This window comes from Macaca fascicularis, chromosome 15 (genome assembly GCF_037993035.2).
Source record: "Macaca fascicularis isolate 582-1 chromosome 15, T2T-MFA8v1.1".
In the NCBI taxonomy this organism is placed as follows: Eukaryota; Metazoa; Chordata; class Mammalia; order Primates; family Cercopithecidae; genus Macaca; species Macaca fascicularis.
The window spans coordinates 88818702-88890790 of record NC_088389.1 but is presented as its reverse complement, the minus strand read 5'-3'; positions in this window follow the sequence as shown (position 1 = coordinate 88890790).

Here is a 72089-nt window from a genome sequence, read left to right as displayed (position 1 = left end):
TTTATGAAAGATAGTTTATAAGAAAAAAATGTAGCATAAGTAAATTACTATAAGACATACTGCAGCCTCTATAATCTACAAATGCACATTAACATATTAAAGGATTTGAAATTCATCCAGCATATATAAACATGTGTGATTTTATACGTTCATCTTCTCCCAAATGTATATGTGTTTTTTGTGTGAGTATGCATATGAGTAAACCTTAATGAGTAACAGTTATTAACTGTTCTTCCATAGGATACATTTTGGGAAATGCTTGTCACTTAGTTTACACCAAGTATTATTTCTTAGTTTAGACTTAACTCCACAATTGAACAGATGGGTTTTCCTGAGGAATGAGGTAGAAAAATGGTAACAGCAACAAACTGAGAATGTTTAGTACATACCATGTCACTAAGCACTTTTCATCCATCTCATTTAATAGTCAGAACAGTATAAAGTCTAAATACCATGTCATCCTCAATCTACAGATAGAGATAATTTAAATATCCATCCCAAGTTCAGATGGCTAGAAAGAAGTGAAATTTGAACCAAAGCAGTCTAGCTGCAAAGCCTACTCTCTTAGACTGATCTCTATTATTTCTCCAGGTAGAGAAGGCAATTGCAATAATCAAAAGTATCTGACCAACTAGACACTCAGCAATACATTTAGAAAGGAGGATGATCTCAGAGCCGCTGGAAGTCATTTGCAAAGAAGTCAGCAACCACAGGGAATATGTAACAATGAGAATTTCATAGCTTTATTACCCTGAGATTCTTTTTGTTATTGTTTATAGTTTTAATACTAATGGTAACAGAAATAAAAATTTTCAAATATATACATGTCAGAGTGGTACAGATAGGGAAGGAAGAAAAATGAATACATATTGAGCACCTCCTAGTGCCATGTTCTGCTTCTCACTGACATGCATTGTCTTACTTTACCTATTGATCCTATAAGCTGGGGACAATCCTCCTTGTTTTGTAGAAGAGGAAATTGAAGCTTAAATCTATTAGGTAACTTGTCAATGAATCAAATAATAATAAAGAAACAAATACTAAAAGAGCAGGCAGCATACTAAGATAACGAAAAAGTTCTACTGTCCGTGAGATTATTTTAACTTGGTCTTCATTGTTGCCTCCTCATTTGCTTAGGATGGGCTTTTCAAGTTGGCATTACAATTAATATTAAATAAATCTTCCAAAGTTTATCTGTTTCTAGACAGCCTGGCCAGAAACCTCAAGTAATTTCACTTAATTGCAAGTTTTACATTCAGATGGGACTGACGGAAAGTTTCTCCTATAACACAGTTGAGAAAGTGGGGCATATGGGAAACCGCGCTTGACTCATGAGTGAGAGGAACTCCAAGAAGCAGAGTAGGTGTTAGCCTACAAGGCAAGTAAAACTAGATTTACTATAGGACTTGCTGAAAGTAAGGAATGAAGGTGTGGAAATTGATGTAGGTGTGAAATTTTAAAAATGCCTCCTCAAGCAGATAAAATGCAAAAAGTCACCCAATTTGTAGAAGCATAAATAGCAATATGACAATCCTTTCACTGCTAATACAGTGTCATCGTAGGATGTAGTATCAGGAAAGTAGAGTGTGGCTAGTTTCTCAGCTTCCATCCTCTGCTAGATACCTTTGAACACGGCACAAACTTAGCAATGACAAGAGATGCCCCTGGACATGAGGAGCCAACTTAAAATGTACAGATGAGCCCACTAAGCCTTTTACCATAGAAGGATCAGTTTCAATGATAGATATTGTTCTTACCACCATTTCAGGTCACATAGTCAGCTTTTTCCACAGATGCTTGGCACAGGTCCTATTACTCCACCTATGTGGTATATTTTAAGGGGGAAGCAACCACATGCAAATAAAAGTTAATTTTATATTGGAAGATGTATTTTGCAATGGAAAGGTGACCTCAACTGTACTCAGTAAGAATTATCTAAAATCATAAATCCTAGCCACAGCTGCAGTATATTAGAGGCTACACATTACATTTGTAAGCAATTGCAAATCCATTCTGGGGACAGTGCTGAGTGACCTGGTTTTAGGTGCTATAAGGGACAGAATTGGAAACATGTATTTAAGGATACACGACTAACTCCCTAGCTACAAGAAGACAAGCCATATGTCAATTGGCCAGCCATACACATCCCATGTTTTATAGAAATTCTAAAAAGGAGGTACATTTGTAATTTAGATTTTAACATGGATTAATCACAGATATATTACATTTTTACCCATTTTGTTTTAGTAAATACAAATGCATATAATAGCATATTTGAGAGCTGTTTTAAATCGGTTGTTCCTCCACACTGATTGCATGACCAGTTGGCTTTTCATGCTTTATAAAATCGCTACTCATTCTCTCTCATTTTATAATATGCATTATTTTCTGAGACTCACATTGGATCAAGCTATTTCATCTAAAATTTGCCATAGATCCTTCAATATATTCTGTTGCCTGGGGTATTGAATTTGATGAAACATTCCTCGTGAGTAGAAAACACAAATAACTGTAAACAAAAATCAGATACAGAAAGCTTCAGATTATTGCTAGAAGTATGTCAATATAAAAAACCCACTAAATTTATTATTAATTTTAAAACTCCCTAGAACTAATGTCAATATTATTATTTTGCCTATTAGTCTCAGATAAACAAAACAGGTCACAACATCTACCATCCCTTGCTGGTTTATTATTATATTATTTATATTAATAAAATACTCATAAATAAAATAATAAAACATTAATAGGATTCTAATAAAATACTGAATTTACGCACAATTTTGACCTCTGGATTTCAGATATTCCCCTAGATATTTCCCCTGAGGTGATATTGTTAGTAGCATTGCCTATTACTTTTGCCAGTTTACTCTGATATATGTCTTCAGTTTACTTAAGTGCTTCAAAATGAGTATAAAGAAAAATTTTCTATTTCATAAAAAGGGTTTTCAGAATTACCTTTACAAAATATCAAAAACATTATGCTTACATTCTAGTCAAATTCTTACAATGGAAAACAGCTCACAAAATATAAGCTATATTTTTCTTTTTTTTCTTTTTCTTTTTTTTTTTTGAGACGGAGTCTGGCTTAAGCTATATTTTTCTGATAATTTTCCAAACATATTTCACATTCATTATCATAATAATTACATTCATTTCTTCATTCATTCCTTCAATATCTCTTCTTCAAAACCCACACTTTATGTCAGATGTCAAGAAGAATAAATTAGCCGGGCGCGGTGGCGGGCGCCTGTAGTCCCAGCTACTCAGGAGGCTGAGGCAGGAGAATGGCGTAAACCCAGGAGGCGGAGCTTGCAGTGAGCCGAGATCGCGCCACTGCACTCCAGCCTGGGCGACAGAGCGAGACTCCGTCTCAAAAAAAAAAAAAAAAAGAATAAGAGTAGGACTTAATGTCTAGAAGCCAATTAAACATGTTAAATTTAATAATGTAAACAACATGTTGAAGGGATTACAAAGTGCTGAGGGAGTAGGCCTGTAGACCCAGTATAGCCGAGGGAGAGAAAATGTCTGAACAAGGAGCACGCGTCTTGGAATGGTTTTCAAACTGTTTTTACTTACACAGCACTAATATCTGCATATGCTTTTAATTACTTTATATAGCTTGTCCTTTTTAAGTAAAGTTGGAGTTCCCTTTTTATAACTATCTATACATTTCTGGATTATCACAATTGTCTTCCTAAAACCAGGAGGTAAGATAGACATTGACAAGATTATTGCCCTTGGGTTATGACATTTTAAGCTGCATACTATATATATATAAATATTTTGGTATTAAAAACAGTACAAGTGAAAGTGTAGTCTCTGCGGGGTCTGGTCTGATGGATACACCACTCTTTCATGATGCCACCATGAAGGCACACATTTCAGGACCCCTGCAACAGGGAAAGGGAGCCAAGGGTCTTATATGACATCAAATATGCTTTTTACCTGGAAACACACACATCACCTCCACTCACGTTTTTTTGGCCAAAGCAAGTCATATGATTGCCAAGGGAATGAGTGCCCAGAAAGAGACTATATATATATATATATACATACACACACACACACACACACACACAATATAAAACATATTTTATGGTGTGTATATATACATATACGTATATTTTTAAGAGCATTATAGTAAGAAAACTTTAAAAATGAATAAAAATCACATTTCACTATGGTTTAATTAGCAAAAAATAGTCACAAAAGTTCACCCCAAATATCTGGAGCAAAATGGAAACTACCCAAGTGCCTCCTCATTAGAGAAAGGGAATTATACAATAAATCCCCCTAAAGGCTTTTGTGATTATATGGTAGTGCTTTCGTCTTAGGCTTCATTTTGAGACTCAGTGTGAAGGTCTGAGGGTTCATTGCCTCTTTTCGATCTCTCGCCACCACCGAGTTCTATTTGATCTTTTCTATTTCCTCCCAAATGGAGCTCTGGAGTCTTAGCGATGCTTATCCTTAGGGGTGGCAGAGTCAGGACTGGTCCAGACACTCTTCCTCAGGGCAATATATCATGGTCTTGCTTGGTGTTCTCAAGAATTTAGAAAAATTAAAAGTGGAGTTAAAGAATTTAATGGCTTGATGAATTCTTTAAAAATATCTGCTGAACTTCCTATATACACAAACACACACATGCACACACACATAATGCAGGTCTATAATAATAGAAATCATAAATTTTATCTGGTATATGACAAGTTAAAATTATATACAATATGATTATGTAACTCATAGCCAAAATTATGAAAATAACTCTAATGGGATTGTTTTGCATAGTAATTGTGTATATTATGTCATTACATTATAACACAATTTGTAATAACATTTTCTTTGATTGCTCTCACGTATGCTATTTAAAAGTTATTTTATATTAAAATGTCAGTACTTATAAGCCAGTTTCATTTGTTGATTTATCTGAAAATCATTATTTTAAACTCAAAGTCAATACAGTAAAATGGTCAAAAGTATTTGTTCAAAAATATTTAAAATCCAATATGTAGATGGAATAAACCAAGTATTTAAGAAACAACAGCTTTATACCAGTCCTTAGCATAGACGACGATTTGTTCCCGCCTTAGTCTCCTGACGCGTTTCCTGCTACATATTCCAGCCACACTCATTTCTTGGCAGCTGTATCGTAGTTTTCAACTTCTCAATGTCTTTGCACATGCTAAGCTTTCACAACACATTTTCCTCCCTTTGTATATCTGGGAAATGTCTCCTAACAATGCTTTAAATTTCAGTCCATTAATGCCTCCTTTGGGACCTCTTTCCTGAACTAGCCTTTGTCTCGTTTTCCATAACTGAAATAGCACCACACATATAGTAGTTTATTATAGATATTGTTTCTATTATTTACCTTTGGAATGAGGACTCTTTGAGGATGGGAATTACTATCATTTATTATTTTACTGTTTTCTTTTTCTAATGCCTACTAAAGTACTCTCCACATTAGAAACTCAATTAGTCTTGAGGGATTAAAATTAGTCAATGGCCCATATTTGAAAATCACATTAATTCATCCTGAAGTATAAGTTAATGTCTATTGTTGAAGTAATTGTCTAATCACCTAGTTCCTTTTATGGTACTGTTTTTATGATTGCTGCAACATAATTTTTAATAAGAACAGTTAGGTAGAAAAGCTACATTTAGAGAGAATGTTATTTCCTCAGTGGCAGTGTTGCATGGCAAGTGCATGGGATTAGAAGGCAAGAAAGCATGATTCTTGCCCCCTCCACTTTTACCTCTACTTTCTACGACTTTCTATTTCCTCATCTGTGAGAGGAAGCAGTTCAGTTAGATGACCTCTCAAATTTTTGCAGCTCTGTGATTCTAACAATTGGTAATTTGCCCATCTCTCACTCCCTCTGCCAACCTGAATTGGACCAGTTTACTATTTTCTAAAAATCTAGGTTTTTATTACCAAAAGATGTGTGAATTATTAACATGCTACTTGTGTTCATATTATTTTATATAAGAAGCTTCTGAAAAACCTGTTCTATTTTTATTTCAAAAACAGTACAAGTGAAAGTTTAGTCTCTGCGGGGTCTGGTCTGATGGATACACCACTCTTTCAAGATGCCACCATGGAAGCACACATTTCAGGACCCCTGCAATAGGAAAAGGGAGCCAAGGGTCTTACATGACATCAAATATGCTTTTTACCTGGAAACACGCACATCACCTCCACTCACATTTTGTTGGCCAAAGCAAGGCATATGATCGCCAAGGGGATGAGTGCCCAGAAAGAGTCAAAACAAGAATCCTGATCAATCACATATTAAAAAAAAAAAAAAAAAGGACATTCTTTTGTAACTTGTTCCTTTTCCCCTGACCTATTTGTGCATAATATACCATGGCACTAAAAATATTGCAGTGTTTCCAATAAGTTTTGGAATTCAATTTTGTGAACAGACCACAGATCTTTTAACAAGCCCTCTCCTCTACCACTACTCCATGCAGAAAATAATTCCTACTTTTCTATGCTGTAATATATTGTTCCAGGACCTCCTAGAAATGACATTTTGATGTCAAAGATAATCCACATTTATTTTTTTGATTGATTCTGTACATTTGGCCTGCAGAAAGTCTACCAATTTAATAATTTATTCACTATATACTGGGGTTTATAGTGTACGTATTGCATATAAAACTTGGCCTGGAAGGTTTGGGTTCAAGGCAGAATATGACATGCTTCTTGAATTGGTATGCATAAAGAGGGAACATATAGTAACACAAAGAAAGAAGTAATTTACTGAGCTGTGAAAGTGATGGACACAGAAAGTTCTAAACTAAATGACACAAAACAAGAGTGGATTTATCTCAGCCTCTAACAATAAGTAAAGTTTTAAAAGGCATTGGATTATGAGAACACCATCTAGATGATAGAATCAACATGATCAGAAGAACAGGGACAAGAAACGTTGGGATGTATTTAGAAAAAAAAATTGAACATTTGGACTAAAATAAAAATGTTTCTTTCTTTTCCTTTTTTAAAGAGACATAGAAAAAAGAATGAAGAACATTGGGCTAAAGTATACAGAAAATTTAAGGTCAGCTAAAATATGTAAAATGTCTATATGCTTAATTGGAACTTTTGACAGTGAACATGCAGAAAGGAAAGGGACAGTGAAAGCTACCGCCAAAGTTTGGAATTGATGCCATAAGGGGAAAAATTTTACTAGGAAGGTTGGCAGAGAAGAGGAAAAGGTAACAGCCACTGTGAAGGATGAGATATTAAATTGAATGAAGGGATGATAAAGAAATCAACGATGACACTATGGGGTTAAGCCTGAGGAACTAGAAAATACGCAGAACACTAAAATATAAGTGAGGGGAATATGTGTGTTTCAGGGAAGAACATATAAATTTACCTTTGAAACATTGAGACTAATGGGATAACAAAACTGAAAGTGGACTTGGCACATGGAAATGGTAAAGGAAATGCTGGTCAGAGATGGAAATGCACACACACACTCTCTTAGATGTGGTCAGCAACGTTGTAGGAATGGATGGAATCTAAGAAATCTAACGAAAGTCCACATTTGGGAGATGTGAGGAAGAGGAGGCGCCAACAAACATGTGCAACAATCAAATCAGGGTATGGAATATCTTAGTTATAAAGAGTATGCCGCATAAACATGGCTCATTTTTTGTTGTAAATAGATATTTTATAGAAGCAGCCCTGGAATTGCCATTAGAATGACCCCCAGAGTTTATTGATTAACTTTGCCACTTACTGGCTGTGTTAGCCTAGGCAAGTTTACTACCTGTTCTTAGCCAATCTCGTGTGTCCAACGTGAATGATGATACCAAGTACACGTGTTTGTTATGAGGATGCATAACATAATGCACGTAATAGTACCTGGCACCATTCCTAACAAGTGTTCAATAAATATAAGTTGAATCCAGATTCATTGCTTTTTAGTTTAATTATTTCCACAGTATCTGGTAAATGACTTATATGTAGTAGGTGCTAAATAAACATTTGTTGCATTAGGGACTGGGAAAAGATAGACATTAGAACTGCAATGTCAACTGCAATGTGATTAAACTCATTGTCCATCCTGGATTATTCCCTGAAGACATTTTCTCAATGGACTAAAGGTACTGCTAACTTCCTTAGTTCAACATACTCACAAATACTATACTTTATATCTGGCATTATTAATAATTTCCTTAGTGTAAAAGTCATTGGTTCTGATCATTCAGATATGGGTGTAGTGTAAAAGTCATTGGTTCTGATCATTCAGATATGGGTGATTCTCCGAACTTGGAGGCAAATGGCAGCACTGTACTTTTTGGCTGTCGTGTGGTTGAGGGTGAATGACTAGATCAGGATGGATGTTGTGAGAGTAAGTGATATCCGTGGGTGTCCAATCTACCTGACACTTGGAGTCAAGTCATTGTTGCTGCTTTAGAACACTAGGAATTTGTTATATTGTTTTCTTTTCTTTTGTCTTTATTTTTTAAATTGAAGAATAAAAGTTGCATAGTTTTATGGTAGATAGCGTGATGTCTCGATATGCATACACTGTAGACTGCCTAAATCAAGCCAATTAACGTATACAGAACCTCACAAACATATCTTTCTTTTTGTAGTGAGAACACTTAAAATCTACTCTCTTTGCAATTTTCAAGTGTATAGTATATTATTAACTATAGTCACTGTGATGTATGATAGATCTCTTGAACTAATTCCTTCTGTCTAACTGAAATTTTGTATTTTTTGACCATCTCCCTAATCCCCAGTCCACCCTGCCCCAACCTCTGGTACCCAAGATCCTACTATCTGTTTCTATAAATTTGAACTTCTGAGGTACCATATAAAAATGAGCTTCTCAAAAAATCAAAAATCCAACTGCCATATGATCCTGCAATCTCACTGCTGGGTATTTGTTCAAAAAATATAAAATAAACATGCCGAAGAGATTTCTGCACTCTCATATTTATTGCAGCATTATTCACAAGAGTCAATATACGAAATTAACTTATGCGTATCTCAATGAATGAATTGAAAAAAATGTGGTATTTGCACACAATGGGATACTATTCATCCTTTAAAAAGAGGAAAGCCTGTCATGTATAAGAACAGATAAAACTGGAGGACATTATGTTAACTGAATTAAGTCAGGCATGAAAAGAGGGTTTTTTTGGTTACTTCAGCATAACTTATTCCATAATATAATAGTATATTCAACCTATTGTTGAGAAAGTCCTTTCCAGATTCCCTAGCTTAAAAACCTCAGCACCTTCAGTAGCACTAGGACTAGCATATCATTTGCATGTTCACACTTTAAGAACAAGCGAAGGCACTAAAACAGGCTGCTGTGTCAGAAACCAACTAGCATAAAACAAATAAAGAAAGAATGTAAACACGTTGCCATATTTTTTAAGGAGTCAGCAAAGTTGTTTCCTTAAAAATCTAAACAGGAGGCTAAAAAGAGGTTTTCTACAAGCAACTTCTTCCTGTTACTGCATTTTGATTTCTTGCTTCTACAAAGTTTTGTTTCTGATAGATGACTACTGTATTCTCATAGGGATGCAGAGAAGAGGACTGGTATTAAAGCTGATGAGTGATATTACAGTCAATAAAGAAACAGTTGATGTTAAATTGGCTGGCTAGTAGATATTTGGGGGAACAAAGTAATTCTTTTCCTAATAAAAGCTGTCAAGTTGTTTGCTGTAAGAAGTAAAATAAAATCGCATGTGTTACATAATTACCAAATCCTACTGTACTCAATAAAAATCCTATCAGATATCTACTACTTTAAATAAATGCCTTCTGAACTAGTTATTTACCAAGTTTGGGAACCATAAACTAGAGCAAATATAAATAATCAACTTTTACTTAGGCAACTCTATTTCAGATTTTCTACTAAGGTGCTGACTACCTAACTATCATTACGTACATCTTCTTTGACCCAAGTCATATTTAAGTGAATGTGTTCACTGCTGTTATTGTTACCTGACAAAGGATTGAGTGATGGGATGTCTGATAGTATTACTATCAGACAGTACTACTAGTGGTTGATAAAGCCAGGACTCTAGGGTCCAATTTTCTGGAACTCATGGGGAAAAATAGGAGCTGGAAAATGAACTACCTGGTTATATATTTTTTCCATTGTTGCAAAGAGACTATTTTTGAGAAAGATTGTGACAGGAATAGAAAGACAAGGACAAGCAGCCCCAAACTGTCAAAATCCTAGCATTTTTCAGCTGTTTCCTGATATATGCCAATGTCTTATGCCAAAAAGAAAAAAAATAAAAGAAGAAGAAAAGTTTCTTTTCTCAAAGATGATGTCAACATATCTTGTGCATTGTGTGAGGAAAAATGTAGATGCTATTATTTATTGTTTGTTATTAATTTCAAGGACAGATTAAATTTCCTCATAGTAGGGCAGAACACTCTGACACAAACCTTCTGCTAAGTACTTATTGACACAAAGTTGAAAAGCAACTCTTTAATCTAGAAAGACAGCTCTCTTTCATCTACAGCACTAAATCTAATTATGAAGTAGCTCCTACATTCCAGGCTCTGTGCTCTAGTTGCACAAACTTGGAATTTCATTCTCTACCACCTCCCTTGAAGTTGTTATTACTGCTGTCATTCTGTAGGATGAGAAAATTGTGTCTCAGGTTCGGTCCTTCCTTCAGCATAGCATGACTAAGAAGCAATGTCACAGTGCTTTTACATTTGGTTTTCTGTATGACTCTAAAGGTATGAGCTCTCCATTATAGCCCAGCTGCCTTCCTCTCCCAACAACAAACACCAATAAATGAAAAAGTGAATCACAGAGAGAAAGAATTTGAAAAGAAAATGAGATGAGAAAGGAAAACAATAACATGAGAAAGTTTGGTTGTCTGAGATTGTTTTAAAATGGAGGAGAAGACATAAGCAGTTTTGTCTCACTTTGCCAAATTAAGCAAAGTCAATTAGAGGCTATATCTTGCCAAAAGAAAGCTTACTGACTGAGCATTGGCCTATCCAATCAGTAAAGGGTTGGCAAAAATTAATGTGGGAAAGTCACTTAATACAGAAATAGCTCCTGGCTAATTTAGAGAAAAAGCAGTTAGAAAGGATTTGATGGCCTCCTTTTCTTAAATATTAGGTAGAATTTAGTATGAGACTTAATTTCATAGTGTCTTGTGTAGCCAACTTTTAAACTAGCTAAAGCTTAAAAAGAGTTTTAGTGAATTTTTTTTAAAGAGATCCTCATGATCTGGACTGCTATACATTTTGTATTTGATGTATGAGGATTTTTGATTTGGTGATAAAGTTGTCTTTCTGGATTCAACACATGAGAGAGTGCTGGGTTCTAGAACTATTTACTTTCTGTATAGCCTTATATACATTCTTTGAGTTCATGTGCCACTTTTAACTTATTTGCAAAAGGGGAGAATATAATGCTTTAAGGTTTTATTAGGATAAAATTAGATAATGAGTACCACGACATTTTGCAAATAATTCTATGCAAATGAAAATGGTGTTTATAATCTGTGCACTCTCAGTTTAGTTTCTTATACCAATAGAAGGTTCAGTTGTATTATTATAATATTGTTCACTTCAGTGACTCCTCTAATTTTCTTCTTTAACCTCTCCTTTCTTAGGTGATTTTGACAATTGAATGAGTAGGAGCTTGTAGGTTTTCTACTTTTCATTCTAAATTTGTTGTAATAAAAATATCATGGACTTTATAAACAGACAGATTACAGGTTCTATAATCAAATACATCTGCAAGTAAATTTCACTGCTACTTCTTCGCTGTGTGACGGCAGACACATTTAGCCTCCCCGAGCTCATTTCATTTATATACTGGAAGCACGAGAATTTGGAAAGATAACATACATAAAGACAATGGTACATCCAGACTAGCTGCAGTGTATTTTTCTTTATTTATATCAGTTTTGCATTTCAGCTAAGTCCAGCAGATGTACTTTCTTTTCACATGATTTTGTTATGTAGGCCTGATTGACTGATTGGGGTGGATTAAATCAACTGTGAATAAACAGCAATGTGGGTAGGCCAATGAATACCCAGGTACCTGAAGGGAAGAAGCATGCCAGATTTCCCCTTTTGCCTTAAGTGCTTTTTTTGTGTTTCTGGAATTGACAGGCAAATTCCCTTTTTGGAATGGTCAGCTGTGAGGGCTTAACTTGCTTTATGCCACCAGAAGCTGACTAGCCAGAAGACAACCAGTCACAGCTGAGCTCCCAGGGTTTACTGGAGCATGTGGTTGGCATAGCAGCCTAATTCTTATTATCTTATGCATGGACTTAATATGAGGCTCATTAGTGACAGATACTCTGTGTTTGCCTTGCCAAAAAACAAATGAGCATATTATTTTTAAAGATGTGTTCAATGAGGTATCTTCCAAGTGACAATTATCTATTGTTTTATTTGTCAAGCTTTAATCTTGGCACTGAGGATTTTTTAGAAATATAAGTAAATGAAGGTGACTGCTTTCTAGGAATATCAAATTTGTAACAGAAGAGGAGTAGACATGCAACTGTTTTACAACCAGGATGAATGCTAGATGTGTAACAGCATATAATTACCCCTGCCCAGGCTATAGAGGAGGCAGACTTCTCAGATAAAGTTAATTTGTTGGACCCAGATTCTAAAAGTTACAGTAAGGGAACAGAAAATCTAAAATTAAACAGAATGCATACAAGCTAGGTTTCGATTTTCTAATGAGCCAGAAGATAATTCAGTTGCTAGGAAGAACCAGAACAATGATTTTAACACACGTTTCCCCTTACCTCTCTGTAGATTCCTAAGGATGACCCAATGTTCACGTCTTCTCCTAAAATATAATTCCCTAGCTATTTGTGATTAGTATAGACCAGTTCTCTGGTATTTTAGAACTTGTCTGTTCTAAGCCACATGGCTTGTTTTTAAAGCTGGAAGGAAGGTGTGAGGGATGCTTGCCAAAAGTGGCGATTCATCCTGCCCAGACACAGGAAGGCTTGACTCTGCCAATGCCAACCATCATCTGGGTTATAGTGAGACTCTTTCTGTGTCACACTCAAAGTTCCTTTAGTCTCAACACTCACTTTTATCAAGCCAACTTTGTCTGCAGCTTTTTGAGAGGATGCAAGTACAAAAATCATGGGCTCATTACAAATAGTTTTATGGGGGAGGCTATATATTCATCATAACTAAACAGGAACTGTTTCCGGTGCTTTTCATAAAAATTTGTTATTCTTCACAACCACCCTATGAATTACATATGATGATTGTCTTCATTTTACAAATGAGGAAACTGAAAGACAGAGAAGTGAAGTACCTTTGCTAGTTTCACTGTCAGGCCATTGGGCTCACAATGAAGTCATGCACTTATCTTCCCCACACTGCGCTTCCTCTGCACAGATACAGACGAGTTGCTAAAACTGCTGCTCAATAACTCAAATACCAACCTCCAACTTCAGAAGTCAAATAAAACATACCAGAGACTTTGTATTAAAGATAATGGATGCCGTGTTTTTCAAACTTATCCAATGATAATGATCACCTGGGGTGCTTAATAAACATACAGATTCCAGACACCTCTCAGAACTAGAGAAACAGTCTCCAGTGAGAGATGAAGACAAAGTGACAGTTTACAATTGCCTCCAGAACATTCTTATTATCAGGTAAGTTTGGCAAACACCAAATAGGGGTAATAAATGAAAAAAACTGTTTAAGACAATGCTTCCCCACTTTAGTGTGGACAAAGTCACCCGGAGATCATATGAAAATGTAGCAGTGGAGCCTGTGATTCTGCATTTCTAACAAGCTTTAGGTTGTGCCAATGCTGCTGATACACAGACCACATTTTGACTAGCAAGGCTCTGGGAAAAGACTCAGCTGTCTAGGATACAGGGTTCATTTACTGTCATCCATAACCTTGGCCTTCTTAATCCTAGAATGTTTGTAAAAAATGCTAATTCCACTGTCTGCTCTTATAGATTTTGATTTGAAAGGACAAGGACAGTTATCAGGAGTCTACTTTTTAAATAAGTAATCTCAAGTGATTTGATTCTGATGCAGATGCTTCTCAGTCCCACTTTCCATTGACAAACACGGAAAATGCTGTGGAAATCAAAGCACTGTAAAGGTGGAAAGAACAGCAGTGTACCATTATACAAGTCATTCAATCCCTTGGTTTTATCACCCACAACCTGGCGAGAATATTATGTGCCTTTATAGAGTTGTTAGGATAAAATGAGATAAGACATGAAAGCAAAGAACAGCTGAGCCACCCTATTGAAGGGGTCAAAGGAAATAGGATATGGATCCAGCAAAGAACCACTTTCGGCCAAAGCAGAAGAAAAGCTTTTCTATATTTTCTTGATTCTTAGGCTATAAAGGCAATTTACAGAATCACTACATTCACTCTGTCCACTTACTAGCTAGGCAGGACCAATACCTGTCCATTACTATAAAATTATAGTCTCTCGCTCTCTCTCACTCTCTCTCTCTCATTCTCTCTTCATATATGTGAATTTTATTCTCACAAGCTTATACATATATATGTACATATATATGCTTGTATTATATAGGTTATATATATATGCATGCATATATATTTGTACATATATGTACATGTTTGCAGATATGAAATATAAGTGCTTATCAATACAAAATATAACTATATGCATATATAGATAAATTTTTAGATTCCTAGTGAATCTAAAGACACACGTAATATAGCTAACCTTTAAAACAATGCTAATATAGCTCCTACATTATGACATTTAAACAACACGTTTTTAATAATGCATGTTCTTAAATGTTAAGCTGATTCATATGTTATAGTCCCAACTTTTAGATCTCAAGTTCTACTTTAGAATATCAATAGCAATATGGAAAGATACAGAATTTTATTGTAAAATTTTCTAAGGAATTATTGTGGTCTGCTATTATCACTGTGCCTCACCCTGCTTGAAAGTTTATTACTTTTTAAAGGGAGGGGTTCATCAGCTTCTTTCACAGAGTTATTGGATAAGAAAAAAAAAAAGAGAAAAAGAAGAAAAAAAACCTTCAAAGTGCTATCTCTCACAGCCTGTGGCAAGGACAAGGTTTAGGTCAATGCCTATTACAGAAGCAGTACAAATATGAGGATTCCAAAGAAAAGACACACATTATATTCCTTTGGGTGTATCTAGAAATTTTAAAATATGGATTAGGTACAAACAGTGCAAATATGAAAATTTCAATCAAGTGAATAAGCTTGTCATGTGTTTAATGTTGTACATTTACCAGAGTCTTTCTGTGAATATGGTTAAGTATGATATATATTTATTGAATTTTTATACAGAGTCATAATGTGGAATATAAAGTGTAGTGCATTCTGGCACATTCTGAGAGTGAATTGTTTCAATGTAGTCTATAAAATTATGTTGCTTATAGGTAATTAGCTGACCAAAATAAGATCTCTTTGCTTCTTTACAATTTGGCCAAGGAACACGGAAAGTTAACCCATAACTTGCCATGTTTTAATGTCCAGAATTATACTCACTTTCAAGGTTGATGTGTTTTTTTTTTGTTTTTTTTTTTTTTTTTTTTTTTTTTGAGACGGAGTCTCGCTCTATAGCCCAGGCTGGAGTGCAGTGGCCGGATCTCAGCTCACTGCAAGCTCCGCCCCCCGGGTTCACGCCATTCTCCTGCCTCAGCCTCCCGAGTAGCTGGGACTACAGGCGCCCGCCACCTTGCCCGGCTAGTTTTTTGTATTTTTTTTTTAGTAGAGGCGGGGTTTCACTGTGTTGATGTGTTTTAAGACTTACATGATGGTATGGCATTTCAAGTTAAATTATATTTGTTAAAATTTTACAATTTTTTTTTCCTTTCTGTCCCCCGCTAAGGGAAAGATTCAGTGTAAATCTGTGTAGCTGTATTTCCTTTTCAAAACTAAACTAGTTTAGTCTTGGATTATAACTGGAATAGTGTGATACAATAGGATTATTGACATATTTGAATAAGTTACTTTTGTCCAGATGCTTCTTAAATATAGGAGGATAAATGTGTATCAAAAACTGGGTACTAAAATATGTATGTGTATATCCCAAATAAATATATTCCTAAGTAAAAAAAAATTATGTTTTAGCATGTATGACTTAGAATCTGAATAACTGGTTGTTTATGGAAACATGCAATACATAATTTAAGAGAGAAAAAAAGGAGAGACGAATGACTTAGATATAGACATATTCATGTTATAGTTTATTAGGGAACAAAATTTCCTTGTCTTCATGTTTGTATCTATAATTGTATCAGGCTTAACAAGCAGGAATAAAGTTCAACATAAACAAAAACATAATTACTTTTTTTCTTTCCAATATCTGAACATTAAGACCATAGGAGGCTTGCAGATGCATGTTGAAATAACGACATCATGATAAAAACTCCTTATTTCTAACTGGTAAATGTCAGTCTGAATTAGATCCTATGCTACATGGATTATCAGTGTTTATGCTTCTATTGTTGACTAAGTACAATACAAATATAGAAAAATGGTAATTAACTTTGAATTAGTTCAGGGGGTCGCTTAATTGATTACAAATATAGGCAACAAGCCATAGTCATATTAATAGTACCTGTTTTGGTCACCAAAAGAAATCACAGATATTTTCATATCAATTAATATTGCCACAGATACCTTAATATACCATTTATATTCATCACTATTTCAAAATTATAGCATTTAATACTCACATTTTTAGGTTTTTGGTGAAACACATATACTACTGTATCTCAAATTTGTGATATAGATTACTTTGTACTCCCTACACATTTTAATTTTATGTACATTAAAACATTATTTCGAACAGTCCAGACTGCTAAAGGAATTCACAAAAGATTAAATGCACCTGTCTTAAGCAGGAGTCAGGTCATGTCACTGCTCTCCTGAAAACCCTCCAAAGTCTACCATTGACTTGACTCATAATGAAGTTCTTTAGCCCTTTGGATTCCACCAACATTAGCCCTAGACTCATCGCTCTGTTTCTGAAACATATTAAGCATACCCCAAACTGAGAGCCTTTGCACTTGCTCTTCCTTCTGCCCGGAATTATTTTCCCCAATATATGCATAATGTACTCATCTGCATTCATCTAGACTTTTTTCAAATGTCGCCTTCTCTTTTAGATCTATGTTATTTTATTCATAATCACATTCTTCCATAAAATCTTGCTTCCCTTATGGTGCTAATTATACTACATAATTTACTATGTTTCTTTTACATCTACCCTCTCCTAGAATATAAACTCCATCAGAGCAGGAATTTGTATCTTCTTTTTTTTTTTTTTCTGTTTTGTTAACAACAGTATCATAACACATTTTAGGTGCTCGATAAACATTTGTGGAATAAAAGAATGATATGTAAAAGTAAATGGCACTTTCAATACGGCAAGACAACAGAGTAAATTGCCTGCATAAGAGTAAATTAGCCCATTTTTAGAACTGCTAAATGTAGAACCTGAGAAGTTAGAGAGAACGCTCATGTTATTCCTTCAGCATATTTGTTAACTGAAAATGTCTATGGACAATGTATTAATTTCCTAGTGCTGCCATAAAACATTACCAAATACTTGGCAGCTTACAAAAACAATAAAAATTTATTCTGTCACAGTTCTGGAGGCTAGAAGTACAAAATCAAGGCATTAGCAGTGACACATGCCCTTCAAAATCTGTAGGGGAGAATAATTCCTTGCTTCCTTCAGCTTTTGGTAGCTTTTGCATTCCTTAGTTGCAGCAGTATTAACTTCAATCTGCCTCCTTCTTCACTTGGCCTTCTTCCCTGTATGGATTAAATCTCCCCGTTTTTTTTTTCTTATAATAATAGCAGTCATTAGATTTAGAAACACTCTAAATCCAGGATGATTTCACCTTGAGAAAAGACCCTATTTTCAGTTAAGGGCATTTTCACAGGTACTGGGAGCGAGGATTGGACATTTTTTTTTTTTTTTTTTGGTGAAAATAATTCACATCAGAAGATCAAAAAAATTGTCTTGAAATTTCTGGCTAAAGAAACTGAATATTTGTATTTACCTTTGTTTCCAGAGAAGATTTATGCCTTTCCAATGTTTTCACATAATTATATGCTTTATTTTTCTGGAGGATCTTTTAATTGCTTTTAAGAAAAACAAAATGATTTGTAGCTAGAGGTAAACTATCTACAAACCTGGAACTATAACCTGATAGTTTACCCTCTGGAAAAAACGTGGCAGGAAATGTCTAGTGAATGGATGTCACTTTCTTTCTACAGGTGCATTTGTTCATTTGTGGTTAGTCACATGGAGATACCAGAGCAAGTAAGGTCATCTACCTGTGAGGTTTGCAATGGCCATGATAAGGGAAGCATTAAATTAGAGTGTAATTGCTCAATGGCTAAAGGAAACTTCTCACATTTATTATTTATCTATCTATTTACATATATCCATTATCTATCTATAGAGACATTTATTATTAGCTAGCTATAGAAACATTTATTATCTATATAGCTATCTATATATTTAATATAATATATAATATATTAATGTATATACCTTTTTGGTAATCATGCCAAAAGAAATAATATATGCTTAATTACTTGATCTAAGTGCATAAAAGCACCTACTTTAAAGCGTTGTTCTGTGTTAAAAAATAAAATAACGAGCCCCAAATACTTCACATAGTACCTGGCACATAACAAAGATTCAACGTATATTACTGAATATTATAGGCTATCATTATCAGAAGTGATACATGTAAATTTCTAATTTTTGATTCAAAATTGTAAATGTGCAAGTAAAAAAGGGAATTGGAGAATAAAAGAATTAAAGATGTTAGTTGGCTATGAGCTCAAAATAAGATAAAAATGTAATATAGGAGGGAGGAGCAAGATGGCTGAATAGGAACAGCTCCAGCGTCCAGCTCCCAGTGCGAGCAACACAGAAGACCGGTGATTTCTGCATTTTCAACTGAGGTACCAGGTTCATCTCACTAGGGAGTGCCAGAGAATCAGTGCTGGTCAGCTGCTGCAGCCCAACCAGCGAGAGCTGAAGCAGGGCGAGGCATTGCCTCACCTGGGAAGCACAAGGGGGAAGGGAATCCCTTTTCCTAGCCAGGGGAACTCAGACACACAACACCTGGAAAATCGGGTAACTCCCACCCCAATACTGTGCTTTACCAAGGGTCTTAGCAAACGGCACACTAGGAGATTATATCCCACACCTGGCCAGGAGGGTCCCAAGCACATGGAGCCTCCCTCATTGCTAGCACAGCAGTCTACGATCTAAATGCAAGGCAGCAGCGAGGCTGGGGGAGGGGTGCCCGCCATTGCTGAGGCTTAGGTAGGTAAACAAAGCCACCGGGAACCTCAAACGGGGTGGAACACACAGCAGCTCAAGGAGGCCTGCCTGTCTCTGTAGACTCCACCTCTGGGGACAGGGCACAGTTAAACAAAAAGCAGCAACCTCTGCAGATGCAAACGACCCTGTCTGGCAGCTTTGAAGAGAGCAGTGGATCTCCCAACACGGAGGTTGAGATCTGAGAACGGACAGACTGCCTGCTCAAGTAGGTCCCTGACCCCTGAGTAGCCTAATTGGGAGACATCCCCCACTAGGTGCAGATCGACACCCCGCACGTCACACGACGGGGTACACCCCTGAGACGAAGCTTCCAAAGCAAGAATCAGACAGGTACACTCGCTGTTCAGCAATATTCTATCTTCTGCAGCCTCTGCTGCTGATACCCAGGCAAACAGGGTCTGGAGTGGACCTCAAGCAATCTCCAACAGACCTACAGCTGAGGGTCCTGACTGTTAGAAGGAAAACTAACAAAGAGGAAAGACACCCACACCAAAACCCCATCAGTACGTCACCATCATCAAAGAGCAGAGGCAGATAAAACCACAAAGATGGGGAAAAAGCAGGGCAGAAAAGCTGGAAATTCAAAAAATAAGAGCGCATCTCCCCCTTCAAAGGAACGCAACTCATCACCAGCAACGGATCAAAGCTGGACAGAGAATGGCTTTGACGAGTTGAGAGAAGAAGGCTTTTCAGTCCATCAAACTTCTCAGAGCTAAAGGAGGAATTACGTACCCAGCACAAAGAAACCAAAAATCTTGAAAAAAGAATGGAAGAATGGATAACTAGAATAATCAATGCAGAGAAGGCCATAAATGAAGTGACAGAGAAAAAAACCATGACATGAGAAACACGTGACAAATGCACAAGCTTCAGTAATCAACTCAATCAACTGGAAGAAAGAGTATCAGCGATTGAAGATCAAATGAATGAAATGAAGCGAGAAGAGAAGTCTAAAGAAAAAAGAGGAAAAAAAAATGAACAAAGCCTTCAAGAAGTATGTGATTATGTGAAAAGACCAAATCTATGTGTGATTGGAGTGCCTGAAAGCGAGGGGGAAAATGGAACCAAGTTGGAAAACACTCTTCAGGATATCATCCAGGAGAACTTCCCCAACCTAGTAAGGCAGGCCAACATTCAAATTCAGGAAATACAGAGAATGCCACAAAGATACTCCTCGAGAAGAGCAACTCAAAGACACATAATTGTCAGATTCACCAAAGTTGAAATGAAGGAAAAACTGTTAATGGCAGCCAGAGAGAAACGTTGGGTTACCCACAAAGGGAAGCCCAACAGACTAACAGCAGATCTCTCGGCAGAAACTCTACAAGTGAGAATAGAGTGGGGGACAATATTCAACATTCTTAAAGAAAAGAATTTTAAACCCAGAATTTCATATCCAGCCAAACTAAGTTTCATAAGTGAGGGAGAAATAAAATCCTTTACAGACAAGCAAATGCTTAGAGATTTTGTCACCACCGGGCCTGCCCTACAAGAGACCCTGAGGGAAGCAATAAAACATGGAAAGGAATAACTGGTACCAGCCATTGCAAAAACATGCCAAAATGTAAAGACCATTGATGCTAGGAAGAAACTGCATCAACCAACGAGCAAAATAACCAGCTAATATCATAATGACAGGATCAAGTTCACACATAACAATATTAACCTTAAATGTAAATGGACTAAATGGTCCAATTAAAAGACACAGACTGGGAAATTGGATAAAGAGTCAAGACCCATCAGTCTGCTGTATTCAGGAGACCCATCTCACATGCAGAGACATACATAGGCTCAAAATAAAGGGATGGAGGAAGATCTACCAAGCAAATGGAGAAAAAAAAAAAGCAGGCGTTGCAATACTAGTCTCTGATAAAACAGACTTTAAACCATCAAAGATCAAAAGAGACAAAGAAGGCCATTACATAATGGTAAAAGGATCAATTCAACAGGAAGAGCTAAGTATCCTAAATATATATGCACCCAATACAGGAGCACCCAGATTCATAAAGCAAGTTCTTAGAGACTTACAAAGAGACTTAGACTCCCATACAATAATAATGGGAGACTTCAACACCCCACTGTCAACTTTAGACTGATCAACGAGACAGAAAGTTAACAAGGATATCCAGGAATTGAACTCAACTGTGTACTCAGCGGACCTAATAGACATCTACAGAACTCTCCACTCCAAATCAACAGAATATACATTCTTCTCAGCACCACATCGCACTTATTCCAAAATTAACCACATAATTGGAAGTAAAGCACTCCTCAGCAAATGTACAAGAACAGAAATTATAACAAACTGTCTCTCAGACCACAGTGCAATCAAACTAGAACTCAGGACTAAGAAACTCAATCAAAACCGTTCAACTACATGGAAACTGAACAACCTGCTCCTGAATGACTACTGGGTACATAACGATATGAAGGCAGAAATAAAGATGTTCTTTGAAACCAATGAGAACAAAGATACAACATACCAGAATCTCTGGGACACATTTAGAGCAGTGTGTAGAGGGAAATTTATAGCACTAAATGCCCACAAGAGAAAGCTGGAAAGATCTAAAATTGACACCCTAACATCACAATTAAAAGAACTGGAGAAGCAAGAGCAAACACATTCAAAAGCTAGCAGAAGGCAAGAAATAACTAAGATCAGAGCAGAACTGAAGGAGATAGAGACACAAAAAACCCTCCAAAAAATCAATGAATCCAGGAGTTGGTTTTTTGAAAAGATCAACAAAATTCATAGACCGCTAGCAAGACTAATAAAGAAGAAAAGAGAGAAGAATCAAATAGATGCAATAAAAAATGATAAAGGGGATATCACCACCAACCCCACAGAAATACAAACTACCATCAGAGAATACTATAAACACCTCTACACAAATAAACTAGAAAACCTAGAAAAAATGGATAATTTCCTGGACACTTACACTCTCCCAAGACTAAACCAGGAAGAAGCTGAATCCCTGAAAAGACCAATAGCAGGCTCTGAAATTGAGGCAATAATTAATAGCCTACCAACTAAAAAAAGTCCAGGACCAGACGGATTCACAGCCGAATTCTACCAGAGGTACAAGGAGGAGCTGGTACCATTCCTTCTGAAACTATTCCAATCAATAGAAAAAGAGGGAATCCTCCCTAACTCATTTTATGAGGCCAACATTATCCTGATACCAAAGCCCGGCAGAGACACAACAACAAAAAAGAGAATTTTAGACCAATATCCCTGATGAACATCGATGCAAAAATCCTCAATAAAATACTGGCAAACTGAATCCAGCAGCACATCAAAAAGCTTATCCACCATGATCAAGTGGGCTTCATCCTTGGGATGCAAGGCTGGTTCAACATTCACAAATCAATAAACGTAATCCAGCATATAAACAGAACCAAAGACAAAAATCACATGATTATCTCAATAGATGCAGAAAAGGCCTTTGACAAAATTCAACAGCCCTTCATGCTAAAAACTCTCATTAAATTCAGTATTGATGGAACGTATCTCAAAATAATAAGAGCTATTTATGACAAACCAACAGCCAATATCATACTGAATGGGCAAAAACTGGAAGCATTCCTTTTGAAAACTGGCACAGGACAGGAATGCCCTCTCTCACCACTCCTATTCAACATAGTGTTGGAAGTACTGGCTAGGGCAATCAGGCAAGAGAAAGAAATAAAGGTATTCAATTAGGAAAAGAATAAGTCAAATTGTCCCTGTTTGCAGATGACACGATTGTATATTGAGAAAACCCCATTGTCTCAGCCCAAAGTCTCCTTAACCTGATAAGCAACTTCAGCAAAGTCTCAGGATACAAAATTAATGTGCAAAAATCACAATCACAAGCATTCTTATACACCAGTAAGAGACAAACAGAGAGCCAAATCATGAGTGAACTTCCATTCACAATTGTTTTAAAGAGAATAAAATACCTAGGAATCCAACTTACAAGGGATGTAAAGGATCTCTTCAAGGAGAACTACAAACCACTGCTCAGTGAAATAAAAGAGGACAGATACAAATGGAAGAACATACCATGCTCATGGATAGGAAGAATCAATATCATGAAAATGGCCATATTGCCCAAGGTAATTTATAGATTCAATGCCATCCCCATCAAGCTACCAATGAGTTTCTTCACAGAATTGGAAAAAACTGCTTTAAAGTTCATATGGAACCAAAAAAGAGCCTGCATTGCCAAGACAATCCTCAGTCAAAAGAACAAAGCTGGAGGCATCACGCTACCTGACTTCAAACTATACTATGAGGCTACAGTAACCAAAACAGCATGGTACTGGTACCAAAACAGAGATATAGACCAATGGAACAGAACAGAGTCCTCAGAAATAATACCACACATCTACAGCCATCTGATCTTTGACAAACCTGACAAAAACAAGAAATGGTGAAAGGATTCCCTGTTTAATAAATGGTGCTGGAAAAATTGGCTAGCCATAAGTAGAAAGCTGAAACTGGATCCTTTCCTTACTCCTTATATGAAAATTAATTCAAGATGGATTAGAGACTTAAATGTTAGACCTAATCCCATAAAAACCCTAGAAGAAAACCTAGGTAATACCATTTAGGACATCGGTATGGGCAAGGACTTCATGTCTAAAACACCAAAAGCAACTGCAACAAAAGCCAAAATTGACAAATGGGATCTAATTAAACTAAAAAGCTTCTGCACAGCAAAAGAAACTACCATCAGAGTGAACAGGCAACCTACAGAATGGGAGAAAATTTTTACAATCTACTCATCTGACAAAGGGTTAATATCCAGAACCTACAAAGAACTCAAACAAATTTACAAGAAAAAAACAAACAACCCCATCAAAAAGTGGGCAAAGGATATGAACAGACATTTCTCAAAAGAAGACATTCATACAGCCAACAGACACATGAAAAAATGTTCATCATCACTGGCCATCAGAGAAATGCAAATCAAAACCACAATGAGATACCATCTCACACCAGTCAGAATGGCAATCATTAAAAAGTCAGGAAACAACAGGTACTGGAGAGGATGTGGAGAAAGAGGAACACTTTTACACTGTTGGTGGGATTGTAAACTAGTTCAACCATTATGGAAAACAGTATGGCGATTCCTCAAGGATCTAGAACTAGAAGTACCATATGACCCAGCCATCCCATTGCTGGTTATATACCCAAAGGATTATAAATCATGCTGCTATAAAGACACATGCACACGTATGTTCATTGTGGCACTAGTCACAATAGCAAAGACTTGGAATCAACCCAAATGTCCATCAGTGACAGATTGGATTAAGAAAATGTGGCACATATACACCATGGAATACTATGCAGCCATAAAAAAGGATGAGTTTGTGTCCTTTGTAGGGACATGGATGCAGCTGGAAACCATCATTCTCAGCAAACTATCGCAAGAACAGAAAAGCAAACACCGCATGTTCTCTCTCATAGGTTGGAACTGAACAATGAGATCACCTGGACTCGGGTAGGAGAACATCACACACCAGGGCCTATTATGGGGAGGGGGGAGGGGGGAGGGATTGCATTGGGAGTTATACTTGATGTAAATGACGAGCTGATGGGTGCTGACGAGTTGATGGGTGCAGCACACCAACATGGTACAAGTATACCTATGTAACAAACCTGCACGTTGTGCACATGTATCTGGAACTTAAAGTAAAATAATAAAAAAAAATATAAAAATTAATAAGCTTAATGTATTCTTGGGTTACAGTATTGGAAAAATGTGTCCTAACTGTTGGTGTCTTAACACTACATTTTATTCCAATCACAACTAGAATTTGATGTTGAGTTCTAGGCACAATGATTTGAGAATGATCTTTTCAAACTACAGGACAACCAGAAAGGTAAAGAAACTGGGAAATATGAAGAAAACAAAACAAAACAGATGAAGGAAGAGGGGCATATTTAGCTTGAAAGATATACGTAGGATAAAAACAGCAGCTGTCTTTAATAATTTGAATAATGGTCATGTGGAAAATAGTAAAACAAATTCAAACAAAATAAAACAGACAAACCAACCAGGGTATGGATGTTATAACAAACATAGAGTTGCACATAAGAAACACCTTCTAAGTACTAGTACATCTGAGCAGTGAAATTGACTACCTTGTCAGACACTATATTTCCATAAGAATGATAACTACTATTCATTGAGGTGATTGGCACAGAGTTAACCGCGCCCCCTCCCCACCCCTGGCCTCTGCTTTTTTAACTATTACAATCAAACACAACAATAATCCTATAAGGCAGAGATTATCATCTCCATACCCTGGAAAAAGAAATATAAATTATTTGCTCTGGTCATCCAAAATCAGATTCTAAAGTTATTATCTTAACCATCTCCATAGTGTTTGCCTTCTATGGTACACTGGATTGATCACATCTGTTGAGAATCTTTTAAAAGGATATCATGCATTCTAGAGTGTAGTACACCTGACTTCTAAGGTTAGTACATGAAAAATGTTTAAAACGGTTCTGGTAGTAAGAGTAGTTAAAATGTAATATTGAATGTGTAAAAGGATAATTTTTGTAACAGAGTATAATCATAACTCTCATCCATATATAAAACAAACATGTGTCAAAGATTTTATTCAAGTCATTCATTATTGAGGGAACCAGTAAGATACTGGATGATACAGCTGGTTGTGATAATTCAAGACCGCCCACATGGAGACGAATAATAAAAGAATTTAAAAATAGATGTGAAACTGATGTGTTCCACAGCAGGAAGGGAAATCATCATCTTTTGTTAGAGCAAAAGTTTATTTTCCTGTCTATAAACACAATCATATGCACTGCTATCAGTTATCTACAATGTACAGAGTTGTAAAATAGCTCTGAGATAATGAGAGGTACAGAGGCCTATTTGAATCAGAAAACGTAGGAGGGCATGCTTAGAAAACATCTAGTTTTCCAATGAAGACAAGCATTTTGGCCCACTTCAAAGTCTTTCACAATGTTTCCCTCAAGTGTTTATTACTATGATTGTACAAGTTACATAAATTGGAAATCGCAGGATAGTGATAGAAACTTAGCTCTGTGTAGCATGAAAGGTAATGGCAATCTGCACTAAGCCACCCAGTGTCCTATTGATGTTTGTATGCTGCATAAGAAAACAAAAGAAAACGGACATTTGGTGCTCAGAATTTTACACTTAATAAGAACAAAATATAATTATATTTTCTGTATGTAAGGCTTTATACAAATGCTTATTTGCATTATTTCATACAATTTTTCCTACTAGTCATAATAATACAACAGCAGTAGCATCAATAAAAGAAATAATAATAATACTTTCGTTTAGTTAAATCGTTACTGAAACTCAAGTATTTGTTTAACTATTATCTCTTTTAATCTAAACAACCACTGCTCTAAGTTCTTTTTATCCTCACTACATTGGTGAGGAAACAGAGAACTAAAGAGTTCAATTAATTTTTCAAACTCACACAAATCATAAGATCACAGTCTAGGTCCTTTGAAAACAGTCTTTCACTGTAATTATTATACTATTAAACTAAACTGTCAATGATAATGTCAGTGCACTTTGAAGTAAGCTTACTACAAAAGTATTTGTTTATGATGTTCTTAGACACTTAGAGAAATATTAAATACGTCAGATTTTCAAAAAGTTTCTATAGTTCTATACATCTATCAATATTATATAAATTTTGAAAAAAATTGCTTAAAAACATAAAAATTTAGTAAGAATTCATAAGCAAAAACGAGGAGCCAGTGATAATACCGTGAAAGCAAAGAGCTTTCTCTGACTCACTTATTTTAATAATTGCAGACTAAATATTCAACCCTGCTATCAATCTCTCCTAGCATTCCTTGATACCCCCTACCATAGTAATAATTTCAATAGGTTCAAAAAGAAAAGAAAAAATAGACAAAGCTCAGAAAGACATTGAAGAGGGGCTCAAAATATACTACCAGCAGTAAAAATTTATTTCTATTTGATAAAGTATAATTATTATTTTTTATTGACTAAATAGGGTTGCAGAATTGTATTATGGTTTGTACCAAAATAGCTCATTCTAAGAGGTCAAGGGTGTTTTTAAATACCTTTAATATTTTCAATATTCTTTAAACTTGATTATTAACTTGTAAAGTATTGTAAGAGTTTTGATTATCAGAGATAATTTAATCCAATCACTGCTTTAATAATTAAATATGTCAAATTTATAGAGATAGTTTTAAATTGTCTTTCTTTAACCATGTAATTGGAAGGAAGTGGTAGCATGGATAATCCTAAATACTGAATGATTCCAAAGATTTTTAGAGTTGGCTTTGGGACACATTTTAATTTGGAAGCAGATTTCTTTCCTAATTACATTTTGCTTAGGCTAAAATTAAAATAGGCAAATAGTATTCAATATGGAATTGATGTGGCCAAAAGTGTCGTGTTTGACAAGGGCAAGCCAGATTAGGCTGTAGATTCTAATAGTAACAACACATAACAAAACAAGAGCAATATAATGTCAATAAAAAAGAAAGATATGTAAGGAGGAAATTTATCGTCTATCCAAGAATATTCAATTTATGGCATCAGTAAGAGTTGGGTCTAACTTATCTTTAATTCTTGCTCTGCTGCTGCTGTTTCTGTCTATGAGAATCTTCCATTTTCACTTATCTCTATCTTATACAACAGTTCAAAGTGGGTTTCATGTCTTACACTGTTTAATAAGCAATAACTCTGTAACTTAAATATTGAGTCTCTTTCATTATTTAGGTAGGCCCTTTGTAGGTACTATCCTGCTTCCAGAGTGAATTCCAAGATTTTTCTTCTCTCTAAGCATGAGGATTGAGGGTGAAGTGTACCATTCTCTACTGCTACCTCCCAAATAATCCCCACTCTGACTTTGACTACGGTTTCATGTTCTTCCTGCAATACCAACTCATGTTACAAAATCTCAAGAGAAATCTCATACTCAGTGTATTTCTGAAATGTCTGTTTGCTACTTCAGTAGTACGTGTCTAAGAGTATGGGCTTTGTTCTTCTAATTAGTGATGAATCAGTGAAAAAGTATGGCATTACAAAGGGTTGTTTTACTTCTTGTTTCCCTGTAGTTGCCAACAATAAAAAAAAAGGTTAAACAGCAAATATAGCTATGGGCTGAAATAGAGGTATAGAGAAAAACATGAAATTAAATTCTATTCTGCAAATGTAATGATAATTACCGCTATTGGTACATTATAATAACTATTACTGCTACCGCCACTAGCAACATGACCACCATCATCATTTATTGTTTACCATGTATGTATTATATGCTGGATACTGCACTAATAGGTTCACATTAATTTTTAACATGTCACTTAATAAGTAAGGAGTGCATCTATATTTTACTTTTTTACTATGGAGATTCAGGAGTAACTTAAAAGTAGATGGGACTGTTTTTGGAATACTCTGTCTTATAAAAGGGAAGGGCTAGTTTTAATGGGAGGGTTTGAGGCAAGGATATTAAGTAATTCTGTGTAGGAGAGAAACTGAAATCCTAGTCTTCCCATCACAGCTATTACTAAGGGGAGACATGGGATTCTGGAATTGATAGATGTGGGTAAAAATGAGTAGAGAGCAGAGAGAGAAGCTAACTGAACAAGCGTCAGGGCAACCTGTCTACAAGGACTCTTCTAACACCCTGAGGGCAAACTTGCATTCATAATTTTGTGTTATTTTTCTTACAGAGGTACACAACTTGTATTAGCTTTAAGCCCTAGAAAATCTAGCTGTGTCTACCAGAGAGACGTTTCTGCTCCTAAGAAAAGGGTATTCATTTTTTCAATACTGTTTTAACTTGGCACAAGATCTGATATTTTAGTCTTCCTCCATGAATCCTTAAGTTTCAGTAAAATTAGATGTTCACAATAGCTTCAGGCTTTTATGTACTTAAACTTAAGTTCTTGGCCCGGCATGGTGGCACACGCCTGTACTCCCAGCACTTTGGGAGGCCAAGGCGGGTGGATCACCTGAGGTCAGGAGTTCAATACCAGCCTGGCCAACATAGCAAATCCCCATCTCTACTGAAAATACAAAAATTAGCTGGGCATGGTGGCACTTTCCTGTAATCCCAGCTACTCGGGAGGCTGAGGCAGGAGAATCACTTGAACCTGGGAGGTGGAGGCTGCAGTGAGCTGAGATTGTGCCACTGCACTCCAGTCTGGGCAACGGAGCAAGACTCCATCTCAAAAAAAATTAATTTATTGCAATTATGCAATTATAATATATGAAATATGACATTTAGAAAGTTATTTAAAATAATTAATCCAATAAAAATTATTTTATTTCAAAAAGATCTAGAAATTAACAGGTATCAAAGGGCTACTGTGGTAAACTATGGGTCTAGATGTTTAAGGACAATTGGATGCAGAGAAAGACTGGAAGGTTATGAAGAATAAGCAAAAAAAACCCTTTTCGTTGATATGCTGAAATGGAAATTATGTTTGCATACTGAACATCAGTATATCAATAAAAACTTCATTATCATACCACATGTTGGGCTCAATTAAACATTAGTGAGAATCCTCAGTTTTCTAAATCATCCATAAAATTTGTGCATCTAAATCACAGCTCTAGTTTGCATATAGAGAGTAATAGACAGATATTTACAAATATCCTTAGGCCTCACTAGCCATACTCATGAAAGGGACCTAAATCATGTTGACACCTTCCACCCTGACTCACCCATCACCTGGAAGCTGGCTAACCACAGTGATTATAAAGCAGTTGTAAACTGGAACCTGTTGGTGAGAGGAATTTCCTTGATAGAGGCAGCCTAGAAACAGATACAAAAAGATTGCGGCAGATATAAAGCAGGCAGAGCTGCCTTTAAGCGGCTCTCTTGTTAACAAATATGCTTGCCTAAGTTACACATCTGCTGATAAGGCTGTGTGCATGTTCCCTGAGTCCCAGGAGGAGAACTAAAGTCAAACACCTGGCTAAACAAAGCATAGGAAAAAGCTGGACATTTAACGCAATGAACAGCAGAGGCACGTCCCACAGGACATTATTGCTGACAGTAGAAGGTCCTTGAAGCAGAAAGATATTGAGAAAGGGGACACAGTGAATTGAAGCTCTATAGGTGCTCCTTCCTACCCTTTAAATTTGCCTGTGGGATATGGCCACTTTTAGACCCAATAGACTTTAATTATAAAAATTATCTATGTCATTAATAAGTGGTATGTTAGTGTGTGAGCTTGTGAGTTGAGGAAACATTTAACATTTTCTAGACTGCTATTTTAGCTCTTTTGTATTTTGCAGTCATGTCTATGAAGTCTTGAATTACAAAAGAGAGTATTTGCTTTTATTTGCCTTTCCTTTTGATACAGGAAAACCAGTGAAGAAATGTCTTGGAAGTTGACCCTAGATTTTCTAAAACCTCTCTCCTAATTATTCTCTATGATCTCCAGCCCTGTCCTTCATGAACCATCTTGTTATATAACTACTGACAAAAGTGGCTTGTGAAAAAGAATCCGCCAACAATTCATATGGACTTTAAAAAGATGAGGGAAAAATGTGGGCGGATCAATAAAAGAACACCATTATTTTGGAAAACAGAAATGAAGAAAAATGACCGCATTAGTTCTAACTTGGAATAGTGAATATGTTTTTCCCCAAATTGATGTTCATGGTGTTAAGTTCTGCATTACTGCCAGTACTGTGTTTTAGTTACATTATGGCTTAAACTCCCAGGTGAGCTGGCTGGAGAGTAACTTTCTGTGGACACAGTGTCATGTCCATAGTGCCAAGGCCATGGCAAGTATCTGGTGAATGTTTGTGGAGTTAATGATACTGATATTCATGTTACTCATGTTACTAGTAAACATGTGTTCTTTATAAGAATTTGCCAAACAATGTAGGTGTGGAGCTATCTAATTTTGTATGTGGAGTGGAAACCCTAGAAGGAACATCTGAGTTTGATTGCTACTATGAGCTCAAATGCACCCAAGCTGCATTTAGAGAACTGGCCAGACTTAACTTGAAACCCATTTACTCAATTGAGGAACCTGAGAGTCTCTTTTAAAAAGAGCACAGGATACAGCTATGATTTGTTATATCGTTTGTTATATTGTAAATGGAATTTTTAATATAATTAAAACACAAGGTAGAAGAAGTTACTTGTTTCATGCACATTCCTGTAATAAGAATTAGTTCATATACATTTAGTGAATAAAAAAAGGTATTACTTTATTTTACAATTTTTCCAACACATTAATAGTTTGTGCAACCAAATATTGCTCCTGAAAGTAAAGTACACTATGCAGCTAAATGCATTAATCTGTGGAAGAACACAATACAACACACTATGCTTATTCACCCCACATTTTTTCTTTTGCCTCAGTTTGGCCACATGCTCTGAAATGCAAGTGCTTATTGTGGATAAATAGCCAACGATTTTGAATATTTATCCCTCAAACCCACAGTTCTTAGGTCTTAGCCCTTCTTTAGACCTCTTTCTTATCAAGCCATATATATGTCTCCTGCACTTTTTCTCTACATTGTGATTTTTTGTTTATTAGGGAATTAGCATAAGTTTTTAAGTGTGCTATTAATATTAACTTGTTAGAATTATTATTGTTTATTATTGTTTCTGCTAATGCTGTGATAATAAAGTTGCATAGGCTTTGAGCACTCTGCTCTCAATGTATTTTTCTAATTAATCATTTTATTTACATCATAATTTTGCAGAATACAAAATTTTTTTGAAATTTTTGTGTGATTTTATAGCATAAACATATGTATCTGTGGATGTTTTAAAGGATGAGGGATAATTTAAAGGCAAGAATGTCAAAAGAGTGCACTGGTCTCCCAAAGACCATCTTCAGAAATGGTAGAGGACTCTTGCAAATGGTTGTGAAGCCACATAGCTCATGACAGAAAAGTAAAAATATATCAAAGCAATGACTGAATAATCATCACTGAGAAAGTGAAGGTGGTTGTCTGTTCACCTATCTCAAGAACTGTATTTAGGGTCCCATTTGATAAATATGCTGATGATTTTCTGAGGCAGAATTGATTTGAATAAAAGCAGGAGTTGTACAAATTTAAAGGCGGGAGCTCTGTGCAAGACAATATAATCAATTACCTTTATTAAGATACTATTATACTGTCTTCATAGTCCCTAGCTGTTTTCTCCATCCGCATTATTGCCTCATACTTCCTTATACTTACATGTTGTGCTATTTAAAGTGGTTGTGAGGAAGAGTATCTTGAACCAAAGGAAAATAGATTAATCATTTCTTTTTTTTTCTTTTTTTCTTTTTCTTTTTTTTTGAGACAGAGTATTGCTCTGTTCCCCAGAATGGAGTGCAGTGGCTCAATCTCAGCTCACTGCAACCTCTACCTCCTGAGTTCAAGTGATTCTCCTGCCTCAGCCTCCTGAGTAACTGGGATTACAGGCACGCACTACCACGCCCGGCTAATTTTTTTTTTTTTTTTTTTTTTTTTTGTATTTTTAGTAGAGACGGGGTTTCACTATGTTGATCCGGCTGGTCTAGAACTTCTTACCTCGTGATCTGCTCGCCTCGGCCTCCCAAAATGCTGGGATTACAGACGTGAGCCACTGCGCCCAACCTCTTTTTTTTATTTTTTTTTTAATTTTAGTAAGACTATAAGTTAGAAACAGGAAAATCAGATGTTGGTATTGATATAGATATAGATATAGATATGAACATAGAGATCAATATAGATATAGCATGTAAAATTTCTAAAGATATAACATATTGTGTGACCAAGAAAACAATTAAAATGCCTAAATAATTTTACTATAACAATAAGATGGTAAAATATGTTATTAATTTTAAATCCATAAAACACATTTTGGGAAGAGAACAGAAATAGAAATTTTTAATTTAGGCTTTCAAGCAATATACAGAAGTCATATTTTCTTTAGCATTTGGCATATATCCAAAATTAGTGGTTTAAATATCAATCCAACAATTCAAGAATTAGATTGCGAAACAAAGGTAGGCGTATATTTACACTGTTATTACAGTTGAGAAAAAGTGAGTTCGATTTTCCTGACCCCTTTCTCTAGTTGCTTTACAATTACCACCTAGTTTTACATGATATGGCATTTACATATTGTACCAGTTATAATTTCCCATTAATATTTAATATTCCATAATATCACCATACTTGTTTTAATTTTTTAATAACTCACAGTCTTTTACTCATTTTCAAGGGTTCAATCCTGAAATTTGATTCCTTAAATAATAATGTTTATATACATATATATACACACATTGATATATATATACAAATTGATATATATATACACACACACACTGACATACACACACACACACACACACACACACACACACACATTGCTCTCTCTCTCTATATATATAACTCTCCTGGCCACTTAAAACTTTAGAATCAATTCGTTACCAATTTTGTATAGATATTTGACCACATCAATGTGGTTATAACTCAAAAACTAGCTTATACTCTTCTATTTTTCCCCTTTACAGGTTGCTCGTCACTTAGCTTTTATCAGCAACACCAGAACACTAGATTCTTTTTTTTTTTCTTCTTCTTTTTTATAACATGTTCAGGAAAAAGATTAACATAGCTATCTAGATCATCAGAAGGGCCTGCTGACAGGGATGGGTATTGATTGTCATCTGGAAACTTTGCTTTAGAACTGTTCCCTCCATCACTAACTGATAAGGTTGTTTCACTGCTCAAGCTTGACAAAACTGTACAAACAATGTGATTCATGGTGCTTTTCTCCTGGCAGTCTAGAATTTGGTAGCAGTAGATAGAAATTGCCATGTAACCATCTCCCAAAATGCCTTAGACTCTGAGTCTCAAATGGACTTTTTTTTGACAGAAAACACTGCACACGTGCCATTACATTTCATTTCTGGGTAAGAGGACATTCAGTGTAGCCTCTTCAGGGAAAGCATGGGAAACATACACATAAATTCATTCAAGCAGTGCGAAATGTATTTCTCCCTCACTAATCCAGCAGTGTATCCTTATTGTGCTGCTGTAATAAATATCATACATGAGTACAACTATATCCTGAGCCCTATGCATTCTTCTAGCAAAGCACCGAATTTCAGGTAGTAGTGGGACCACTGACACAAATGGTACCAGAGTATTGGCACAGAAGACCAATGTCCTGAGTATGATTCCTTTGTCTGTAATGGCCCCCAAGACATTTCTTGTTAGTTGTCTTGCCATTATCTCAAAATAATGTGGTAAAAGAAAATAATGCCTTTTAATTCAATAAAGTACTTCATAATTCTACAAATTATATTAATATTCTTTAGGATAGTCATTTATATTCAACATCTTAGGGTGATCCTAGAGAGCAAGACAGACACATAATAAAGAAGAGAGGTTTTGAAATCAAGCATATTTCTCTCTCAGGTTTAAATTCAAATCTCAATGTATTAGACAATGAACTTGGACAAGTAGGACACAGCTTGGAATGAAATGGAAATTTAATATACTGTAATTATTTATTAATGATATTAATCATATTATTATTCCTTATCCTTCTACCATCCTGTTATTATTCATCAAATATTATATAAAATAGACAACCTACTCTGGTAAAGTCATTAACCTCTTCCCTTTTTCCACTTGTGCCACCCAAATCTGGCCTCATTTTCTCATCTCTAAACTACTGCAATAATGTATTTTGATCTCCTTTTCCTCTCTGTCTAACATATTTTTCTAGATCAATCTTCTGAAGCGGAAGTTTTTAAATTCTGTTACAGGTAGTCCTAAAATTCACTGTCACTATCACAGAGATCGGTGGGGTATATAGGGTGTGGAGAATGGCAAATCACAAATCATATGATCACCAGAAAAACTCTGCTTTTTATCCATTTTATATTATGCTTCTGTTTGACATCGTGTTTGGAGAAAAGCCTTGCTAGCTACAATAAGTCTGCAAAGGCAGTAGTGTTAGCTGACTCAGGATGAAGTCAGATCTCTTTTCAACTCCAGGTTCTTCTCTTTCTGGCCCCAACTTGTATTCTAATGTTCTGTATCACTTCTCTTCCACATGAGTCCTTAGCTTGAGTCAAAATAATTGGTTCATTGAGCTCTGCTATAGGTTGAATTGTGTACCCCAAATTCATATGTTGAAGTCCTAACCCACAATGGCTTAGAATGTGACATAATTTGGAAATAAGATTTTTGCAGCTACAATAGTTAAAATGAGTCCATACTGATGGGACTCACATCCAATATGACTGGTGCCTGTATAAAAAGGTGACAGTTGGACATTGGCATGCACACAGGGAGCACACCATTGAAGATCAAGGCAGAGATCAGGGTGACGCAGCAGAAGGAGCACCAATGACTAACAGCAAACCACCAGACTCTATGACTGAGGCATAAAACAGAGCCTTCTCTCATGGCCCTTAGAAGAAGCGAATCCTGCTGACATCTTGATCTATGACTTTCAGTCTCCAGAACTGTGAGACCATAAATTTCTGTTGTTTAAGCCACCCATATTGTGACATTTTGTTATGGCAGTTCTGACAAACTAATAGAATCCTTAAACACACTAAGCACATTGTCATTTCAATGCCTGTTTTCTCTCTGCAATGCCTTCTTTAGGGACTCCCTCACCGTTAAGAACTAGTCCAAGTTTCACAACCATCACAAACTGTTTTCTGCTGCCTAAGCTCTTGGCAAACTTCAATTTTTTGAAACACCTAATAGTACTTAATAAATCACCTGGGAGATATTACATGTGACTTTATGAATTAATTAAAAATAAAAGCCAGACTATTAATATAGTCATATATTTAAACACAAAGCTGAATTAGAGTATCATTGTGGCTACTATCATCAACATAAAATAACTGTAGTAAATTAGAATGTACATATTGGCTTTGGGAATACACAAAGATTAGCGTTACAAGACGATAAAATAATAACTAGTATCAACAAGGGTAGAGAAGACATTTTCTAATGTAACAAATAATGTATTTCAACTCCTGATATGAATTAAGAAAGAAAATGATTGGACCTTTCTGCTTCTTGTTTGTATATGCATTTAAAAGTCTGCTATTTGGTGATACTCATCTTGCTTTGTTTATAGATAATTTTTGTTTTACCAGCACAAAAGTACCTAATTATCATTGACAGACTTCACAAAGTCCATGCATACTAATGGCATGTATGGATTTTCAAGAGCACTTTGAGAACCTTTTCTTTAATCATCAAAATTTGTTTAGTGTCCTTTTTAAAGATCCCTAATGGCCTCTTAATTTCAAAACTTAATATTCTATTTTCACTGCTGTTCCTACTTGAATCTGAAAACCGGTTGACATGACTGACCACTCTGGATCTCAGATTGCTTTTTCACTTGGATTTTATTCTCTTTATTTTTTTTGTTTCCTTTTTTTTTTTTCTCACTTATCTGACCTCTTCTTTCACTTGTCTTTTCTTGGTTCCTTCTCCATTGTCTACCATCTCACCTACTATCAAGAAATCAGTTGCCAAATAAATGCTGGTGACAACCAGGTCTGAACCTCTGGTTCCAAATTCATTCCAGATATACTTTTCCCATGGTTTCTTGGTCACTACACAAGCTGGTACATTATAATTATTGTTCTGTCGGTAGCAAAGTAAACTCTTGCATGTAAATATCATTTGTGTATCTTTCCACCTAAATATTTTACTTTGAATTTGCTAAATTGACTGACTTTTGGTATTGTTAATAAATAATAATCAATAATTATTATCTATAGCTTAAAACATCTTCATCAGAGGAAACATCTAAACAAAACCTTATCTGAAAACAAAAGTTGTAGTTTGGTTTAGTGGAAATAACCAAAACTTTTTAAAAATATTCTGTCCCTTCACAGTATGACTTTTATGCTATAGTCACTTGCAAATAATATTGCTGAAAATTAATTTAAAATTGGTGCACTAAAATGTATATTTTGATTTGCTTTTTGATTTTGATAAGGATGTTTATAGACTTCAGACACCCTCAATGGCTCCCATTCCTCTTGTATAAATTTTAAGTTTTTAGACTAGCACTTTACATAATCTGACTCAAATCTATTGCTTTTGGCTCTTTCCTCTCTACTGGGACATAAGATTTAAATTCCAATTGAGATAGCTTATTCAACAACCATACAGATATTTGATTTTCTTACCTCAGTATCTATGATTGTTTTCAAAGATCTTCCATGTGGAATAACATCTTATTTTTTCTGTTCCTTCTATCAAAAATTATGCCAAATTTTAGTACTAAGCCCACTTTGTCATCAATCTTTCCCCATTAACCTATGTCATATTTGCCCTCTCTTTAAAGTGATAATGATACTATGTCTATTGTTATTGAAAATATTTTTTCTACTTAACTGTGGATTTTTTGAGGTCAAATATCAATGTCTACCTCATCTTACCAAATACAGGGCATAACACTTAGGCATCAACCAAATATTGGCAGAACTGAATTGCATTAAACACAAAGGTCTGTCTTCTGTGCATACAGTTGCAAACTTCAAAGTAGGAGAAAGTATTTAGCAAGTATAAATAAAAACTAATCTAGTAAATCATTACTGAATGACAGAAATGGTACAAGTAATAACACTTCTGAACAAGAAAAGGTATCATACTGAAGAGAAAACTGAAAAAAAAATAAGCTGGAACTATAGTGTGCAGATATGATCATTACCTCTGAGCCAAATCATACTTTACGTTAGGTAGAGGCGCTGGAAATGGAAATTGAAGTGACCTGGGAAACAAGGCTCTCAGACCTTCCTTTACAAAGAAATGTACAAAGTAGTTCAGCACTTCTTAGAATAGAGGATACTGGGAGCACAGAACATTCAGAAAAGAAAGGAAAGAAGAGATCCCTAAAGCTCTATAAGCTACCATCAAATGCAAGATAAAAGAAGTATAAGGTGATAGTAACGTCAAGCAGCACAAAACAAGAACAAAAAGAATTGCATTTGTTGGAGGCTGAGCTGCAGAGGAGGTCACAGAAAACTGGCTGTGCTTTATGGGAGGAAAAAAGAGAGTGAGGATAGAGCAAATCTCTAAGAAAAACAATGGCTGTGTTTTCATTTTGGTCACCTGATGTTACTATCTAACAGCAATTAAAGAGTCAGAGCTCTGAGATGAAAGAATACTGGGTGCCTCTCCAAGTTCTGTCCCTTAGGCACTAGATATCATAGTGTAACTTTTATGCATCAGCATCCTTCTCCATAGAATGGGAACAACTGCAGTACTTCAATGCACTATTTCAACAAAGTAAGAGAGTATTCAACCATTCCACATAAAGCCTGTATTGACAAGTGCTTAACAAATATTGTTTATTATTTTCAGTCTTTACAGTATGTCTAAGATGCTACATTCAGGGTTTGAATAAGGAAAATAAATGTAAAAATATACTTATAAATTATACATGTAATGCCTCAGAATCCCAAATTCAGGACCAACTTACAAATACTTAGAGTGCCATTGTATATTATATATTAAATACTTCCCATTATTTTATAATTATATATGAAGGAAGATGTAAGCTATTTAGAACTTTCTTCATAACTCAGTATCTTTCATAATTGGATTTAACATTTAACTCAGAAATGTCTGTGTGTGGAATCGTGAAGGGTACAGTGATGGTAGAAAGTAATGGACGATGTACTACTTCACAATTTCCTAAAGCTGGCTTTAGGATGCAGTAAAGGTGGATTTGATAATCGACCTTACCATTCACACCTATTTGGAGATTTTCCCATAGCTCTGTGACATCAAAATACATGTAATTACAAACTGAAAATCAAAAAATACTCTCAAACAATACAGACCCTATAACAAGTTATAAATGATTAGGGAAAAGGTTATGCTGTATTCTGGGCTAGCCTCTCTTCAACTACACACTATTTAGCTGGCTATTTATAATAACTACTGTGATAAAAGTAGACAATGATGTAGAGTAAATTAAAAAATTGAGGCAAAATTCATCACTGAGATAGTTTCTATGAGTCATTAGCAGTTACTACTGGTAATGATTATTCTTAAGACATTGGGTAATTTGTGATCTTTTTATAGATTATGAAGACAAAAAAAACTGTACACAGAAAAATGAAAATGATGTGAGACTTTCCAGAAATTATAAGCTTCCTTGAACCAAATGTTGCTTACATCCCATCACTTAATTTGAATGTATCATTGTTTAACATTAATATATCATTGGTTATTCTAATTCAATTTGATTATCAGACAGAATGTAATTTTAAAAACTTCAACTATATATTACTTGAGGTTCACTCTCTTGAAAATAATTATTCACTTTAATTTAACAAACACCTGCCATATGATGAGGACTATGTTAAACATGGGAACGAGGAGATCCAAATATACTGAAATGGGAAAAAAATTATTTTATTAGATAGATATAGAATCCTTCTTAAGAAGATAGCTACCTGTGTTGAGAAAAATTTTGGTACACATACTTGGAGTATAAATTAGTAGCTTAGCATGTCTGCCATAAGGATAGCTCTGCTATGCTAAGAATATCTGGAGCAATTTGTTGGTTGATTCCAGAAAAAAAGTAGAGAACAGGAGATAAATGAGTAAGAGATCAGGTAAGTGGAAGCCCATTACGAGCAGAATATTTTAGTAGGTCATGCTTCTGCTCCTTGTAACCTTAGAATGAGATAAATGAAATCTGCACATACAAGTGATATATTGAGGCCCAGAGGCCAGACAATGACAGCTAACATCTAAGATGACCGCAAGGAGCCCTTCCTTCTGGTGTTTATGCCCTTATGCAATCCCCTCCCACTTTGGCCTGTAAGGCCAATAGGGTACAACAGAAGTGATGATATGTCACTTCCAAGATTGTTACAAAAGCTTGTAGCTTCTGCCTTGGCATTGTCTCTCTTTCATGCCTTCTTGTTACTTGTTCTAGAGGAAGTCAACTTTCATGGCATGAGAACACTCAGGCAGTCCACATAGATATAGAGGCAAAAAATGTGAACCTCCAGAGCACAGCCAATGAGGACATTCACTGAGGCTGTTGACCATGGTTGGTAAAGTTGATAACCTAGAACATATATGGTGCGGGCAGATTTTGGGGATGGAGATCACTAAAGGGGCTGAAGTATACGTACAGGTGATACAGAGGAGAATTGAAACAGCACTCACAGATGTTGAAGAGACTAAGCAAATGTTAGAAGAAAATAAAGAACAGAAGTTGTTGGGGAATTGCAGAAAGTATACCAACTATGGACTAGATTCCTACAGCTAAAAATCTAGAATCATGTCCAATGTTTAACTCTTCAGGTGAGGGTGTTCCTAGCTCACATCTAGTTTCAGAAAGGACAAAGCAGATACATATATGACTACAATACAAGAATAAAATATAAAAGCATATACCTGTGCATTATATATAAGTACATAAATATGTATGTGCATAAATAACACAGCTAACTTAAAAGGTCTGTGTATCAGAATGCACACTAATATATAATGTATAATATGAAATAATTAATGACTATATAGTATGAAATATAAGTCCACCATAATAAAAGTAAATAATATGTAAACTAGAAAAACAAGTCATATATTCACCAATAGATAGTAACAAATAAAGTTAATTAATATGTGCCTGTTTTAAATAACTTTTGAATAAAGAATGCTGAAATTTCATAAATGAATTGATTAATGCTGTACTAATCTTTATTTGAAAATACATGATCTGGAAAGATAGTATTTGCATAATCACTGCGCTTAGCCCTTGTTATGAGATTTTTTGTTGTTGGTAAAATGTGGTGAGTTTAATTACTTTTTTCATATATCACAGTGACATATAAATGAGGGGTGTGGCTATATTGCATACTTTTTTTCACCAAGGAATATGTTGTCAAAACTAGTATGTAAAATGGGAATACTTGGTTGAGGGAGTGCAGGTTGGGCAGTCTCCACAAACACCTACTGAGCAAAATACTCCAGGTCATGGGTGCCATCCCTGCTGCACACTCACAGCAACATTACCCTGCCCAGCGGTCTCCCACCCTTGAGCTACTGCATCAATACATCACCTACAGACATATACCACAACCCACTCTGACTCTGCCAAGCAAAGGGGACCGGCGCGTCTCCAGAGAGCTGCAGGTCTCCTGGTGACCTAACTTTAGACTCTGGATGCCCCCAGGGAGAAGGCAGCACAGCCTAACAGGTCCCTCGTTGGGCTTAAGGAAATATGGGTGTGGCACCATTGACTTTGGAGTCCCTAAGGCTCATGAGTGAACTTGATAAGGGGATCATCTATCGCCGACTGACCACCATCTCCCCAATGACCGAACACTGCTGCAAATGTGTTAAAATACAAAACAGGTAGGCAGCTATGTAAATGCCTAACTGTTGGTCATTGTTCTTAAGTGCTGCCTACTGGGTTGCAGCCTGATTTACACCACCAAAACCATTTTTTCCAGCACACATCATCTGTGAAATCCAATGCAGGAATCTAACCACAAATATATATCCCATACAGATACTTTGCCCTCTGAAAGCATCCAGAAATGAAGCCAGTCGTCTGTATTCAACTTACACCACAGTCAAACACTTAAGATAGATAAAAATTATATTTAAAACAAGCCCCATTTAAGCAAAAGCAACTGCAAAAAGATAAGGGAACATAATCCCTCTCGGATGAGGAAGAATTAGTACATTAACTATGGCAATTCAAAAAGTCAGAGTGTCTTCTTACCTTCAAACAATCACTATGGCTCCCCATTATATAATAGGTCCACAACAGTTCAACCACTGAAATGGCTGAAATGACAGACATATAATTCAGAATCTGGGAGGCAAGGAATCTCACTAAGATTCAGGAGAAAGTTGAAACCCAAACAAACGAATCCAGGAAAATGGTCCCAGAGTTGAAAGATGACATAGCCATTTTTTAAAAGAACCAAATTGAACTCCTGGAATTGAAAATTTCACTACAAGACTTCCATAATTTGGTTTGAAGCATTAATAGTGGAATAGACCAAGCTGAGGAAAGAATCTCAGATCTTGAAGACAAGTCCTTTGAATCAGCTCAGTCAGGCAAAAATAAAGAAGAAAGAATGTTTAGAAATGAGCAAAACATTTGGAAATTACAGGATTATGGATAGAAACCAAACCTAAGACAAATTGGCATTCCTGAGAGAGTAGTAGAGAGAGTAAGCAACTTGGAAACTGTATTTGAGGGTACAGTCCATAAAAGTTTTCCCAATCTCACTAGAGATGCCAATATGCAAATTCAAAAAATACATAGAAACCCCATGAGATTCTATATAAGATGGCCATTCCCAAGATACATAGTCATCAGATTCTCCAAGGTCAATGTGATAGAAAAAATTATTAAAGACAGCTAAAAAGAAGTGTCAGATCACTTACAAAGAAAACTCCATCAGGCTAACAGTGGACCTCTCAGCAGAAGCATTACAAGCCAGGAAAAATAGAGGGTCTATATTTAGCATCCTTAAAGAAGCAAAATTTCAACCAAGAATTTCATATTGGTTGAATATGAAATTAGACTAAGTTCCACAAGTGAAGAAGAAACAATATCCTTTTCAGATAACCAAACAATACATAAAATTGTTACTACTAGACTAGTATTACAAGAGGTCCTTAAGGGAATACTAAAAATAGAAATAGAAGAACAGTACCTGCTACCATGAAAACACACTTAAGTACATTTCAGACAGACACTATAAAGGAACTACACAATTAAGTCTACAAAAACAACCAGCTAACACCACAATGACAGGAACAAAACTCACAGATCAATATTAACCTTGATGGAAATGATCTAAAAACCTAACTTGAAAAGCACAGAATTGTAAGTTGAACAAACAAACAAACAAACAAACAAAACCCAACCAGCTGTTGTCTTCAAGAGACCCATGTCATATGTAATGACACCCACAGGCTGAAAGAAAAGAAATGGAGAAAGCCCTATCATGAAAATGGAAAACCAAAAAGAGCACAGGTCAATATTCTTATATTAGATCAAGCACATTTTAAACCAAAAAGAGTCAAAAAGGACAGTGCAAAACATTACATAATAATAAAATATTCAATTCAACAAATTCAATTATCCTAAATACATATGCAACCAACATTGGAGCACTCAGATTCATAAAACAAGTACTTCTTGGCCTACAATAAGATTTAGACAGCTACACAAGAATAGTGGGAGACTTCAACGCTCCACTAACAGCGCTAGATAGATCATTAAGGCAGAAAACTAATAGAAATTTTGTACTTAAACTCGACACTTGACCAACTGTTCCTAGTAGATATTTACAGAATACTCAACCCAACAACTGCAAAGTACACATTCTTTTAATCTGCACACGGAACATATTCTAAGATCAATCACATGCCTAATGATAAAGCATGTCTAAATAAATTCCAAAAAATCAAAATTATACCAAACAAACTTTCAGACCACAGTATGATAAAAATAGCAATCGTAACCAATTAGATCTCAAACTACACAATTACATGAAAATTAAACCACTTGCACCTGAATGACTTTTTGGTAAACAACAAAATTAAGGGAGAAATTTTAAAACTCTTTGAAATTAATAAAAACAGAAACACAACATATCAAAAGCTATGGGATGCAGCTAAAGCAGGATTAAGAGGAAATGTATAATGCTAAACACCTACATCAAGAACTTAGAAATATCCCAGATTAATAACCTAACATCGCACCTAGAGGAATTAGAAAAACAAGACCAAACTAATCCCAAAGCTATCAGAAGAAAAGAAATAACAAAAATGAGAGAAGCACTGAAGAAAATTGATATGTAAAAATTCATAGAAAAGTTCAGCAAAATCAAAAGTTAATTTGAAAAAATAAGATGTATAGACCTCCAGGTAGATTAACAAAGAGAAAAGAGAGAAGATCTAAATAAGAACAACTAGAAAAGTCAAAGATGACATTATAACCTATCCCACAGAAATATAAAAGATCCTCAAAGGCTATTATGAATACCTCTATCCATACAAACTAGGAAATCTAGAGGACACGGACATCTTCCTGGAAACACACAACCTCCCAATTTTGAACCAGGAAAAAATTAAAAACCTAACAGACCAATAACGAGTTCCAAAATTAAATCAGCAATAAATACTCTAGCAACAACAAAACAAAACAAACAAACAAAACCAAAAAGCCCAGGACCAGATAGATTCACAGCCAAATTCTACCAGATGTACAAATAACTAGTACCAATACTACTGAAACTATTCAAAAAAATCAAGGGAGGATGCACTATTCTCTAATTCTATGAAGCCAGCATCATCCTGAAACCAAAATCTGACAGAGACACAGTATCAGGACAATATGCCTGATAAGCATAAACAAAACAATCCTTGACAAAATACTAGTAAACTGAATCCAGCAGCACATCAAAAAGTCAGTTCACGATGACCAAATAGGCTTTATTCCTGGGACGCAAGGTTGGTTCAACACATGCAAATCAGTAAATATGATTTACCACATAAGCCAAATTGAAAACAGAAACCATATGACCTCAACAGATTCAGAAAAAGCTTTTGAGAAAACCCAACATCCCTTCATGATATAACCCTCAGCAAACTACGCACTGAAGGAACATAGCTCAGAATAATTAAAAGCCATCTATGGCAAACCCATAGCTAGTATCACACCAAATGGGCAAAACTGAAACCATTCCCCTTGGGAACAAGGCAAGGATGCCCACTCTTACCGCTGCTATTCAACATACTATTGGATGTCCTAGCCAGAGAAATTAAGCAAGAGAAAAAAATTAAAGAGGCATCCAAATAGAAAAAGAAGAAGTCATACTCTCATTCTTCGCTTACGATATGATTCTATACCTGGAAAACCAGGAAGACTCTGCCAAAAGGCACTTACAACTGATGAATGACTTCAGTACAGTTTCAGGATAAAGAATAAATGCATAAAATTCAGTAGAATTTATATACATCCATAACAGTCAAGCCGAGAACCAAATTAAGAATGCAAACCAATTTACAATAGCAATGAAAAAATACCCAGGAATACTTCTCATCAAGGAGATGAAAAAGCTCTACAAGGAGAATTACAAAACACTGCTGAATAAAATCAGACATGATATAAATAAATGGAAAAACATTCCACGCTCATGGATAGAAAAAGTCAATATTGTTAAAATGACCATACTACCCAAAGCAATTTAAATATTCAATAATATTCCTACCGAACTATCAACGTCATTTTTCACAGTTAGAAAATAAAAGCTATTCTAAAATTCATATGGAACCAAAATAAAAACCTGAATAGCAAAAGGTATTCCTAAGCAAACAAACAAACAAACAAAACAAGCTGGAGATACTATGTTATCCTGCTTCAAATTGTACAACAAGGCTACAGGAACCAAACCATCATGAGGTTAGTACAAAAACCAGACACACTGGCCAGTGGAACAGAATAGAAATTCCATAAATAAAGCCTTGTACCTACAACCATCTGATCTTCAGGAAAGTGAACAAAAATAAGGAATGGGGCAAAGATTCCCTATTCAATAAATACCTTGAGGATAACTGGCTAGCCATATGCAGAAGTATGAAAGTGAATCCCTATCTATCACCACACATAAAATTAACTCATGATGGATTAATGACTTAAATGTAAGACCTATAAATATAAAATTCTAGAATAAAATCTAGAACATACTGTCTTGATATCAACCTTGGCAAATAATTAATGGGCAAGTCCTCAAAACTAGTTGCAACAAAAACAAAAATTGACAAGTGGGGCCTAACTAAACTAAAGAGCTTCTTCACAGCAAGACAGTTTCTCTTGCTGTGAAGAAGTTCAGACCATCTGTGCTCAGACAATTGTGAAGGCAAACAATCTGCAGAATGGGAGAAAATATTCAGAAACTATGTCATATCCAGAATCTATAAACCCTAATATCCAGAATCTATAAGGAACTTAAATGAATCAATGAGCAAAAAACAAATAACCCCATGAAAAAGTGGCAAAAGAACATGGACAGACACTTCTCAAAAGAAGACATACAAGCAGACACAATAATTAATAAATGCTAATTATCACTAATCTTCAGAGAAATGCAAATCAAATGAGATATTCTAACTGACACCAGTTAGAATGGCTTTTGTTAAAAAGTCAAAAATATAACAGATGTTGTTAAGGCTATGGAGAAAAGGAAACACTTGTACACTGTTGGTGGGAGTGTAACTTAGTTCAACCACCATGGAGAGCAGTTTGGAAATTTCTCAAATAGCTAAAAGTTGAACTGCCATTCAACCCCGCAATTCAATTACTGGGGATATACTTAAAAAAAAAAAAAATTGTGTCAAAAAGACATCCGCACTTGTATGTTCATTGCAGTGCCATTCACAATAGCAAAGATACGGAGTCAACCCAGGTGTCCATCAAAAGTGGGTTGCATAAAGAAAATGTGGTACATATACACCATGGAATACTATGCAGCCATAAAAAGTGAAATCATGTCCTTTGCAGCAACATGGATGCAACTGGAGGCCATTATCCTAAGCAAACTAACACGGAAGTAGAAAGCCAAATACCATATTTTCTCACTTGTAAGTGGGAACTAACCCTTGAGTACATATGAACATAAAGATGGAAACAGACACTGGGGGATGCAAGAGGGGAGAGGGAGGAAGCAGGGAAAGTGTTGAGAAACTACCTATTAGGTACAATGTTCACTATTTGGGAGATGGTTCCTTTTCTACTCCAAGCCTCAGCATCATATAATAAATCTTTGTAATAAATCTATAATTGTACCCTCTGATTCTAAAATAAAGTTGAAAAAATGAATTAATAAAATTCACATTTCCAATTTAATAAAGAAAAAATAATTTCAAAAATAAATAAATAAATGAGAATAAACGTATTATATTGTCAACATTTTCACAAATTATCTTTTTAACAATTCTTAAGAAACTCTTTGCAATATTTAACACAATTAGATCAGTGCAGTCATTATAAACTATTTCAAAAAATTCTTTAATACTCTTCTCTCCAAAAGGTAAAGACTATTCCCCATTTACTGCCCATAAAATGTAGGCCAGACTTAGTAAAATAATAAATACATCTGTTTAAGGTAAGATGAAGAATTGGTGACACTCAGGTGGACTTGGGTGCTGATCAAATTTGAGCTGCTTTCATTCCTGCCTTTTCTATTTCAGTATCCAGGAACTTGCTTCAATCCCCCTGCTCTTAGGTAGGATGAATATAAAAGGCAACCCACATTGTCTAAAAATAGACCTCAGTCCACTTTGACAAAGCACTCTATCCAGCAGCACTCTGCTGCCACACTCTCATTAAACCAATGGAGATGTCAGCATCGTCAATTTCATTTCTACTGGTGAGCACAAACCTTCTTCAATATTTTGACCTGTCTCCACTGGAGAGGAAGAATTTGATTTGTAAAGACATGGGACTAGCTTTGTTAGATATTAATGAATCAGCTAAGGAGCCTCCATACGGCTGCTGAAACGATCTGTCAGCATTCTCGTTATAAATCTCTTTCTCTAATGGATTATAATGCTAACAAAAAATTCACTTCAGAATGAAATTTGGCATATGGTTTATACATTTCTGGGATAATACTGATTTTTTTTTTCCTTTTATTAGCCAAAATTTAAAAATAAAATTAGTCTTAAACTACACTATTTTACTATAACTCAACCAACAAGGAAACTACTTAAGACTCACTGGCCCACCTCTGGAAAAATGGAAAAAAATATAAAGTCTCCTGCTTTATCAGGAAAAAAAAATGAAAATAAATTTTTCACAAAATGTCACAAAATTAATTTTTATATATATTCAATATCCCCCCAAAATATCTAGAGTTACCCTGTGACAATGAATATTAGAGGGTTTAAAAAACTATTCAAAGACATTGTAAAAATTAAGAATTTTGTTTCCATAAAAATTCATTTAGCATCACATCAGTTTCCCGAGGAAGCCACATATAATTTCAGGTAGATTAAAATGAATGCTTGCGTGTGTTTGTTTGTATTGTTGACCCTTTAGCAACACAGTTTTAAACTGCATGGGTCCATCTTCTTCCGCCTCTGCCATCCCTGAAATACCAGGACCCACCTCTCCTTTTCTTCCTCCTCCTCAGCCTAAACAATGTGAAGACAAACAGGAAGAAGACTTTTATGATGATCCACTTCCACTTAATAAATTGTAAACATATTTTCTGTTACTTATAGTTTTCTTAATAACGTTTTCTGTTCTCTACCTTACTTTATTGGAAGAATGCAGAATACAATATATAGAACATATAATATATGAGTTAATCAACTGTTCATATTATCAGTAAGGCTTCTAGTCAATAGTAATCCATTATTAAGTTTTGGGGGAGTAAAAAGTTATACATGAATTTTTGACTGTGCAGGGGGTTTGTACCATTAACTGCTGCATTGTTCAAGAGTCAACGGCATGTGTGTATGTGTATATACATACATGGTACATGTATATATACACACACAGACATGTATAACACAAAATTCAAAGTATAATATGATATGCTTTACTTTACATAAAATATGATGGTACAAAATCTGGAAAATTGATATAATGGCAAATCTGAAAAATTATTCAAAATATCATCCAAATTAATTATATTTTGTTTAAATAAATATAAAAATATAAATATATTAATTACATTATGTATATGTATGTGTGTTTATACTTAATTAAAATAAAATTATATGTTCTAAAATTTAAATATCGAATATTCTATTGGATTTATTTTAACATATTAGGAAATAAAGGTACGCAGATGTAATATTTTTAGACTATGAAATCTGTACCATTTCATTTTTTCCTTATGTCTTATTTTGTTAGTTTCCTCTCAGCCCAAAGCTAAACATTAAGTGAAATCATCTATATATATATGTATTCCTACACAGTGATCTATGCACACATATATACATACTATTCTATCCATCCATCCATCTATGCATACATATATACATACATACATATATAAATTTATTCAATGAACAATTTAATGATACTATCTAGGCAGAAAAACACTATCCTAAGTAGTAAGGATACATGGTTAATAAGCCAATAAAATCCCTGTCCTCATATAAATTACAGTTTTTTAGGGAGAGAGACAAGTAATAAATAAACAAATAGATGAAGTAATTTCGGATGATGATATTTACTCTTAAAGTGGCCACTCCAGGAATGGGTTGAAATTATGAACTCAGGGAACAAGAATGCAGGTTTTGCCAATAAGTTAAACATCATAGGTAAGTTGTATTAACATGTCCCTAGAGAATAAATAGTCTTGAAAGCTAGAATTTTGTGAGGTGGAAATTTTTTTCTGAAGCTCTTTAGCTTGGGCTATTTAGAGTTAAACTTATTTGGCTCTGTTCAATTAGGTAGAGAAAAGTCAACACAAGAAGCTGGAGCACTATACTTTGCTCCTTTGTTTGTTTGTTCGTTTTGTCGTTGTTTGTTTGTTTTTTCCAGTCATAGTGGAATGTGAGAAGAAAAGAAGAGGCTTGGTGAGAAAGGAGATTTGAGATGCTGAAGTTTTAGTCGCCCATCCACATCTTGGAGCAATACCTTGAGAAGTTCGGGAAGCCTTTACAAATATCCAATACATTTGGGGAAGCTCAATGGGGATATGAATGTGCTGCTGACAGAGACAGTTGAAAAGCCAAGATCCTAGGTCCAGACATGTAGGTGGCGACTTTGAGTCTGAAAATAAATGCTTGGGACCACAGCTGACAGAATATTCTACCCTGTGCCAAAATGGGACCATTAACATTGTCAGGGAAGCTAATAAATGAGCAAACGAAACCAGTTATTTACAGTGGACACCAGAAGGGATCTAGAGTATTTTCTACGGAGATGAACCCTTTTCTATCCCTCTGACATGCTGTCCGTGGAGTGCAAAGTGGACTGCCTCTATACTCAGAAGGCACTTGAAAGAGGAACACTGGGGGAGGAGAAAATCTAAAAAAAACTCATGTAATTCTAAAAGCCTGAGTTACATTTTAAAAATGCCTTTGCTTATGAATTAACAATGAGTTTTACTCCACTAGTCAAAATTTAATTTTTCCCAGCCAGAAGAAAGGTCTAAAAGGAAGAAGAGTTATAGAGATGTAAAAGCTACATTTGCTGGCTGGGCACAGTGGCTTATACCTGGAATCCCAGCACTTTAGGAGGCCAAGGCGGGTGGATCACCTGAGGTCAGGAATTCCAGACTGGCCTGGCCAACATGGTAAAACCCTGTCTCTACTAAAAATACAAAAATTAGCCAGGCATTGTGGCAGGCTCCTGCCACTCAAGAGGCTGAGGCAAGAGAATTGCTTGAACCTGGGAGGCAGAGGTTGCAGTGAATCAAGATCACGCCACAGAACTCCAGCCTGGGCAACAGAAGGAGACTTCATCTCAGAAGAAAGAAAAGAAAAAAGAAAAGAAAAGAAGGGGAAGGAAGGGAGGAATCTTTGTTTTGCATGTGTGCATATTGTGGTAGCAAGCTCTGAACCCATTAGAAAAGTTAAAGTGTATAGTTAAGGGCTTTGATTCACGTTTTGTTTCTTTGGAGATATCCAAAAGTCAACAGAAATAGGACTTTCTAAATCCAGAGTTTTTCTACCTCATACCCACCACCACCTTTCTCTATTTTCAACTATGAAGAAAGGAATATGCATGACTGTGAGACAGCTATACAGTGTGACAAACAAGCCAAATAAATCGATGGAGTTGCTGGTTTTCTTGCTCCTGTACCTCTAATTCTCAGTAGCTTTCAGAGAAAGAAGGCCACATTCACAGATTGTGTAAGTCTATTCTTAATCTATTTTACTTTTCTCATCTATGAGAAATGAATTGATCTATTAATAATATTTATTCAACTGATAATTTTTAAAGTGCATAATGTGTATCTGGCATGATGCTAAGTGTTGGGTACACAAAGATACAGTTCCTTTTTTCAAAAAGATTATAGTCTAGAAAATTAGTACAATGAGGGAAATAGAATTTCATCTCTTCAATTTGATTAGGTGCTCTTGGATTTTAAAAACTAATGGCATCACAGTACGCTATGTATCACTTCTCAAGAAGATACAAGGACAACAAATACCATGGAATATTGATTGAAGGAAGAGATCAAAATACTGTTGTTAATAATAATTACCAATTATATAAACAGGCACTGTTAACTGAACTGTTATTACACAGTTCAATTATGTTGCAAAACATACATTGGACAAGTCAATCTCAATTTTGGCTGCCAGTAGAATCACCTAGGGGCTTTTAACAACTCTGATGCCCAGGTTCACCTAGGCCAATTAAATTACAACCTCTGGAGGTAAGAACCATGTCTATGTATACTTTAAAGCTCCCCAAGTATTTCTAGTGTGCACCCAAGTTTGAGCCTTACTACCTCAGACACATTTTAAATAAGCATTCTTTATTGAACACAGACATTTGAAAATTGGGTTTATATTTAGCTTTTCTATATACTGCTAGAGCTGAATAGTAGCAGAGAGTGTGATATGTGATAACAGAAATGTGGTTTCAGAATAAATCAATGGCATTTCAGTGTGCTTCCTGCAGCTGGCTCAGAAAAGCAGTTCATTCATAATAGAAGGACATGAGAAAATATGATTCACATTCAAATGAAGCAGAGCTCTCCCCATATTATGACCATGTAGCAACTACAAGTAAGGAGCAGTATTCATATTACTCAAATACCAACATGAATGTAAGTATTAATTTATTGCCATTAAGTTTTTTATCCCATGGCAGTCATGTTGCAACATGAGTTTTGTCACTTTTTCATCCAATATGTTTACTAAACATAACATCAACAACTCAAGATAGCAAAGTTTGCTACTGGGGCATAAACTGGGAGAATCTGGACCAGATCTTCCCAAGAGATGTTTCTTGTTTTGTGTATACAAAAAGGTTTTAAAACTTGATGATTGTATGCATGAACAACATAAACAAATCCTAGTTTCCCCCTTTTTTTAGACTAGTCTGTGTCCTTACATAACAAGAGTTGGCTTTAGATGAATAGCAGATGGTACATTTAGGAAAGGCACTGCCCTCCAGCTTGCCTCTGTCCTCTACCTGGTGTACACCACTTACTCATACTCCCACCTGGCTGTTGAAATTCTAGACCTTTGGTATATTTATTATAGACCCGGGCCATGGAGCCAGAATGAATAGATTATAATTCCACCTCACTGTTTATTATCTGTAAAATTGTGGACAATTCAAATGAATGGTCTGGCACAATACCTTGTCTTTTTTTGTTGTTTTCTGAGATGGAATCTTGCTCTGTCGTACAGGCTGGAGTGCAGAGGCACGATCTCAGCTCTTTGCAACCTTTGCCTCCCGGGTTCAAGCAATTCTCCTGCCTCAGCCTCCTGAGTAGCTGGGATTATAGGCACCTGCCACCACACCTGGTTAATTTTTGTACTTTTAGTAGAGATGGGGCTTCATCATGTTGGCCAGGTGGTCTTGAACTCTTGACCTCATGATCCACCTGCCTTGGCCTCCCAAAGTGCTGGGATTATAGATGTGAGCCATGGCGTCCGGCCCTATCCATTATTTTTATAATTAAAACTTGTCAGGAAGAAAACTACCCATACATTTGAAACCTGCACACTGAAATTTAGAAATCTAGCCACTAGAAATAATTTCAGAAATTCAGAATATTTATGTTTAAAGATATTTTCAAAGAACTATTTGTAATAGTGAGGAACAAAAAATAATATAAATGTTTGCCAATAAGAAATGGTGAAATACAATAGCAAAGATTTGGAACCAACCCAAATGTCCATCAATGATAGACTGGATTAAGAAAGTGTGGCACATATACACCATGGAATACTATGCAGCCATAAAAAAGGATAAGTTGAGTTCATGTCCTTTGTAGGGACATGGATGAAGCTGGAAACCATCATTCTGAGCAAACTATTGCAGGGACAGAAAACCAAACACCGCATGTTCTCACTCCTAGGTGGGAACTGAATAATGAGAACGCTTGGACACAGGGTGGGGAACATCACACACCAGGGCCTGTCTTGGGGCAGGGGGAGGGGAGAGCGATAGCCTTTGGAGAAGTACCTAATGTAACTGACCAGTTAATGAGTGCAACACACCAGCACGGCACATGCATATATATGTAACAAACCTGCATGTTGTGCACATGTATCCTAGAACTTAAAGTATAATTTAAAACAATTTTTTTAATGAAAAAAAAATCTTAAAGAAAAAGAAACAAACAAAAAAGAAATGGTGAAATAAATCCTGATAAATCAGTGGCATGGAGTACAAGGTATTAGTTAGAAAACATGATGTTGTTTCTCTCAGAATATTTACTGTGGGTAGTAAGATAATTTGTTTAAAAGAACAGTCAGTCCACAAAAATTTTATAGTACCCCCAAATTGTCTTAAAATTTTCAAATTCGGTTTTGAACAAAGGAAATGATTACTTTAAAAGCTTAATCTTGTCACTCAGCCGTCAATACTGCATTGTATGAGGTGAGTTGTGGGTATAAAATAAGTATAATATTTGGGTGTGTGTGTGTATACTTTCTAGACATTTTGTTAACTTCTTTTTTTTTTTTTTTTTTTTTTTGAGACGGAGTCTTGCTCTGTTACCAGGCTGGAGTACAGTGGTGCCATCTTGGCTTACTGCAACCTCTGCCTCTCGGGTTCAAGTGATTCTCCTTCCTCAGCCTCCCGAGTAGCTGGGATTACAGGCACATGCCACCACGTCCTGCTAATTTTTGTATTTTTAGTAGAGATGAGGTTTCACCATGTTGGCCAGGGTGGTCTCAAACTCCTGGCCTGGTGATCCACCCAGCTCGGACTTCCGAAGTGCTGGGATTACAGGCATGAGCCACTGTGCCCGCTCTTTTTTGTTAACTTTTAAATCTCTTTTTAAAATTAAGATTTAATTTACATATAGGAAGTTTACTATTTTAGCATAAAATACTGTGAGTTTTGGTAAATGCATATAGCTGAACAACCACCACCACAATCAAGATATTAAATTGTCCCAAACCCTCTGCAGCTATTTGTTGTTAAGACCTTTCTTCACCTCTAAACCCAGGAAACCACTGATCTGTTTTCTATCACTATGGTTTTACTTCTTCCAGAATCCTACAATTAGCTAGGCTTCTTTCATTTAGTATAACGCATTTGAAATCTATGTTGTGTGTATCAACATAGATTTGTACTATCCTATGCTATGGATATACCACAGTTTATTCAGTCATGAGCTGAAGGATATTTAGGTTGTTTTCAGTTTGGGGCAAGTATGACTAAAGCTGCTATAAACACCTGTATATAGGTTTTTGGGAATATGTTTGTATTTTACATTCATAAATACCTAGGGGTGGGATTATTGAATGTTGTAGCGAGATTCTGTTCAGCTATGTAATAAACTGCCAAACTGTTTCCAAAGTGACTATACTATTTTTTGCATTCCCACAAGCAAAGTATGAGACTAAGTGTTGGCATCATTTAGTGTAAGTGTTTTAAAAGTTTTAGCCATTCTAGTAACTATGTATAGCTCTCTCATGGTTTAAATCAGTATTTGCCTAGTGAAAAATAATTCTGAATCTCTTTTTTATGTGGTTATGTGTTATTTGTATGTTTTTAGTTTCTATGCAAAACGTTTTGCTCATTTTTAATGAGTGATTGTTTTTATTATTGTTTTGAGAGTTCTTCATATATTTTGGTTACAAATCATTTATCAGATATGTGATTCAAAAATATTTTCTCTTAGTTTTATCTTCATATTCTCTTAAAAATGTCTTTGAAAAATTTTGCATGCGTACATACTAGAATATTGTTGAGCCTTAAAGGAGGAGGAAATCAGGCCAGGTGTGGTGACTCACAACTGTAATCCCAACACTTTGGGAGGCCGAGGCGGGGGGATCACCTGAGGTCAGGAGTTTGAGACCAGCCTGACCAACATGGAGAAACCTCATCTCTACTAAAATTAGCTGGGCGTCATGGCACATGCCGGTAATCCCAGCTACGCGAGAGGCTGAGGCAGGAGAATAGCTTGAACCTGGAAGGCGGAGGTTGTGGTGAGCCAAGATCGCACCATTGCACTCCAGTCTGAGCAACAAGAGTGAACTCTCCCTCCACCAAAAAATAAAAATAAACCCCCCCACACACACACACACAAGGAAATCCTGACATTTGTGGCAACATGGATGAAGCTGGAGAACATTTTATTTACTAAGTGATATATGCCAGTCAGAGAAAGACAAATACTACATGATCTCACATATATGTGGAATCCAAACAATTGAACTAACTGAAGTAGAGAATAGAATTGCAGTTATCAGGGGCTGATGGGTGAGGAATGGGGAGACTTTGGTCAAAGAGCAAAAGTTTTCATTAGACAGAAGGAATAAGTTCTGGATATCTATTTTACAGCATGGAAACTACAGCTAATAATAATATATTGTGTGTTTGAAAGTTACTGAGAATAGATTTTAAATAATCTCATCCCCAAAAACGATAAGCATGTGAGGTGATAGATATATTAATTTGATTTAATTATACTGTAATATACACATTTATCAAAATATCACATTGTACCCCATAAACATATACAATTTTTGTCATTAAAAATAAATTAAATATTTTTAAAAATATCTTTTAAATAGAAAATTTTATTTTGATAAAGAAAACTTTATAACGATTTTGTGGGTCTTGCTTTTCATATTGCATCTAAAAATTATTTGCTTAACCCAAGGATTAAATGATTTTATCTTTCTAGATATTTACATTTTGAGCATTTACTTTTAGGTCTACAATCTACATTTATACCAATTTTGTTTATATATGGTATAAATGTAGATTGTAGACCTAAAAGTAAATGCTCAAAGTGTAAATATCTTATATATTTTAAGATAGTTTTATATGTTTTTATTTATATATATATATATAGGTTGTTGATAGGATGAATCACAATTTTTAAACTTTAAGTTCAGGATACATGTGCAGGTTTGTTTTATAGGTAAACTAGTGTCACTGAGGTTTTTTGTACAGATTATTTTGTCACCCATATGTTAAGCCTAGTATCCATTAGTCATTTTTCCTAATTCTTTCCCTGCCACCCTCCATCCTCTGGCAGGTAAAAGTGTCTTTTGTTCTCCTTTATGTGTTCTCATCATTTAGCTCCCACTTATAGAATATGCGGTATTTGGTTTTCTGTTCCTGCAAATGACATCATCTTGTTCTTTTTTATGGCTGCATAGAATTCCATGGTATGTATGTACCACATTTTCTTTAGCCAGTCTACCATTGATGGGCATTTAAGTTGATTCTAATGTCTTTGGTATTGTGAATAATGTTGCAATGAACAGACATGCATATATTTTTACGATAGAATGATTTATAAAGTTGGGGGTATATCCAGTAATGGGGTTGCTGGGTGGAATGGTAGTTCTGTTTTGAGAAATTACCACACTGCTTTCTACAATGGTTGAATTAATTTACACTCCCTACAATAGTATATAAGCACATTTTTACTGCAACTTCACTAGCATCTGTAACTTTTTGACTTTTTAACTATAGCCATTCTGACTGATGTGAGATGGTATCTCGTGTTTTTAATTTGCATTTCACGAATGATCAGTGATGCTGAGCTTTTTAAATATGGTTGTTGGCTGCATGTATGTCTTCTTTTGAAAAATGCCTGTTATGTTCTTTGCCCACTTTTTAATGGGGTTGTTTTCTACTTGTAAATTTGTTTAAGTTCTTTATAGATGCTGTATATTAGACCTTGTCAGATGTACAATTTGAAAAAAAATATTATTCCATTCTCTAGGTTATCTGTTTACTCTATGAATAGTTTATTTTGTTGTGCATAAGCTTTTTAGTTTAATTAGCTCTCATTTGTCAATTTTTTCCATTGGTTGCAATTGCTTTTGTTGCTTACTTCATGAAATCTGTACCCATTCCTACACCCAGAATGGTATTGCCTAGGTTGTCTTCCAGAGTTTTTATAGTTTTGGGTTTTATATTTAAATCTTTAATCCATCTTGAATTGATTTTTCTATATGGGGTCCAGTTTCAGTCTTCTGCATATGGCTAGCTAGCTATCTCAGTACCATTTATTGAATAGGGAGCCCTTTCCCCCTTGCTTTTATCAGCTTTATTAAAGATCAGATGGCTGTAGAAGGGTGACCTTATTTCTAGGATCTCTATACTGTTCCATTGGTCTATATGCCTGTTTTTGTACCAGTACCATGCTGTTTTGTTTACTGTAGCTCTGTAGTAAAATTTGAAGTCAGGTAACATGCTGCCTCTAGCTTTGTTCTTTTGCTTAGGATTGTCATGGTTATTCAGCCTCTTTTGTAGTCCCATATGAATTTTTTTTTTCTAGTTCTGTGAAGTACGTTGTTGGTGGTTTGATAAAAAATAGTATTGAATTTTTGAATTGCTTTGGGAAGTACAGCCATTTTAACAATATTGATTCTTCCTATCCATGAGCATAGAATGTTCTTCTATTTGTTTGTGTCATCTCTGATTTCTTTGAGCAGTGTTTTATTGTTCCCATTCTAGAGCTCTTTCACTTACCTGGTTAGCTGTAATCCTAGGTATTTTATTCTTTTTGTGGCAATTTTGAATGAGATTGCATTCCTGATTTTGCTCTCAGCTTGACTGTTATTGGTATATAGGAATGCTGGTGATTTTTTTATGTTAGTTTTATATCATGAGACTTTTTTTTTTTTTTTTTTTTTTTTGAGACGGAGTCTCGCTGTGTCGCCCAGGCTGGAGTGCAGTGGCCGGATCTCAGCTCACTGCAAGCTCTGCCTCCCGGGTTTTTACGCCATTCTCCTGTCTCAGCCTCCCGAGTAGCCGGGACTACAGGCGCCCGCCACCTCGCCCGGCTAGTTTTTTGTATTTTTTAGTAGAGACGGGGTTTCACCGTGTTAGCCAGGATGGTCTCGAACTCCTGACCTCGTGATCCGCCCGTCTCGGCCTCCCAAAGTGCTGGGATTACAGGCTTGAGCCACCGCGCCCGGCCTATATCATGAGACTTTGCTGAAGTTGTTTACCAGCTGAAGGAGCTTTTGGGCCAAGACTATGGGGCTTCCTAGATATAGAGTCATGTTGTCTACAAACAGGACAGTTTGACTTCCTGTCTTCCTATTTAGATGTGCTTTATTTCTTTCTCTTGCCTATTTGCTCTGTCCAGGACTTCCAATATCATGTTGAATAGAAGAGGTGAGAGAGGGACTCCTTGTCTTGTGACAGTTTTCAAGGGGAATGCTTTAAGCTTTTGCCCATTAAGTACAATGTTGGCTATGTGTTTGTCATAAATGACTTATTATTTTGAGGTATGTTTCTTCAATACTACATATTCGAGAATTTTTAACATGAAGTGGTGTTCGATTTTATCAAAAGCTTCTTCTGCATCTATTGAGATAAGTATGTGGTTTTGTCTTTCGTTATGTTTATTTGATGAATCACATTCATCAATTTGCCTATATTGAACCAACCTTGCATCCCAGAGATAAAGCCTATTTGATTGTGGTGGATAAGCTTTTTTAATGTGCTGCTGGACTTAGTTTGCTAGTATTTCCTTGAGGATTTTTGAATCAATGTTCATCAAGGATGTTGGCCTTAAGTTTTCTTTTTTTGTTGTGTCTCTGGCAGGTTTAGATATCAGGATGATGCTGGCTTTATAGAATGAGTTAGGGAAGAGTCACTTCTCCTCAATTTTTTTGGAATACTTTCAGTAGAAAACTGTTTTATTATGTTTTTCCAAAAACCAACTCATGGATTTGTTGCTCTTTTGAATGTTTTTTCTTTGTGTGTGTGTGTGTGTGTTTGTGTGTGTGTGTGTGTCTGTCTGTCTCCTTCAGTTCAGCTCTAATTTTGGTTATTTCTTGTCTTCTGCCAGTTTTGGCATTGGTTTGCTCTTGGTTCTCTAGCTCTTTTAGTTGTGATGTTAGGTTGTTAATTTGAAATTGTTCTAACTTTTTAATGTGAGGATTTAGTGCTAGAAATTTCCCTCTTAACACTGCCCTAGTTATGTCCCAGAGATTCTGGTATGTTGTATCTTTTTTCTCATGAGTTTCAAAGAACTTCTTGATTTCTCCCTCAATTTTATTATTTACTGAAAAGTCATTCAGGAACAGGTCATTTAATTTCTATGTAATTGTGAGGTTTTCAATGATTTCCTTAGTCTTGATTTCTAATTTTATCATGTGTGCTGTGGTCCAAGAGAGTTGTTGTCATGGGTTCAGTTATTTCGCATTTGCTGATGATTGTTTTATATGTGATTGTTTGGTCAATTTTAGAGTATATATCCTGTGGCAATGAGAACAGTGTGTATTCTTGTTTTGGGGTAGAGAGTTGTGTAAATGTGTATAAGGTCCATTTAATTTAGTGCTGAGTTCAGGTCCTGAATATCTTTGTTAATTTTCTGCCCCAATGTTCTGTCTAATACTGTCAGTGATGTGTTGAAGTCTCCCATTATTGTTACATGGGAATCTAAGTCTCTTTGAAAGTCTTTAAGAACTTTCTTTATGAACCTGAGTGCTCATATGTTGAGTGCATATATATTTAGGATAGTTAGGTCTTCTCTTGAATTGAACCTTCTACCATTATCTAACACCCTTCTTTGTATTATTTTTCTTTGTTGTTTTAAAGTCTGTTTTGTCTGAAACTAGGATTGCAACTTCTGCTTTTTTTCTGTTTTCTATTTGCTTGGTATATTTTTCTCCATCCTTTTATTTTGAGCCTATGAGTGTCACTGCCTTTGAGAGGGTCTCCTGAAGAAAGAATACCATTACGTCTTGGTTCTATACCCAGTTTGTCACTCTGTGCTTTTTGATTGGGGGCATTTAGCCCATCTGCATTCAAGTGTAGTGTTGATATGTGTGGATTTAATTCTGTCATCTTGACGTCCGCTGATTGTTATGCAGACATATTGTTGTGGTTGCTTTGTATAGTCAGTGGTTTTGTGTACTTCAGTGTGTTTTTTTAATGGTTGATAAAGGTATTTCCTTTCCATATTTAGTACTTCCTTCAGGAGCTCTTGTAAGGCTAGTCTGGTTTTTACAAATTCCTTCGGCATTTGCTTGTCTAAAAGGGATCTTATTTCTCCTTTGTTTATAAGGCTTAGTTTGGCAAGATAATGAAATTCTGAGTTTGAATTTCTTTTCTTTAAGAATGTTGAATATTGGCCTTCAGTCTCTTCTGGATAGTAGTGTTTCTGTTGAGGAGTCTGCTGTTAGTCTCATGGGTTTCCCTTTGCAGGTAACCTGACCTTTCTCTCTTACTGCCTTTAACATTTTTTTCCCTTTCATTTTATCCTTGGGGAATCTGACAATTATGTGACTTACAAATGATCTTCTTGCGAAGTATCTTACTGGGTTTCTCTACATTTTTAAATTTGAATGTTGGCCTTTCTAGTTAGGTTGGGGAAATTCTCATGGATGATATCTGAAAATATGCTTTCGAGTTGATTCCATTCCATTCTCCTCATCTCTTTCAGGGACAAAAATGAATCATAGATTTGGTCTCCATACATAACTTCATGTTTTTCATTAGTTTTGTTTATTCTTTTTTCTCTATTCTTCTTTGACTATCTATTTTAAAAAGCTGGTCTTCAAGTTCTGAGATTCTTCCTTTGACTTGTTCTATGCTGCTACTAATACCAGTGATTGCATTATGAAATTATTATAGCATGTTTTTCAACCCTATCACGTTGTTTATGTTCTTCTTCTTTAGGCTGGAGTGCAATGGCACGATATCAGCTCACTGCAGCCTCCACCACCCAGGTTCAAACAATTCTCCTGCCTCAGATCCCCGAGTAGCTGGGATTACAAGTGCCCCCATCACACCCAGCTATTTTTTGTATTTTTAGTAGAGATGGGGTTTCACCATGCTGGCCAGGTTGTTCTCAAACTCCTGACCTCATGATCCACCCACTTGGGCCTCCCGAAGTGCTGAAATTACAGGCGTGAACCACTGCATCCAGTCATTTATGTTCTTTTCTATACTGGGTATTTTGTCTGTCAGCTCCTGCATAGTTTTACCATGTTTAATTTTTAAACGTTTAATCAGCCATGCATTTTAGTGATAAACCCCATTCTGTAATAATGAATTGCTCTGTTAATACACTATTGGATTTGGTTTGCTAAAATTCTGCTAGGAATTTCTGTTCTAGTACCAAAATAGCAGCCTAGAAACAAGCTAGCTTCACTGCCACTCACAGAAAACCAAAAACAAATACATAATGCTGTGGTTATTACCACAAATATCTCAGGATTCAAAACCAGGGAGGAAACAGTTACCTAGGCATAGAAGCATTCTGAGCATATGGTAAAAGAATCGAGTATTCATATCCACGATCCCTCCTCCAAATTTGCCTGCCACCAAGTGCATGGAAAATGTCCCCCTGACTTATTGTTTCTACACTGTTTAAAATGAGATTGAGATGGGCAACCAGCCTTCTCACTACCTTGGGTTCACTGGCAGGATATTTGTATTTTCCTCAATCCACAAGAAGCATCAGAAGTGCCTAAAGGGCAAAATATCCCCAAGGATATCCAGAGACAATATGGGGAGGTGGAACTACCATCCTCAGTCCTGGAAACTCTGATCTATAACTCTGTCAATAGAGACCTCAAGTCAGAGTGGCTGTTCAGCAGCACCATGTTGTAGGAGGTTTGTTCCATTGGTCCCCTGGGCACGAACACCTAGCAAGCCTTCTCACACTAATTGGAAATTGTCTTTGGAATATCCCCCATCCCAGACAGATTGTATTCTAATTATTTACTAGAACTGAGGTAAACATGGGCTTAAGGTACCATCTACTTAAGCAACAACGTGGGGAGAATAAGGAAAAAAAGGAATAATAAATAAATGAAAATAGAAAGAAAGAAAGAAAAAATCAACAGGTAAGTTAAAAAGAATCGCTAAGCAAATGTAGTCAGGAAAAAAAAGCCAGACGGAGAAGTCTGGAATAAATAACTAATCCTATAATGCACTTAAATAGATGTGCATGCACAAAATATAACAGTAAATAGGAAACCATGACCTCCACAAACAGACAAAGCAATAAATCTGTAACTGACCTTCACAAGACAGCAATATGTGAACTCTTTGATAAATAATTTAAAATATCAATTTTAAGGAAACTCAGTGATCTCCCAGATAACATAGAAATATAACTCAGAAAATTTATCAGATAAATTATAAGCAAAAATAAAATAATTTTTAAAATCAAATGGAAATTCTGGAAGCGAGAAATATATTTGCTAAACTAAAAAATTTATTAGAGGCTCTCAATAACAAAATGGAACAAGCAGAGGAAATAATGACTGAGCTCGAAGAATACACAGCTAGAGGAGGAAAAAAAAAAGATTGAAAATTAAGGAAAGTAAGCTACCAGACATAGAGAATAACCTCATCAGGCCAAATCCCAGAATTATTGGTGTTCAAAAGGAATTTGAGCAAGAATGAGGGGCAGGAAACTTATTCACATAAACAATAATACAAAACATTCTAAAACGTGGCAAAGTGATAAATATCCAGATACAAAAAGGACTCAATTCTTCCACTGACATTCACAGAGTGGCTGAATGGATAAGAAACAAGATCTAAATATTTAATGCCTAAAAGAAACCCACTTCACCAATAAAGGTACATGTAGACTGAAAATAAATGGGTAGAGAATGATATTACATACAACTGGAAACCAAAAAAAGAGGAGGAGCAACTCTACTTATATCAGAATAAAATAGACTATTAGAAACAGCTATATATCAATAAATTTGAAAACTTATTGAATACATTCCTGGGTACATATAACCTGACAAGTTTGAAGCATGAGGATATTGAGAACCTCAACAAACCAATAACAAGTAATGAGATTGAAGTCATAACAAAAAGTTTTTCATCAAAGAAAGCCCAGAATCTCTTGGCTTCACTGCTGAATTTTACCAAACATTTCAAGAAGAATGAATACCAATTCTACTCAAAAATCATAGCAGAACCAATAACAAAAACCATATGGTTATTTTAATAGATACCCAAAAAAAGCATTCAATAAAATATAATATTCCTTTATGGTAAAAATCCTCAAAAACTGGATATAGAAAAAACATACCGCAAGAAAATAAAGGTTATGTAAGACAAGCCCACAGCTAGCCATTATACTAAATAGGGAAATAATGAAAGCTTTTTTTTTATATCTAGAACAAAATAAGGATACTCATTTTCACCACTTTTATTTAACATAATACTGGAAGTCCTGGCCAGAGAAATCAGTCAAGAGAAAGAAACAAAAAGCATCCAAATTGGGAGGAAAAACTCAAATTAGTCTTGTTTGCACATGACATGATTTTATACCTAGAAAAACCTGAAGACAACTTCAAACAAAGTTAGAACTGATAAATAAATTCAGTACAGTTGGAAGATACAGAATCAACATCCAAAAATCAGTAGCAGTTATATACTTCTTCAGTTAACAGTCTGAAATAAAAATCAATAAAACAATCCCATTTGCAATAGCTACAAAGAATATAAAATGCCTAGAAATCAATTTAATGAAAGATACAAAAATTCTATAGGAGAAAGCTACAAAATACTGATTAAAGAAATTGAAGAGAACACACAGAAATGAAAAGATATTTCATGTTCATGAACTTGAAGAATATTGTTAAAATGACAATACTACTCAAAGCAGTTTACAAATTTAATGCAATCCCAATCAAAATACTACATTATTCACACAAATTTTAAAATTTCTACAATGTCTATGAAATCACAAAATGATCCTGAATAGCCAAAGCAATTCTAAACAAAAAGAACAGAGCATCGCACTACCTGACTTCAAAATATACTGGGAAACTATAGTAAGTGGTACCAGCATAAAACCAGACACATACATCAATGGAACAGAATAGAGAGAACTCAGATATAAACCTATGCATTTGCCACCAATTCATTTTTTCACAAAGGTACCAAGAACATACAGGGGAAATTACAGTCTTCAATAAATGGTTCTGAGAAAACTGGATAAACATAGGTAAAGGAATTAAACTAGACCCTATCTCTCAACATGTATAACAAGAAAATCAAAATGATTTGCAAATCTTAATCGAAGACTTGAAACCCTGAAACTATTAGAAGAAAATTTAGGGATATGCCTCAGGGCAATGGTCTGGGCAAAGAATTTTTGTGTAAGACCACAAAAGCACAGGCATTGCAAGCAATAATAGCTGAATGGGATTATATCAAGCTAAAAACCTTTTGCACAAAAAAGGAAACAGTCAATAAAATAAAGACATAACTTAAATGGGAGGAAATGTTTGCAAACCATCCATCTGACAAACATTTAATAACCAGAATATATAAGAAGCTGAAACAGCTCAATAACAAAAACATAATAATCTAATCGCAAAATGGGCACAAGATCCAAACTGTCATTTCTCAAAAGAAGACATACAAATGACCAACAAGTATATTTTTAAAAAAATGCTTAACATCACTAATCATCAGAAAAATGCAAATCAAAACTACAATGAAATGTTTTACCCTAGTTAAAATGGTATTTATAAAAAAATAAAGAATATTGATACTAGTGAGGATGTGAAGAACCCTTGCACACTGTTGGTGCAGGTGCAAATTAGTACAGCCACTATGGATAACTGTGTGAAGGTCCCTCAATAAATGAAAAATCACAACTACCTTATGATCCAGCAATTCCACTATTGGGTATAAAGCCAAGAGAAAAAAATGAGTAAATCAAAGAAATATCTGCACTCCACGTTTATTGTAGCACCCTTCACAAATAAAAATAAAAATGGAATCCAACCTAATTGCCCATCAATGTGTGAATGGATAAAGGAAATGTGGTACATATACACAATGAAATATTATTCAGCTATAAAAAGAATAAAATTCTGTAATTTGCAGCAATATTAATGAAACTGGATATCATTATATTAAGTGAGATAAGCCAATCAAATCAAGACATATATCACATATTCTCACTTCTATGTGGGAGCTAAAAAAAGGAGATCTTATGAAGACAGACAGTAAACTGGTGTTTTCCAGAGGCTGGAAAGGATAGGGAGCAGAAGGGGTTGACGAAAGTTTGATGAATGGGTATGAACTAACAGTATATATATATGTGTGTGTGTGTGTGTGTGTATACATATCATATATATAACAGTATATATATATATATATCAGTATTTGATAGCTCAGTAGGGTGACTATAGCTAACAATAATCTACTCTATATTTCAAAATAGCTTGAAGAAAATAGTTTGAATGCTTCTAGCATAAAAAAAGACAAATATTTAAAGGTGATGAATACTCCAATTATATGGATTCAATGTTTGCAATATATGCATGTATTATCATATGTATTCTGAAAATATGTACATATATCAATAAAAATAAAATTAAAAATTTTGCATTTATTTTCATTAGGGATATCGGACAATAATTTTTTGAACTACCATTCTCTGATTTTGGTATCAGAGTAAAGCTCATGTCATAGGATATGTCAGAATAATTAGTGTAGGTTTGGAACTATTTCTTCCCTTAACTGTTTGGTCAGATTCATCAGTGAAGCCACTTGGACCCCAACATTTGTTTAACAGCAATGGGGCTATTCATGTTAACATTTTCTTCATGGGTGAGATTTGGGTAATTTTACACTTTCAATGATTTGCAAAGTAAAACTGCAGAATTTGTTGGTTTAAAGCATTCACCATATCATTTACTATTCTTTTAATGTCTGCAGAGTCTTCAGTGTTGCAAGTGTCTATGTTCTTGATCTTGGCAATTTGTGTCTTCTATTTATTTTTACTTATCATTCTGGCTAGTGTTTATCCATTTTCTTGGTATTCTCCTTCCTTTGCTTTTTTATTCATCCATTCACTGTTCTATCCATCCATCACACTATTCAAAAAAGAATTTATAGACTATATTTTAATAGGTGCTGTTGATACGAACCAAAAAAGGCATCATATCTGGACTAGGAACAAAAAATTCAGTGAGGGAAAACAGAAGTGTACACATGATTGAGCTTTTCACAACATGCTATTTTGTCCAATGTTCAGTTGAGTTTACCTTTGCTCAGAATGGGATTTAGATGAGATTAGTTATTAAACATACCTGAGAGTAAAGAGGGAATGTAGGAAGAATACAAGAATTATTAGCATCAATTGCAAAGCTTTTCCTAACAAGATCTGGAAGGACAGTCTATTTAATTCTTGAAATTGCTACTGCCTTAGTGGCTAACACAGTCCATTTCCCATGAGAAACATGAAGTCTTTATGTATTTAAGAAAGGCAATGTCAAATTCAAGGTGTACATTTGCCCATAGGTAAAACATAAAAAATCAGTCAATTTTATATGGTCTACCATCTTGGAATTCATGAGATTATTAAATGCAATAGTAAATATAAAGCAACATGCACTCTACAAAAAAAAATATATATTTAAAATCCCAATTCAACATATCATAATTCAAGTCACAAACTTAGGTAGTGGAATAATTTAAATATTAATGAATAATGTTTTTGATCAAAACTTTACAGTAATTTAAATACAACCAAAAAACTTAATACAAAATTCATATTTCATATTTATAAGTGCCTTGATTTTTTAAAAGTAGCATAAATTGTATAATAAGCATTAACTATTACCTATCCACCCTTTGCAAATAAGCATGAATAAAGTAACTAATTTATTTTGGTTAGCCACTCAAGGCATAAGCAATTGGAAAAGAAATCTACTTCACTGTTTATTGATTTACCTTCTTGCTGCTCAAAAATTTGTGGATGCTTTAGCATTCCTTGAAAGAGTCTAATAAATCTTCAATCTTTATGCTGATGGATACAACTAAATAGACCATTCCACTGCTTGGTTATTAGATCAGCTTCTGCTTATAATCGTAAAACTAGCATTACCACTTCAACTTCCATTATGTTAGCTCTCTTGATCCCATTTTCTCTGTCCACTGAATAACCTATTTTGAATCTTTTACTTTTCATATCTCTCATTGTTGACGGCACTGTCCTCTGAACTCTTTTCCATCTATTGTTCAGAAGATATAATTCCATTCGCCTGCCTTTTCACCTCTTATTCAATATTACTCCTTTATTTTTAACTTTCAGAAGTAGCTCTTCCCCCACCGAACCACTTCCAACAATGTTCTATGGGCAGTTTCTATTCTCTTTATTCCATACAGTAATGAAGAGAATCAAAATAATAATAATAAAGAAGAAGAAAATAAATAAACCAAATTATTTGAGTATGTAACATACATCAACTACCTAGCTATCATTTTAATTTTTTTATAATACTCCTGAAATAGTTATTTGTCTTAGTTTAAAATAAAGACATTCAGGTTCAGAAGATAAAATTCATTTCCCAAGATTATCTAATGCTTGTTCAAGATTTAAAAGGAGGTCTGTTTACTAACAGCAAACACTTATTGAGCACATCCTAATTATCAGGCCAAATAGATGCATTATTTCATTGAACATTAACAAGAACCCCTAAGCTAGAGACTATAATCATCATCATATAATTATCTCCCTTTTCTAAATTTCATTGAGGGACAAAGAAATTTTCTCAAGGTCAAATATTCAGTGAGTGGAGATTTATTTTATCTCAAATCCAAGCAGTCTGGAATTGCAGCTCGGGGCCTTAATCACTCGTCAATACTGTATAGTTTTACTTTATTAAGCTATGTTACACACAAAAATTTTTTGATTGTTTGATTTTGTCATATGCATATTATTATTCTTTTCTTCATTATCCAGTACTTCAGGGAAACAAATGTAAGCAAGATGTATTACTTAATGTCAACAACTAGATTGGATCCAAAAGGAATATATAATGGAAATCTATATCTGTATCTATCTACTACCTATCTAAATGTCTATCTCTCTATATATAGAGAGAGAAAGAGAAAAACACAGAAAGAGGGGGAAAGAAATAAGAAAATGAACCATGAAATAAACTTTAAATGTGATTTTTTTTTTTTTACTTTTTAAATAACCCTTATTCTACTGGTGTCATTGTTATTGAATTCTGATTTTCCTAATTAAAAATGATTTTAAATTATATTCTCTAATTGATCAAAATATAAATTTCTCATGGAGGCCAGTTTTTACTATTGCTATCTTTTTCCTGGACCCTAAATCCATCCTTCATTTCAACTTGATTTTAATTACTGTCTTTGAAAATGTACCACATATAATTAGAAATACTTTTGCCATCATTTGAAATAAATGTAAACAAAAACCATCCTTTAACTGTTATAGAATTTTAAAATATTCACATTAGAACTTATTCTTATGTGACCATACTCACTTTTATAAAGTGAGAGTGAGTTTCTAAGTTGACTAGAATAAATATGGCTCAATCAGCCATAATTCCATTAAAGTTGCTGTTATTTTTACATACTAAAACATATTTTTAATCTCATAATTTATTTCAAAATTCAAGCTATCAGTTTATTTTCTATCTATAGATCAAAGACAAGATTGAAACCAACTCAGTATATTTTAAGTGGTAGGCAAGTTAGAACAACAATTTTTACTTGAGCTGACCAAGGTCAATAGCTCAAAGCACAATATATTCTCAAAGAATATTCTTCTTAGTAGTCCTCTTCAGAAATATATGAAAATCAAGTGTACCTGGATATTGCTATTTTCATGCAGGTTAATGCCAAATATCCAAGTCATATGTATGTTCAACAATAGGACAAAAATCTATTAACATTCTTTTTGAAGGGACATTTAGAGTATTGTCATTTTCATAACCTGAATAGTCCTTTTTATTTCACATTTTGCAGTTTATTTTCACAATATTAACATAAAGTAAACATGTATTGTAATCTGTATGGCAATGAACTATTTTTAAAACACACACATAGACCCAGAATTCAAAAAGATCACTTGGCCTGAAACACATGATAGAAGAATATCATTACTATTCTTTCAAGTGGGAAATGAAATGTAAAAAACAATGTTCAACTGATATCTGGATTTCAGCGCATAAAAATACCTGCACTAATATTTAATAACCTTGAGGGATTATAAAATACAGAACAGAGAACCGATATAATAATATCTTCAGGTTTTCATTTCCACAAAACCTACAAATCTATTTTAGCACTTAAGTTAAATGGCTTCAAGAGGGCCATAAGATTAAACACTTTAAAAATACAGATGACAACAATTTATTGAATCAATTAATTAGCTATTTAATATTTCGGCAACTTAATTTAACTGTTTCTAGACATGAGGTTTCCAGGTTCGCTGTTTTATCTCCCATTATACTAAGTTTGCCATCAATGCATTACAGCCAATGTCTTTCCATTGAGTTTGTTTGATGTTACCTGAAAAAAAAAATCTCCTTTTACAAGCAGCTGGTATGGAAGTTCTAATTGAGTGTGTTCTAGGACATCAACCTCATATTACAGTTTTGAGGGTGTTCATGTGGTGGCACTAAAATACAAAAGAAAATTTTATGTGTGATTTGCATTGCCCTTATAAATCTAGAATTAATTGTTAAGTGGGCAGTTCATAAGTAAAATATCATACATTTGAAAGTTGGTATTCAAATAGAAGTACATAAAATAGTATATTTTATTCAAATATATACACGCACATACATCCAGGTTTGATGAGTTAACAACTAATCAAGCTGGCCCTAGATTATTCCTGGAGGTTTAAAGGTTTTAGAAATATAAAGGATGACAGAAAACCTAATGACGTATGCTGAGCTTGGAAGGGGGAATGGAAGTAGTTTGAACAAGAAAGAAAAGAGACAATAGCATACATCTGATTTATCTGAACTTAGAGCACTAGACCTACACTTTAACCTGAACTATCCAAAAGTCATCAAGGATAAGAAAATGGGAAGAAAATTGCCTAATCTTTGATGGCCTGAATCACATGTTTAATTAGGAGACATAGGAAATATCTCAGAACTAAAGAAATTCTCGGTCTGGTGCCCTACAGAAATAAAACACAGTTTAGTGATCTCAATGGAATAGCTCACAGTCCTAACCTATAGGCTTTATTTACACAGCTCAAAAGATTACCACCCGGTAACAGGCTATTTTGTCTTATATTTGCTTGCAAGTAACATCGAGTTAATCTTTTTACATCTAACATTTGATTTCTATTTGTCAAGAGTAATTTTCAAAGCATGTGACTCATTTTTTGTCCTTGGTGAGAGTCTGAAGTTGCGATTTTTAATAAACATGAAGCCACAGCTAAGAATTACCAAAACTTATTAACTTGTAGGATTTCTAAGTTACAACAGAATGAAATATATACAATAAAAGGCAGAATAACATACTGAAAAATTTAATAGTGTCAAATGTAGAAAAAATATTTAGCTCTGTGTGGAAAATAAATAGCTTCATTGTATAACAATGGCATTCTTATATATGACAATACGGCTACTAAAATGTTTTGTTTAGTTGCCAAATAGCAAAAGATTAATGTTTTTTAAAAGACTCAATGCTTTCAAATTAAGAATAAATCATGGCCAAACTCGGCATTACAATAATAAGACCTAGAAAAGTTGATGAATGAAATAAAATAATAGAAGATAAATTTAAAGGTTTATTACAGAGCCAAATTTTTCTGAAATATTTAAAACACTTATAGAAGTATTTTCTCTAAAAAAAAAAGACACCGTAAATAATTACACCCATCTGAATATAATATCATGTTTATGTATTTCTAGAAATCTGAAATTTTTAAAGGCATGAGTTCTGTAAAATTAAAGAACATTTAAATATGTAAGTATGCATTTCAATATATAGATCTATGTAGACATAGTCTATGTTTTATATAAACATAACCTATGTATTATGTAAACATATAAAGCTATATGTTAAAATACATAAGTATTTATACCCCATAATACATAATACATCATATGTCATGCATTAAATATATATACATGTATGCATATTTAAATAATGCATAATATATAAATACATAAACCTATGCATTAAAATATATGTACATATATACATACATAAACCTATGTTTTAAAAGATATCTCCATAATATACACCTCTAATAGAGAAGATACTGTTTAAGAGATACCTAGTAATAAATCGACTGAAAAATTAAAAAAAAGAAACACTCACACCGTGAGAAAAAAAAAAATTGTTTGAAAGCCTTCATCTGTCCAACATCCTATCAGCTGGCATATTAACTGAACAAAGCACTTGCTCTGTTTTGATGCCAATGCTGATTTTTCTGTTTGTTTACTTAAAACATCATTTTCATAGATATTCAAAAAGAAGCTTTGGTGTCTGTCTAGTTCATTAATAGTTTTATTAATTCAGCTAGTCATCAGGTGCAATTCATCAACTGCACAACCCTTTGTGTTCTATTTTTGCTAAATGCTTCTCTGGAATTTAAATTATGAAGAAAAAGTGGCTGACTAATCTGAATTTCTCAATTTATTCATGTTCAATGAAAAGCCATTCATCAGCATAAACTCTGCTGTGAGTTCAAATCAAATTTGAACCACCTGGGAGTAAACAAAATTGTTCTTCCCTAGCACTTGGAAGTAGATAATAATAACACATTTTCAAGAAAGTCAGGATACTAATATGTTTAACGGAAATAAAGATGATAAGGCAACAGCTTTTTCCACTATGCCAGATGTCCTGCCCATGCAATA